Below are 72,089 nucleotides of genomic sequence, written 5' to 3'. Positions count from 1 at the left end.
ATCTTGTCAACTCAAAAGGTCGAGGCATAGTCCCTTGACTTTTTTCTGATATTAAATAGGACAGTGATGTCCCTTTGAGAATCAGAGACACGCATGCATTCTCTCCTCAGAGAAGTCTCTAAAACTTTGATTATACACAGCCCGTGCCCCGTGTAAGGCCCAAACCTGAGTTATGTTAGAAGATACCTTGCTTTAGCCAGCTAAGTGTACTTCCAGAAAGCCACATTCCAGACCACCTAGCAAACATAGGTAGACCAGGTGGGATTCAGAATTATATTTGTTTTTCCCTGTTGCAGGAGCTATGGGCAAAGTGGTCAGGAGGAGGTTGTGTTGGGAAGGAGAAAGAAGTGGACAAGCATCCCCTCTCTCCATTTTCCAGAGATGAACTAGAGAGGGAAGGTACGCTGACTGAAGAAAGAAGAAAGGGAGAAACGGAAGCCTGGCTTCCCTTGTGTGGAACGATCATGGGTTCCCTAACTTCCGTGCTATATGGGAAGTTAATATGGGAAGTTCCCCTATGTGGGAAGCTAATTCCTTTGACCATTCTATAGGTATAAAACAGACATGCAAGAGGAGAGCTCTAAAGGGGCCACTATGCATTGACCCGACCTGGCAGCACTAGTCCCCTAACCACAGTTTGCTTCTGGCACCACATGCTTCAAAGTAGATGCTTGACTCTTCTGTCCAAAGCCTAAACGTTCAGCATGAGTAGTGGCACTCTGGCATTTTATTTTGATTCTCATATGTCTAAAAGCAGGAGAGCTGCAGAACACTAGAAGTCCTCAATTGGTGTCCACTTTGGAATATTTGGCCCAGAAAAAAATATCCATTCTCATGCTGCAGGAAGTTGGTCTGCAAGACGAAGGCTGAACCATAGCCAGAAAGCAAGCGCTGCTGGCCAGCGCGTAGATGAAATGTGATCTTGGCTACTCAGGCATCGCTCGCTAAGTTATTTGCAGCTGCCACGACACATCTCTGAGATTCTAATATGCAGAGCTGCTATTTAGACATTCCAAGAGAGGGAGACAAATCTCAGATGTTTGCGTTGAGACGCAATATACTAAGAGATGCTACAGCACACATGTAAACATTGCAGATAGGGCAGGGCAAGACGCGGGAAGGCCTGCTCAATGCAAAAGAGACTTGAAAGATCCAGAGCAAAGACAGAAAATTGAATTTCCATAGGAAAGTGGTGTTTATTATTATTCCATTTAACCATGTGAGGTTTGCTGGGAAATACAGTGTCTTAGAGGAAGCAGAACCCAAAGTAATAGGCAGCCTTATTTATACATTAAGTGTCCTCTAAAGATGGAAGGCAGCCGTCGCTTACTACAGGAGAGTTAGTGGTTTTAAAGCAAGCCATTTCAATAGCTTGGTTCTTTATTCCCTTTTCTCCTAACTCCCCCCTCTTCTCTCCTTTTCTTCTTCCTATTCTTCCTCTCTGTCTGTTTTCCTTTTTTTCTTTCTTTTTATTTTTATTGTTTTTACAAAAGGGTCTTTATGTAGATACAGTTCTGGCCAGTCTGTAACTCAGTTATGTATGGCTAAAGAAATTAAAATTCCAAAAGGACACAGGAAATGGAGATAATTCCCTTAGAACGAGAGAAGAGAAGGAAAGAAGGGAGGGAGGGAAGGAGAGAGGGGAGGAGAGAAAGACAGAGAGGGAGAGAGAGGGGGGGAGAGGGAAAAGGGGAGGGGGAGGGAGAGGGAGAGAGGGAGGGAGAGTGAGAGAGGGAGGGAGAGAGAGGCAGGGGCAGATGGAGGGAGGGAAATTTAAAAAGACCAAAGGGAGAGTTTTTATATTTTATATTTAATTAGTTCTATGAATAGCATCTCAGAGAGTGACAGGTTGTAATTTACAGTGCTGACTTTTATTTCAGGCTCTAGGTACAGTGTGAAATTTGGAGTTTGTGGGTTAAGTGTTTAAGGACTGGCCAAGCAATTGTTTCTGATTCCCTGGCTGGAGCCTTGTTCCTGAGTTGACAGAGGGAGACAGAGACAGCTGGGGTGTTCTGTACGTCCTCACTACCACTGCAAAAACAAAACAAACAAACAAACAAAAACAACCCATGTCCACTGTTATATCTCTGGTCCTCGGAGGGCCTACTAATGGCCAAAATGCAAGTCATTACTAAGAGGAACTGTTAACAAGGATGGCTGCCATTTTGATTACTCTCCGAGACACAAAGCATAACACCCAACCCTGGCACTGTCCCGGTCAGTACTAATTGTCATCTTGATGCGACAGAGAATCCTGAATAAATGAGTAGAGTAATTGGTCTTATAAAGGTTGGTCTGGAGGTACAATTGTGAAGGATTGTCTTGGTTGTTAGTTGATGTAAGGGAGCCCTGAGCTGCATTCTAGGTAAACACAAACCTGAGCAAATCAGAAAGCAGCCTTTTTCCTTGGTTTCTTCTTAAGATCCTGATCCAACTTCCTTCAGGAGAGATTGTGACCCCCTAAGTGAGAACGAGCTAACTCCTCTCTTCCACTAAGTTGCTACCAGTCAGAGTCTTTTATTACAGCCACAGAACTAAGACAGATACCATATTTCCAGAGGTCAAGCTGCTGTCCCTCATATTTACCACGTGACCTCAGAAAAGTCACTGAGCGTCCCCTGGCACAGACCTCGTCTGCTGTATAATATACAACAATAACAGTGATGTGCACCCTCATGGCAGATGTGAGCACCGAACAGGATCACAGTGAGATCTCAGTGGCTCCTGGCACTGTCGATGTCTTAGGCAAATCATACCTCTGACTGTGCTTACCTCAGGCTGCAGGACCTATCAGAAAACAAGTGTGAATAACCATAGCTGTGTTCTGCTTCACTGATATCCATATGAACACAGCAAAGCATGGTCCTGAATGCCAGGCGCTCCCTGCAGATGACGATGCCCCTGCACACAGCACATCCTCCAGGCTGCTTTCCTCTTCATTAGAATGAAGCTTGCATTAGCCATCAAGGGTTTGTAGTTCATTACTGGCATAACTGTCTAACACAATTATCATTACCACCAATCAAAATGACTCAGGACTCTTTTGTAAAGAGACTAAAGACAATGATTCTATTCAACCCCTTAATAAGAGCTGGTGAACTTGGCTGTCTTAATGAAAGCATCCACGTCTCTGGTCTTCCGGAATGCCCCAGTCTTGAACAGTGGCCGCTTCTGATCCCTAGAATTCTAATTTTACTCTCAGCTCGGCTAGTTTTCTCTCTGGCTTGTCTTCTAGAGGTAAATTAGAAGCAATTGATGCATTTCTGCCTTTTTGTTGTGGTTGTTGTTAATCACTCTCAGAAGATGGAGCACATAAAACAATCACTTGCAGTCTTGGCCGATTTTATGTCATCCTAAGACAAGCGAAAGTCATCTGAGAGGAGAGAACCTCCTTTAAGAAAATGCCAACATAAGATCAGATTATAGTCAGGCAACCCTGTAGGGCATTTTCTGAGTTATTGATGGGGAGGGCCCAGCCCATTGTGGGTGAGACATGTATGGGTTGGTCATTCTGGGTGCTATAAGAAAGCAGGCTGAGCAAGCTATAGGGAGCAAGCTAGTAATCAATACTCCCTCACGACCTCTGCATCAGCTCCTGCCTCCAGGTTCTTGCTCTGAGTTCCTGCCCTAGCTTTCCTCAGTGATGGACTGATAGTATGTAAGGTGAACTAAACACTTTCTCCCCCTATTGCTTTTGGTCATGACATTTCATCCCAGTAACCTAATTAAGTAACCTAACTAATAGTCACCCTAACTAAGACACTTAGCACGTTAGCTAAGGTTAATGTAGGAACTGCAATTACTACATATTATCACACACACACACACACACACACACACACACACACACACACACACACACACATCAGTTTAGCAAGCCTCCCTTGCCACCCCACCCATCGTCACCTTATCTCAGTAAATTTTTTCTTTTATAACCGGTCAGTATAAAGGTATGCTATATCATTGGTTCATGAAGATAGTTATTTATAATGAAGGAAAAGATGAACATACGAGTAATCATTATTTTTAATGTCATTTCAGATTTTCTCCTAAAATATTTTGAACAGAGCTGGCAAGATGGCTCCCTGGTTAAGAGAAGTGGCTGCTCTTCTAGAAGGTTTGAGTTTACTTCTCGGTGACACACAACCACCCGAAACTCCATTTACAGAGCATCAGCTGCCCTTTCTGCATATACAGACAAACCAGCATATACACATACAGATAAGTAAAAATAAAATGTAATGTTTTGAACTGAGATAGTGGCAACAAAATCCAAATAAAAAAACAGCCAACGCCCTGTTGGTTCAATCATGAGTCTTCAGCTCATATTTTAAAACTTAGCAAATCCGCCATCAAGAAATGTGAGTCCGCGGCCTGGGTCTGCAGTGATGAGGCCACGGGTGATCTGTGCTCCTGAGGCTTTGGTGGGAAGACATTGACAGATCAATGATAATCACGGGGATGATCTTCTTACAACCAACTCTATAGGCTCCTCCCGGGAAAGGGACAAACCAAAGGATTTGCACCGCAGGTCTGAATGGGAAGGCTGTTATTAGTGTTCAAGACCAAACGACTTTGAGGACTGGCATTGTCACCAGGTTCATTTTTATGATACTACTCAATTTCAAGTTTTAAGAGCATATTCAGAAAGTTATTTATTTATATACTGTATCACCACCCTCATGTAGCTTAGCCCCAGCCCTCACATTACAATAAAAAGCCCAAGGTACAGTCACTGTGCTGCATTCAACACTGTGTGACTCAATAGACTAACACTTTCTGAATGAGGGGAACACCTCGGCTGGTTTGTAAGTATTTATGACACTTCATAGAAGTGCAAAACAACACACTAGGGAATCGTTATGGCCATTTTCTATGTGAATGCTAATAATAACCAAATACATGGGTAAGAAAGAATTGCTGGTCTAAAGTTAAATCTGCTTTGGTAAAATAACAATAAGAAACACACACATGGGTAACAAAGCTCAACTGAACAGTTATGTGAATAATTTTGTCTCTCATACTAACTCCTTGCCTGGAATTATAAAATAATGGAGTCTCGCACATGCCTAAAACACCTTTGCAGAAGGGTCTGAGGACCATGGGGTAGCTGCTACTTGGGTAGAAAAGAGCTGCGGGTTGTGCTACCAAAATCCTTAGGATGAAGGAGGTTCCATCGCTGGTATAAGTTATTCACTTGATGCTGAGGCTTCAGAGAGTTGTGGGAAGTCACAGCTCCATGGGGGCTTTCTGCCGCTATGACTGCCCACGTGGAAGACTTCACTCCTGAGCTCTCTGTTTAAGAACTGAACTTAAACTTGGGTGGGTACTAGGTGAGACAGGATCTTGGGGGACTTGGGAAAGGGGAAGAGTAAGATCAAGTATATGTAAATTTAAAAAATGTTTCAAACAATAAAAATTGAAAAGGAAAGACTGAGTGCGCAGCGGTGTGTGCCCAAGTAATATTGGTGATTTCTTTCATTTACTTGCTTTTGCCTTGTGTGTGTGTGTCTGTCTGTCTCTGTGTGTGTGTGTGTCTGTGTGTGTCTGTATGTGTGTCTCTGTGTGTGTCTGTGTTTGTGTTTGTGTATCTTTGTGTTTGTGTGTGTCTGTGTATCTTTGTGTCTGTCTGTGTGTATCTGTGTATGTATCTGTGTGTTTGAGAGAGAGGCAGAGAGAGAGAAAGAGAGAGAGAGAGAGAGAGAGAGAGAGAGAGAGAGAGACTTTGAAATAACTTGTAATTTAGTTACATTTTGAATTTTAAAAGCAGAAAAGATTGGCCAGCTATCTGAGGTAAGCTGTATAAGATTCCATTTCTAAAATAGTGATAAAATTCTTTAATGACGTTTCAGAGTAATTTGCACCAAAATTTGTTAGTTTCATTTTACTTTCTTAGAAGGAGTAATTATAAGACTAAATGAAAACACACATGAACGAAAACTCCTGACAAACCAGAATAGTATTTCCAGGGAGAAATGATGTCTAAATAAGATGGCTTCCATATCCCCATGTGTTATAATATTGCAAATATTTATGCTCAAGGTTTGCATCTGTGTGAGGAAAATAGAGTCATGAGGAGAATCAAACAGTTGTTATTACTCTTTGGTTTGTGTTTTAAAGACACACACGCACGTGCAGACACACACACATCACATATATTTCCTTTTTGTGTCTGGCCGTTTTTGATATAGAAGACAGTGTCAGGGGACTCTCTGGGACTAAAGTTATATACAGATGTTCAAATTATAACACTGAAACATGGGAACAGTTTTGTTCCCATCCTTAGAGACTGGCCCTGGCTCTCTACGTACAAACTGATGTACTCAATTCCTGATTTTTTTTTTTTTTTGGTTGAATTGTCCACATGCATTATAGCAGTTGAGGGATTTTATTCTCATATCTAAACCTGTTGTCAGAAACAACTCTTGCCTTGTGCCCTGTGTTTTGTTCAATGTGAGGTGCCTGAGTTCCCTGGGCAAGCACTCATTGTTCAACTGGATCACCAGTCTACAGAGAAAGCAGCTCTGTGACCAGGCTGAACTGGCTGACTAAGGAGCAGAGATATGAAGCTATTCCAGGGGCAGAGAGAGAGAGAGAGAGAGAGAGAGAGAGAGAGAGAGAGAGAGAGAGAGAGAGAACTATGTAAAAGTAAAAGCAAAGGAAAGTGGGGGGAGGAGCGGGGAGGGTTCGGCAGCCAACAGCTTCGATGGAGAAAGCTAAGTTCAGAACCAGTCATCCAGATTGGTCTGCGGCTGCTCACAAGAACAGTAAGGTTTTCCTTCCTTCTCTCTGAGTGGGAACAGTGTCAAGACAGGCATTTGTACATGATCGTTGCAAAGGGCAAGCAGAATAGCTCAGTGGGTAAAGAGCTTGCCAGGCAAACGTGAGGACCAGAGTTCAGATCCCCAACCCCTTAGTAGAAAAGTCAGGTGTGGTGTCATTCTCTGCCCTGAGGAGCAGATCTAGGCAGGTGCCTGGGGCTTATAGACCATTTAGACTCATTGGTGAATTCCAGCGCCCATCGAGGAGGGAATTTGTCTCACAAATCAGAGTGAAGGATGCCTCGCCACCTCCCAGTGCGGAAACATGTTGCCACGTTATACAAACCGTCCCTTTCTCTGCCTGTCCATGTGGTTCATCTGCCCTGTGCATCTCAGAACAAAGAAAAAAAAATCTTGCAGGCTGGTTGTAAAGGTTTTGTTCACAGAGGCTGGCCCCAGGGCTAAATGGGTGAGTCCTGCCAGCCACCAAACCTAGCCTGTATACCTGTATACACGTGCAGCATTTCTCTAAGCAAACTGTTTCCTTAATATGGTAAAATCTGCGGCAGCCAAGGGGAAAAACCTGTGATCTCAGAACCCAAAACTGATGACGGAGTCACAGCCCCATATTCCTGAAAAGCACTCAGGCTTTCTTTCTGATCAAACCAGAAGCAAGCAGGAGAGCTGGGGGATGGGGGCGTGCTGTTCACCGCTCACTCTCAACAAACTCTTTCTCCCGTGAGGCAGAGAGCACAGTGGTTTAATTCACAGCTTCTGGGGCTTTTAAAAAATACTAAACCATTCAAAAGTTTTCTATACTAACCAGCGTATCTAAAGATCCACAGGGATAAATAAACGCGGTGAGCTGGCAGGGGCCTTCGGTGGCATAATGACTGCTGGTTATAAACAGTAAACAAGATATAATCAGCAAGCACAGACGACTGCCCAGTCACGCGGGGCATAAATCATTAGCCGAATGACTTCAGCAGCACTGTCTCCGAAGCAAAATTAAGCCGACGGTTCCCCCTGTGGCAATAATGAAGTACTGTAATGCTGGCATAAATAAATAAGTAACCCAGAGAAGAAGGCTTTGTTGTGCCTTGGAAATGATCGAAGGTTAACGTCTCATAAATAACTGTGTAGCGCAGCTCTCATCTCGGGGAAGCCCTTTGCAGGGGTCAGGAGTTAGGGAGGACGTTGTTGTCTACTCCTGTAGACATGGAGATAGGCACGGTGCCTGCTCCCACAGTCCCTGCAGCTAGCGTGTGCTGTAGGTAGGGCATGGAGTCGCTGACATATTACCAATCTCAAAATGACAAATTTCTCTCTACTGTAAAGGCAGATATCATTCACTGATTCAGAAAGAGCCAAAGAAATGCTAAGCAGAACACAGGACAGAGAGAGGACAAACCTCTAGCTGGCCAGGGGCTCTCAAGCTAGATTGCCAACGACCTGAAAGGGAAAAATTTTCAATTCTGACTTTGGCCACAGGACCCAGCCATATGTCTTCCACATTCATTTTGCTGAGTGCCAAAGTTCATTTAAAAAAAAAAAAAAAAAGAAAGAAAGAAAGAAAAAAAGAACTGGCTAATCACTTGTTCCTCTTGGATAAGTGAACTTGGCTATGGGACGTGATCACACAAAAAGACTCCAGGGAACATCTTGATCCCTGGCTGTGCTGACTCAATATCTTGTATTTCTCACTCCAATTTCTTTATCTGTTTTACGAAGTCAATATAGCTTTATCACCATCTCTGAAAAGGAGAGATCTGGGCGAACTGCTGTGAGCTCGCTGACTTGTAAACACAGCCACATTTGTATCTTTTCACAGTGCTGGGCTTTATTAAATAACAATCAGCTAGGTTGGTTTTATTGGCAACATTTGTCAAGGAGTCCCAAAGTCTCCAGGTAGCTGGCTGAAGAAATAGGTTCTTTTATTCTAAGCTCAGATCACACATTACAACAGCAATTATACCACACACACACACTACACAGTAAATATATCAATACTATATAGACATAAAACTTATGTTAGGTTACACATGGCTACCACTGCAGAATTCTACACTGTACAAATAGCAAACAGAGAGAACAGTTAAAACAGACTGTGTCACCAGTGAAGGCAAATCAAGCTGAAGACCCTGGGATGCTGGAATGTTCCCTGCCTGTTGTCCCTTTAAAGCACACACAAGGTATCAGGTGACAGATCAGCAGAGTCACCACTGTACATGGCAGTATTATATGTTCCAGGTGAGGAAGTTTCCTCTTTCCTAAGGCTGGGTGCTTTCCTGATATGATTGAAATAAGCTCATGTGCTTAGATCATCTCAATGTACCTTAATTACATATGGTAGCATGTTTTCTCCTTCCAGGAACCAATCATTCATCAGCCTGTGCCTCATTGGCTGACAGAGCGAGCCATTTGTATGTACACTGAAGTGCGCAATCATCCTTCATCTTCAGTCTGGATTCAAAAGCTGCAGGTGAAACAGTCTCTCTCAAGGCAGGGCACGGACCACTGTTTTGCACAACATGGGGTGACTGGAGTGGGGCCGAGCCTGATTCAACACTGGCTTAGTGTCTTTTTCAAATGTCTCAATAGTAGAGTTTACTTTAAAGTAGCATTTTAACAATTTCCACTGGTTCTAGGTTCCTACCTGTGGGGAGACTTCTCTTCCACAGCACAGCGTGCCATCTGTAAAGTGAGCTACCAGCTTCAGGGTCTCTTTAAGTAAACTAAGATTATGTCTGATTTGATGGGACAGGGACGCAGCCTACAGTTTTACAGATGGCTTTCACAGGGCAGACACTTCAAAGGCTTAGATTCCTAATCTTGCCCTTCCTTCCCTGCCCCTTTCTATTTTGATGCTTCAAACAGATTGGCATTAACAGATCAAAGCCTACGCTCAGCAGGTCTGACTGTGGTTATGATAGCTTTGCCTCTTTGAATATCTGCATCCTCCTTTATTAATCTATAATGAGAAAATATAAACGGAAGGTTCATTACCTCTCTGTCCTTATAGGAATAAGGCTTCAGTTGGTGAGTTATGTAACCTCTGAGCTTACATTTCCTTGGATGAAAAGATCACCCACGTGCTTGACTGTGGAACAGAAGTGAACATTTGAATGAAATGGCAAATAACACATCCAACGTATGTTCAAAGACAGGTCAAAGCCAGATTGAGGGCAAAGCCAGTATAGTTATGAATAAAACATTGTTCACCTCTTCTCCCTGCTCACCTCTCCTAGCCTCTCCTCCCTTACACTTTCATGATCTGCCTAATTTCTTCAAGAACCCTATGAATCCATGAGGGTCTCCCTTTATGTTCAATTTTGGTTGCTCCCATCGCCTGTGATAGTTATGACCAGTTCAGGCCAATGCCAACAAGAGAAATAGGAATGATACCTGTTTCAGGCTAAGAGTGAACCAATCCAGAACCAGCTGGTCCAGATGGATTGCCAGGGCTATGCTCTACCAGGCCAAAGGATCTTCCAACCTGAACACTCATTCAAAGATAGTAGCTGCCAGGTTTGGCGAGGCATACCCATTATCTCAGTACTCAGGAGGCTGAGGAAAGAGGATTGGAAGTTCAAGGCCAATGTGTTATATGCAAAAATATTGTACCACACAAAATAAAACCCACAATCAAAACATAGTTATAACAATAAGTGATTGCTACCAGGGAGTACTTGAGATCCTGGTGCACTCCATAGCACTACCAACAAACAAAAATGAATCTAGCAAGTACAAGCATAAAACATTAGTACCACTCAAAGCAGATCAAATATCTAATAAACTCTTATTAATACCAAAACATATAAAGAAATATCATGATATATTCATAAAAAGACACTAGCCCAATTCAAAAGTAGCAAAAGGTTTTATAGACTTTCCTTCAGAGAAGAAACACAAATGGCTACCAAATACATGAAAACGCATGCAATATCATTAATCATCAAGAAAATGCAAACCAGATGTGGTGGTATAACTCAGGGACTAGAGGCAGGAGAATAAGGAGTCCAGGGCCAGCCTTGGCTAAATATTGAGTTGGAGGCCAGAAGATACTGATCCCTTCCCCAACAAAATGAAAAATAAATCCATAATCCACCCCATCAGGTCACACTTGCTAGCATAACTGCAATCAGAAAAGCAAGCAAGAAAAATGACAAGTCTTAAAGATGATATGAGAGTTTTGGTCTCTACACACTGATAGAATGCCAGTGCTACAACTTCTCCGAGGAATAATTTGTTCCTTCTTTAAGAAGTAAAAATAAAATTTCCATACAACCTCAAAATTCTGGCCAGCCATGGTAGTAGATGCCTTCAGTTCCAGGACTATGGAAGCTGAGACAATTGGGCCTTCAGGAAAGGCCAGCCTGGCTTGTTACATAGCCTGGCTTAGGATTCTAAACGCTGACCTGGAAATAAGTTCTGATCAGTGATAAGCTAGTGGCCCAACCAGGGCCTTTGCCCTTTCTCCTATTCTTCACTTAAGATGCATATTTTTGCCAAGCAAAACAGTCTATTGTGTATTGGAAGGGACATATAAGTTATAGCCTGTGGTCTTAGGGAAAAAGCTAAACAAGGAAGCAGGTTTCTAAAAGAAGACTCTGGCCTCATTCCCGATGGTATTTCCATTCTGTCCTCAGCTTGATCTATAGACTTGTTTTTAAATATCACATTATAGGTCTGCGTGGAGCCCTCCAGATCATCCTGTTCACTTATAGCTGCCTTCCTATATTTTTGACACCTTTACATTACTGAGTAAAACCCATTTCATGTTTTTGTTTTGTTTCTGTTTCTGTTTCTGTTTCAGATCATTGGACTAAAAGAACAAGGTACGATTCATTTTTGAAAAAGGGTGACTTGGTCATTTCTGATGCACAAGCTCTGCTGCTATTTCCAAACTCTAACAAGTTGAGGCTCCTGGGTTGCTCTCTGGGCCTCTGTGGCAGAAAAGAGTAGTCTTTCTTCTGTCACCCTCAGTTCAGCACACAGAGCTCATTCATGACCTTCTCTCATGGAAGCCTTGACTTCAAGATGGCCTCAACTGGATATAAATGTTTGCTGGGAAGGGAAGTGTGGAAAGACTGACATCTGCCTGACCCTCACAAACCCGCTAGTGATGGTGCTGATGACACTGCACATCTGGATGCTTTGAATCATCCTGATGATTGACTTGAGTTTGCCACTCTTCACCTAGACTCTTGGCACAGAATGATGGAGCTGTGAGACTCACCAGGTTTTAGCATTCTCATTTCTACACTATGGTTCACCTTCTTGGCTGTCCTTACCTGTCACTCCACACATTCTCCTCTGTATGTCAGACCAGCTGCACTGAGCCCAAACATTAGTTTTTTGAGTATTAAGTCATCTGGCCCAAGACTCACCCCTCCCCTAAGTCACTTCACATTTAATCCTTATAGTTTTTATGATGCAGACATAGCTAATACTGGTAAAGCTAGCAGAGACCACCCCCAATGAAGAAACCACCAAGACTTAATGAACATCTCACTTATGTTTAGCATGCAAACAGCTCCTGAGCACCCAAATTATGAAATTCCTATCGGATCCTACAAATATCCCATGAGGTAGTCAATCCCTTTAGCAAATGCTATATTTCTGGAAAGGTTCAAAGATGTCTTGAGGGCTACAAAGATTAGTAAGGCCCTTTCGTCATCCTCAAGCTAGTTCAATAACAGGTAGAAGTGAGTCTAAATTCGGACCAACTTGAAACTGTGGTGTTAAATGCCCATGTCTAATCTGAACAGAAGAGAGAAACCCAATTCACTACATTCTTTCAAAGTGACATACGTTGACATGAGAGTGAACTGAAAACCATGTTTCTGCTGTGGTTTCACCGAGAGCACTGGCAGGATAAAACTCAGACCCACTTTTGCCATCAGCTGAGTTCCAGGAAGGGACTTTTGGTTTCATGACCCAAGTGAATATTGCTATTACCATGACTCATCGTTTCCCCACACACTTCCACAGTGACACACCAGTTTCTTGCAAGGTGCTGCAGCTATGCTGAGACACAAACTCCAAAGCAATCACTTTGGAGTCCGTATGACAACACAGCACCCTGGAGAACAACCAGCCACCAATACTCATGGTTCCATGTTGGAAAAAGCCCTTCAGCAAACTACTTGGGGAAACACACACACACACACACACACACACACAAAGTAACTTCAAAGCAAATATACACTAAAATAACTGTAAATTGAAAAGTTCCAAAAATGAATTCCCTCCCTGTGGAAAAATTTGTTTTGAATTATTTGCTTTTTAAGTTATGTGAAGTCTCCAGGAAAAACACTTGTCTCATAGGAAAGGCAAAAGCCCTGTACTAAAATTGTATTCCCACAACTCTACCTTATGGTCCGGAGGGTTTAGTCAGAAAGAGCTCTTTATTACTCTACACATCCTCTGCCAAAGAAACGGGATTATTTCTCTCACTCTGTCTTTTATTATGCCTCTCTTCCTGTCTTAAATATCTTCCCTCTTCCTACCACTAATCCAAACACACGGCCTGGCTTCAAAGACCCACTCAAGAGCCACTCCAGGGCCAAAGGGGCACCTGCCTTAGAGGAGGGTGTGTTTGAACTGGAGCTTGAAGATTATCTAGCTCAAATATTTTCCAACTGTGCAGAGTAGGCCCCTTGGAGCCTTTGGAAAGAGCATTAAAATGGGAAGGGGTGGGAAGAGCATCCATGGCCTGGGAGAGGAGGGAGGCTCACCTTACTTACCATTCCCAGAGAGACAATGCTTGGTAAAAAGGGGTTTCCAGAGCTTTGGGGTATAAGACCTGTAAGTTTTGTAAGATAAATTACCAGTTCAAGCCTGACGCATAGAGTGCTTCACCCAGCTTGACAAAGAATTAGGAAAGTAGGGTATGCTTGCTAACATCTTCAACTCTGGGGCCTCCCAACCTAGGTACATTAGACGTCAGAGAACAACTGGAAACTGGTTTTTCTCCTTCTTCCATCTCTTTGCCACTATGTAAGACAGTGAATTTCCAGATTCCCCCGTCATTGTTTTCCTTCTGCTGGTGTAGCTGCATTGGGGTTAAGAATCCTCACTACTGCATCAGACTTTGATGTGAATTCTGGGGATCGGAAATTGTGTTGCCCGGCTTGTGGCATAGGCACGGATTCATACGTGCCATTAGATAGAACAGCACTCAGAAAGCCCACTCAAGGCACTGGCTGAAAACAACACAAGCCGTAGATTATTAGAAACTGTTAAAATTCACCAGTGGTTGTGAGCACAGCTGTGTTTTGTGTAGAAAAATAAATCGATCTTTCTGGCTCCACTTGTCTTTTTAACTCTTGTCATGTTTACAAGTTGACATTTAATGACTAGTTAATTTCCCTGTCTGCAATGAATCTCTGTTTTTAGGCATCAACTCTCCTTTGGGGAGAGAGTATTCAAGAATGCATCAAGGTATTTCAACAAGATAATCTGAGTGTCTACTCCTCCTTCAGAACTTTAATCTCTCATTGGTTCTGATCCTTTGGAAACATCTCATCTGGCTGCCCTCTGCTTTTAACAAACATAGGGAACAGTGTGCTGCATTTTCTGTCTTTGGTTTTTGTTTGTTTGTTTGTTTTTGTTTTGTTTGTCTGCATGTCCATCCTTTGGTTCTGTTTCAGCTTGTTCTGTGGAGTATCCACTACTGCCTTCTCTCTCTGATTCCTTGATATGGTCTGTGGTGGTTTGAATAAAAATGGCCCCCATAGGCTCAGAGAGAGTAGCATTATTAAGATGTGTGACCTTATTGTAGGAAGTATGTCACTGAAAGTAGACTTTGAGGTTTTAAATGTTCAAGCCAGTCCCAGAGTCACTCTCTCTTCCTGCTGCCTGCTGATCTGGATGTAGAACTCTCAGGTACCTCTCCAGCACCATGTCTGACTGCATGCCACCATGTTTCCTGCCAGGATGATAATGGACTGAACCTCTGAAACTGAGTTGCTGTAGTCATGGTGTCTCTGCACAGCAATAGAAACCATAAGACAGGTTCTTTATTTCATTTATTCATGGGTATGTGTGACTCTCAAATCAACTTTTCTAGGAGTGTTTTCTTAATAGTACTTCTAGATTAGAAGAAGAGGATGATTTTGTGGATTTCAGGTGCTTTACATATGTGCTGTTCCACACCATATTCACAGGACAAGTGCGTATCCACACCATAGAACATGGCTGCCCTGAGCCTGTGCTGGCTCATCTCGATTACACCCAGGACCTCTGGATCACTTCAAATCTTTCTGGTTGAGTCTACTTTCAGGTTTGAGAGACTTCTGGAATTTGAGAATATACTGTGCTGTGGGCAGTACATGCCCATGTCCTAAGGGTGGACTGTTAGTGAGAAGGAAGATAGAGACAGAACTTGAAATTGTGACATGCCTGATCATGCAGGCTGGTTTTTCCTTGTGTGAGGCTTGGTGAGAAGAAAGAGAAGAGAGGGACTTTGCCAAAGCTATCTGCACATTTTAGCACAGACTCTAGTTGCACGCTTGCCTTCAAGACTGTTGGAAAAATATGTTTGTCATGAGGAGATTAGCCTGCATGGTCTTAAGCAGTCCTCAGCTTGATTTACAACCTCTGCATCTGTAGCATGGCATGTGTGGTCCTGCATGTGAATTCTGGGCTCAGAATCTACTTGGAATCTTGGAATTGGCAGTCTTGGGCCTTTTCAACTTCCTGATAGTATCTTCATGGGGAGCTCACATGCCAGAGGAAACATAGAAAGTTTTCTTAAATTCCTCCTTCTCCTCTTAAACTGCCTGCCCAAGTTTGGGTCATCTTATAGTTAATGATACCACTGTCTACTCTGTCACCCATTACAATCATGCTCTACCACTGAGCCATGCTCCAGCCCTAGAGACAACCTGTAGTTAACTCCCTGCGCCCATGTTCTACTGCAGCTGATGCTCTTTAATGTCCACTCAAGTCCTCCCACTTTCCAGCGTTCATCTTCTGCCCACATTTTCACTGGGATTAAGTTCACATTCTCACCCTGGTCTCCACCTCCTCCCAATTACCTGAAAACTAATCCCTCTTCATCATTTCAAGGGTATCCCAAAGTGACCCTTGCCTTCCCCCCCCCCACCTTCTTTCCTATAATCAATTTTATCTCTGTTTTTTTTTTATAGCCATCCTCTCAGTCATACTCATATGCTTCATTACCCAACCGGTCCAGACCCCTTGCTAATCCCAGGCTATTTGAGAATTTATAAATTGTCATAAACCTTGCCATGCATACACAGTTACTCAAGCTACCCTCTCTGGGCTGCTCCTTCTTTCCTTGTTCTATTAAAACCCTTTTAACTATTCCAGGACATTCAGTCTGTGAACACTGCAACAGTTATACCATGCCATCGCTTCTTTGTACTCAACCAATGTGTTTATCACACAGTTCTGATGCTATATCCACTGTTATGTATAAACGTATCCCTTAAATGCAAATTCTTCATATATAGTGACTGTATTATATTCATTTTATATATGAATTCATATATATATATATATATATATATATATAGAGAGAGAGAGAGAGAGAGAGAGAAAGAGAGGCAGAGACAGAGACAGAGAGACAGAGAGAGAGGCTGCTTTGCATATTGCCTCATGTATAGTAGGCGCTTTATAAATGTTAACTTTGAGGGTCAAGTGTAAACAGAGATTGCTTTAATAAACCTTGAAACAAGTGATGTACTGTATTACTTATAAAGCAAAACTAGGCCTTCTTTGTTCTTTCCTAGTCCATTCTGCCACTCGAAAACATTTACCTGATCACCAGATTCTAAGATTTCCTTCTTCAAAATGGATTTAACATCCTCTCTGGAAGCCACAGAGGCAATGACTGCAAAACCTGTCAAGAATTGTGATAAAAGACAGAACAGCACTGCACGCCTTATTACAAAGACAGGTGTGGTGTCCCAGTCAGACCCAGCACCTGCACAGCGTCAGTCCTCAGAGAAGGCTCACACATGTCCACCACAGCTTCCCCGAGTCACTTATCACCCGTGTCTGCCACTCCTTAGATGGAGACCATCTGGAATTGCAGAGTTTTCCGCTCTCATCTTCTCTTGCGTTTTGATCACCTGCCCTGACACAAGCCTTTTGTCGTTCCGTGTTTATAGTATGTCTCCTGAGCAGTTTATGGATCTGTTTCTGGCATTTCCCCTAAAAATCATTTTGAGAATCACAGCATGAAGCTGGGATGGGGGAATCCAACTTGGGCTGTTTAATTTTCTGTCATGGAACTTCCATATCCTTTTGGCTTTGGGAGCTGGTGTCACTAAAACACAAGATGTTATGGAATACACATGAGCAGGCAAGTCAGTGGAGCCCACTAAACATCTGGATAATCCCAAGCAGGAGTGAATAGCTGCCCATTCCACAAAGGGTTTCCATGTACTTTGTCTAATTTAATTCTTATTACAATCCTGTGAAGTACATTTCCTGTCTCCTAGATTAAATAAAGATTCACAAATCGTTATATCCTTTCACCATCTCCCACAGCTAGTAGTATTCAGGATGGAGCTTACCTGACCTTAATTCTGATGATCTATCCTGTAGTGTAACATATAAAAAGTAGCAAATCAGCAGAAAAGCAACTATTGTCTGTGTTTCAAACGAACTGTATGTATTCTTCTTGTTTGCAGAGTTGTTTCAACCTATGTAATAAAATAGACTTGGGGAAAAGCACACCGTGGCCAGGAAAATAGACAAACTGTATGTAGTGTTTTCAAATGATTTTACCATTAACTAGCGTTTGCGGTCAACTACATGGCTGGTGGACAGTAAGGAGGAAAAACGCAGATTAAAAAAAGGAAGGGCTCTCCCAGCCCCTATGATGTGCTCCATGGTTGCCAGAACCAAATGCTTAATTGCTCCACCCTATGTGGCAGTTGCCAAGGGTTATAGATCAGCCGACCCCAAGGCCCACATTGTGTTTGCTTCTCACACCATGTTTGATTTGCCTCAGAGTAGTTATTTAGAAACTTTGCTGATATATATTTTTTCCATTGAGGATGAACAGAGATTCTTTAAACAGTGTGGACTTGAGTCTCTTACAGATATGATCTCCCTCATTCTGAGGGCTATTTTGCTCACCATTGTCCTAGACAAAGAATTCACAGGAGAAAATAACAGTGCAAAGGAGACCTACTGAGTGACTCCATTCTATCTCGTAATGACAGGGGAAGTGAAGAAGTGCTGCTAAATATTCTGGAAGCTTCCGGTGATGTATTGAGAACGTTTCTCTCCTTATAGACATATTCTCATACCTTAATACATAGGTCAGATATGAGTTATAACTGTTAGATAAAAGATGCTGTTGAAATCTCAGCTGTATTCCCAAAGCACAGGGACCTAAACATTAATGATCAGCAGATCATAAGATAAAGGGTTTTTTTATACCTTTAGTTAGCGAAAAGTAAATTTATTTTTGTTATTAGCGAGGAAAGAAAAACTTTAAACGCATAGATTTGATAAAGAAAGAAAATGGAGCATGAAAGAAGAGTGGCATTTAGTTAATTCCTTTTTCCCAGTGCAATCAGGAAGTTTATGGATGGAATTTGGAGACATAAGTCCAATTTTATTAGTTTAGCGGTGTTAGGTGCTAGCGTTACTGTGTAATGTAGCAGCCTGCCACTATATTCAGCCTGAAAGAAGAAAGGAGACAGAGGAGCAACCGGGTCTTCCAGTTGTGTCCTTCATCTCTTTCTGTGTATCACTGCCACGCCTTCCTAAGTTCCTGTTCGCACCACATATGTGCAGTACCCACAAAGGCCAAAAGAGAGTGTCGGATCCACCAGTTACAGACAGTTGGAAGCCTCCACAGGAGTTCTAGAAGCTGGTTGGATGGCTGTTGACATTCGCCAAAGAAGAGCTGATCTATCATTATCCTCGTGGAGGCTAAGCCAGAGTGTAATAACACACAATCTGTGGATACTTTTAAAAATTGATGTATTTTCAATGTGCAAAACAATGTGGGTTGTTATGGATTTCGTGGGTGCATGCAATCTGCTTTGGTAGTCTTCAGCTGTTACTCTGTCTTGCCCTTCTGCAAACACCTTTCCTCTTCCCAAGAAGTCTCTTGTCTACTTTAATGTTTTTAAAAGTTAATTTCTGGGGAACTGGAGAGATGGCTCAGGGGTTAATAGCTCTGGCTGCTCTTGCAGAAGACTCTGGGCCAGTTTCTCGAACCCATATGGAGGCTTAGAATTCTCTGCAACTCCAGTCCTGGGGGATCTGCCACTCTCTTTTGGCTTTTGTGGGTACTGCACACGTATGGCAGGTGCACGTATACACACACAAAGTCTTCAAGATAAATTCTAGATTAAACCTGAGAGAAACTGTAGTGATGTCATTCTTCCTTATAGCTGACTAAAACTCTATTCTGTATACATAATCTCATTTTTGTATTCCTTTCACGTGCTGATGGGCAGCTACCCTGATTCCGTGCCTTGGCTAGAATGAACATGAAGGTCACGATGTCTCTGTGGTGTGCTGACTGACACCCTGTCAGGTGTATACACACAAGGAGTGTGGTTGGGTACTATGGTAGTTCTGTTTGCAGTTCCCTGAGGAACCTTGGTACTGATTTCCATAGGTGACACCATAATTTACATTCTCACCATGAGTGTTTATATATTTCCCAGCATTTGATGTTACTTATCACTAGCCATCCAGACTGGTATGAGATAGAATCTCAATATAGTTTTTTTTCTGAGGCTGAGTGGGTTTTTTTGTTGTTGTTGTTTTGTTTCTGTTTTTATTTTTAAATATACATTCACTGGATAAAGCCCAATTTCTAAAAATTAGAAGGAAGATTACTTCTGATTTCTCTTTTACACACTTGCTCTTTGTCCTTCTGTTGGATCTTTCCATGTTTTAAGATAGGCAAGCAACATCCTCCAATTTATCACTGAATTAATAGCAGCAGGAATCATTGGAATGAGATATTATTCCCTTTCGATCCCAGTGGACCTTCCTCGGTCACTCCTACAACAAGTCTTGTGCTTCTACGACACGTATTCATGGTGTGTTTCTTTGTTGTAGACTTCCAGCCACTTGGAAAACACCAAACACCAGTGTCCCTGCCAGGATAATTCAACCCATGTGTGACAGCTAAAATTAACACACACTGTCTCTCTCAATATTCTGTGTTCTCTTTCTCTGCCTCTCAAGTAACAAATCCCCGCTGACAAAGAAGAGTTTAATTTAATTTACACACCTGGCTGCCATTTGTGAACACTGCATTATTTCTTCCCACAAAGGCTGGACCACTGATGCTCAGTCAAGATCACAGTCAGCAAGGAGAGAGGAGTAAGATCCAGTTGGTACTAGTCTACCGCCAGTCTCCCTACAATGCTGACCAGGTCTCTCTCACCTTCACAAGAATGTACCACACAAGGCAACAGTATCTTCTGCTAGTGGTAAAAAATGGAACAAGAAACATGTCGTGTAGGTTAGGGGTGATTTGAAACCAAATGAGTTAAGAGCTACCAGCATGCCTATTGCATTATTGATAGAATAAACTCCCTGTGTCAACAAAGAGTCCAGTTTTTTCAAAGCAAATGAATAGATTCTAAAAGCAGTGGGCTTCTCATGATTATAATTAAGAAAAATGGAGTCAGCAAAGGATTCAATCTTTTCTCGATTTTTGCCTTTACAACCACTTTCTGTAAAAAACCATGTAAGGCATTGACTTACCTCTGAGTCTGCAAGTTCAGTGGAGTCAAATTTAACTTGAAAACATCTTTCATTTCTATAGCTACTTTATTATATTTATACAAGGCTACAAAAGTTAATTGGGTGATTTAAGTAAGCCCACTGTCACATATATTATGAGACCTGTGTATGTGTATTACGAAGTCCTGCTGACTGTAAGTTCAGCCTTTTATCCACTTACTCTGCCAAGGTTTCGAGAAGTTACTTAATGAGCATGAGCACACAGACTTTCAGTAAGCCTTCAGCAGGGAAAGCCGTCCATGACCTCAAAGAACCCCTCTGTTGGGCCAGAGAGATGATGAAGGGCGTCAAGTCACCAGCCTCCCTGTGAGATGGTAGATCATGCTGCCAAAGCACGTGTGGTAAAGCTGCAGAGCTGGAGGTGGCTGGGTAAGTTAGGGGCCGAGAGTTTCCAAATCCATCTCATAGTATATAGCGGCTAAGGAGCCTGGGAGAAGGACTGTCTCCCAATCGAAACTCAAGAAGGCACGGAAATTTGTACCTCTCAGTACCCAAGTTACTTCCTAGCTGTACTTGGCAATCTGCATTTAACTTGCTAGCTCACAGAATATCTGAATGAAGAAGAAATCTTAAAACTTACCCGTGGGATGCAGGGAGTGGCGGTGCACAGCCTTAATCTCAGCATTTGTAAGGCAAAGGCAAGTAGACCTCCATGAGCCCAAGGCCAGCCTGGTCTACACCATGAGTTCTAGGCCATCCATAGCTACATAAAAAGACCCTGTGTCACAACTGTTGTGAAAAATATTTGAAAACAACCTGGTACAATCCTGTGCTTCAGCCAGCAACTCTCTGACCCAGCTGCCCGGCTGGCCATGCACTGGAAGGCAATGGCTGACCTGATTTTATCTCTGGAGACTGCGACTCAGTGCTGCAAAATCTGTCCACCCAGATTGCTAAGTTCCCACTGGCTGCCAGCACCATGCTTCAAATCCCCCACGGCCTTTGTGGTGCACATCTGGCAAGCCCACACTTTGCCACTGTACCTTCCTCTCTTGAACCCAGTTGAAGCGCCACATGAAGGAAAATGCCAGACAGACTTAGTTCAGAAACAATGGTAACTCAATCGCTGGGCACAACACCTAAAATTCTAATCTGTAAGCCTTATTAAATCTAAATCCTCCAGCGGCGAATCCTGATGGATCCACCATTGAAACCGGGAGACACTTGCAATTACATCTTGTCCTCATGCTATCTCCATCCAAAAAGGACCTAACTCTCCTGCTCCTTCTCTTCCTCTGTCCAACCTATAAGTCCCCAATACTTGCCCAGTGATTGGTTCCTTTATTCATTAGGGGACTGGTTCATAAGAACAGCACCAGGCCCACCCTCACCTCACAACCAAACTCCATGGACTATGTGGAAGGGTGAATATGTGGCTTGGGAAGCATGTGGGGCTGCCTTGAATTCTGATTCCACCACCTACAAGTTGGGCTGCATTAGGCAAATGGCTTAGATGCTTAAGGCCCCAACTTTCTTCTTTTAATCTGTTAAATGGGAATGATTAAGAATGCCCACAAAGAAGAGGCTTGTAAGTGAAATAAAATGAAAAGTAACCTCTGGCCACTCCCTCAGAGTTCTGCCTTTTACACTGAGAAAGTTCATGGTCTTTAGCAACAGGAACTGATTTGGGCTAACCTAAACAGAAAAGGGATACCCTGGCAAGATATCAGTGATAAGTGAGCAGAGAATGACGCTCTGGCTGATCCCAAAGGAGGGAGGTGACAAACATGTGGTATGGTGAGGACACAGAATCCCAGATGCTATTGGTGAATTATTTTTTTTTCTATTTTAGTTATTGTTAGTATTATGTATGTAGTGGAGTGTATGGAGGTCACAGGACAGCTCCCCAGGAATCAGTTCTGTCTCAGCTTGCTGAGGAAGGGTCTTTCTTGTTTCTGATATCCTGTATACTCCAGGCGAGCTGGCCAGCAAGGTTCAAAGCGAATTTTCTGGCTTGGCCTCCCATCTCATATTAGAAGAACTGGGTTTGTGATGTGAGTTCCTACTTTGGGCTTTTTGTATGTGAGCTCCAGGGATTGAAGTCTTGTCTGCAGGCTTGCATAGCCAGTGCTTGACCCATGGATCCATACTGTCATTTCCACTGCTAAATACCTGCTGACAGTCCTGGCTGCTCAACCCCTACACATTGGTTGGTGAAAAATCTTACTCTCTAGGCAAGAAAATATTTTGAGGTAACTTGGCAGCATAAACCTGCATGCTACACAAGCATAAACATTGATTCCTGGAGGTCCTTAGTTCAGCAGAAATCTATTGCCCGTTTGATAATACCTGTAAATCAGAATACAGTGAGAGAGGCCGGGGAGAAAGGCAGATGGGTTAGGAAAGATTGCAAAGGACAAGCATTTAGTTTCTGGTTACTATATTTATCAGGGTGCCCACAAGTTTGAGGGGATCTGTTGCCCTCTTTTAGCTTCCACAGGCACTGGACTCACATACACAAACCGATAGAGTTGGGATTCCCCAGTCTGCAGGTAAATTCTGGGTTGGTGTGGCAGCCTGCCTATAGTTCCAGCTTCGGAAAGCAGGAGCGAGCTGGCTAGGAAGATCGGCTGTATCATCCAGCTCTCCATTTGATTGGGAAACTCCAGGTCACAGAACAAGATAGAATAACAAACAATCAAATATTATTGATATCAATCTGAAGCCTCCATACAGCACATGTCCACATATCCCCCCAAACAAGCAAACATTCACACACACACACACACACACACACACACACACACTCACACTTCATAAAAATCAGTAACAAATTCAATAAATTGAAATATTTTACTTGTAAAAGAATTAATTACTTAAAAATTCCTGTGAAACTGATTCAAGATGCAAATTGAAACTAGTGAAACCCCATATATATGAAAGAGATGAAGTTGGGTGTTAAAATGTTCCCCAAAATTAATACCATACTGGGCGTCTCAAGCCCTTTTTCCTAGAATATCCTACTCTACTGTAGCTCCTCTCAATGCAGGAAAACATAAGTTACCTCCTAACCTGCCATTTGAGACCAGCACCTCTTCTCTCCCCAAACCATACACATGGCAGAGAACACACCTATGGTTCATTCTTATAAATGAGTCAAGTCTTTAAAAAGTTAGTGAACCAAACTGAATGAAACAGTACTAAAAACATAATCCCCCATAATAAAGTTCCACTTTAACATAAGTTCATGAGTCCATTTATATTTTTAAAATTAGTGAATACTGCACATCAAACAAGCAGAGTAATTTAATATTCTATATGGATAGAGTGATGTGTAGAGCATAACTGTATTTATAAGAGGATTGCTGTGGAAATGCAGTCAAAGGTTTTCCTAGTCTTATGAGGTGTGTCTGGAGTCAGGACATCATGCAGCATAGGAAAGCACTAGAGAGATTCTCTTTAGAAGGAGGCAAACAAGCTGTGTATTGTTTGCCTTTTTATTCAAGGTTTTCCTAAAGAACACTATCATTAGGTAACTCAAAAAATGCAAATAGACACAAAAGAATTAGAAAAATCCAAAATTATAATGTCTTTAAATGACATTATCTGTTTTCAAGTATCAAAGAATTTAAAGATAAATGATTAGAAAATATGGAATTCAGAAAGACAGCAATAAGCAAGACCAGTATGCCAAAATGCACTGTATTTCTACAGAGCATTAATAGTGTGGGTGTGTAATTTGTACTTTTACATACCATTAACAGTGTGGATGTATAATTTTAAGAAGTGATACTTATTTTCCTGTCAGCCTAGAATATCAAATAAGACCAGAAGGTAGACACAATGAGATAGACTCAAGAATGGAACATGGACAACCAATTTAAAATCTACTAAAAATTACAGGGGATGGGGAGATGGCCCAGTGGGTGAATTGCCCACTACACAAACATGAAGGTCCTCAGCACATACATGACACCGGAAGGATATCATGTACATCTGTAACTCTAGTCCTAGGACGCAGGGTCAGTTAGAGCTTGAGGGCTCAATGGCCAGCCATGCTCGCCAAATGACATGGAGTACCATGTGCACAAACGACAGGAGCTGCTCTTGACTCAGTTAGCAACCTTGCCTGAAAAAAAATAAATAAATAAGGGGGAGGGCAATAGAGGAAGACACCCAAGGTCAACTACGGGCCTCTGTAAATACATTCGCAGGCAAGCTGACCTCCACATACAAGTACATATACAGCAAAAAACACCCCCCACAGAGAGAGAGAGAGACAGAGAGAGACAGAGAGAGAGACAGAGACAGAGACAGAGACAGAGACAGAGACAGAGACAGAGACAGAGAGAGGCTAACTGGTCCTGAGCATCCATCTCTGCTTCCTGGTCCCCTCGCCATACAGAGCTGATCCATCTTCCCCATGTTCCCACCTGCATGAATCCCATCAAGTCCTTTTCTGGCTTACACTGTTTCATTCTGGGATTCGGTCACAGCGGTGCAATAGCTATGTAACACAGCATGACAAAGTCAGTGTTCAGAGTTTTCTGCTGATCTCAGTTCAGAGAGTATCCTGTTTAGCTTCTGAATTTGTTCAGTTCTTCCTGTACAATCCCCATGTCTTTGTATTGTCAGTTTTCCCTGTTAGTGGTCTGGCTACAGCTGTCTGTCATGGAGCTTTCTTAAGCCAATTTTTAAAAGTTGTTTCTTGCTGACACTTCTTTAGGCAGTCTGCTATTGGATGTGTTTTCCTGTTAATTGTGTCCTGTGAGCTTCATATCCTCTCAAAATCTGAAAGAAATGTGACAGCCATGCTTTCTCCAGCCTTCTCAGCTCTGACTCAACCAGGAGAGCCCTTCTGTGGGTAGACATCACATTCTTGCACAGCATACTCCAAGAACAGGGTGTTCCTCTATCCATTCCCCACCCCAAAGAAGCCATGAGTTTAGAGAAGTTCTCACTAGATGCATGTTGAGCTGTGATGCTCAAATGCACACACAAATAAACTGGAAACTGGGCTGAAAATTTCTGACATAAGGACACAACATTCCCCTTGTTTCCTTGCTCCCACTTGAGGCTACTCAATTCTTGTCCTGTACATGAACTATCCAAAGAAGTCAGTAATTCTACTCTCTGTGATGCATTCTAAAACATTAAGCTTAATTTATCTCAGGATAGATTCCAAGCACTGGTAGTTGGCTAAAATACCCTAGAAGCTTCTAATGGACAGCCATAGGTGATACTGTTGTATACATGGAATCTTCACTTCTCCTGAGAATCTATATGGTGTAGAGTGTTGTTCTTTTCTTGCTGCTCTACCTCTGTGTTGCACTGTGAATCAAACTACTCTTCATCGATCCCTTGCAACCCAAACTCACCAATCCTCAACAGCCCCGCTCCCATGAGGACAAAGCCACAGGCCATTTCTCAACTTTGGTATCCAAAGCTTAATTTATAAAATACAAATAATATACACACTTACCAAAAATTAGAATTTATACTTCTCAAGGGGTATTCGTGTGTAAAAACATAAGTCATACACTAGGAGAAACTATTTGCAAATAAAATATATGAACAAGAATTTCTTACCCCAAGTAGGTAACAATCTTCTGCTACCTTTCACAAAGAAAATAGACACAAAGAAAATAGACACAGGACAAGTAGAATTTGAAAGCTTTTCCAGATAAGCATCCATTAAGAAAGTTTACGTGGGGCTGTAGAGATGGTGCAGCAGTTGCTGTAGAGGACTTGAGTTTGGTCTCAGCACCCACCCACACAATGACTCACAAATGCCTGTAACTCTAGCTACAGGGTTTCCAACACCCCCTTCTGCCCTCTGAGGGCACCATGGCATTTAGTATACACATGTGGAAGGAAGTGCACAGGCAGACAGACAGACAGACATATAAGTTATTAAATTAAATATTAAATTCAGGAAAATAAAATGGGAAGCAAGCTTCTTCCAGACATGATCCACGTTGTAATGGCTCACCTCCTTCTTGGGTTTGAGGACAGGGATGATACAGGAGGAGCTAGAGAAGCACGGCCATGGCTTTAACCCACATTAAATAACTTCCTCAGATAAGAAGAGAGTTCCTAGCTTCCATTATCACCTTGTTATAGTAGTTACATAAAAGACTTAGAGAAAATAATTATATCCTACAAATTATTATATATTCCTGGGGTGTATGTTTGCATCAATTTTATCATTGCATTCCTTTCCATAGGAACTCACGAGGGGGGGGAACAACTAAAAGTGCAGTCATGGCTCCTCCCTCCACATATGTTTCTGATTTTAAGTTGGGTTCTGCCTGGATGAATGATGGAGCATGACTCTGCAGCCCTGACTTTTTTTTTTTTTTAAGGAGCCTGATTATTTTATGACACAAACAAGCTTTACAAAACTAAGCTAATCTACACCCTATTGAGCAGCAATATCCTTCCACTCATAAACGCAAAGTTTAAATGATCTGTGCAAAGAGCACACAACTGACAGCTGGGTCTCAGGTTCCTTTGTTTACTCTTAAAGCAGAGCTCGCCCTTCGGTGCGATGCGCCAGGCCTGCGTGTGCATCTTAAGAAGCTTCCCCCTGCGCATCATTCCCTTGCAGCAGCCTCCTTTGTTCATTTTCGCAATCTCCATCCAAGTTGCAAATCAGTGGAGCTGTCATCGTTTCTCAGAACGTGTTGTTTTCAGCATGACCTGCTGATTTTCCCAAGTGCTCACTGTTATTGCGGAGTCATGGTAGCAAGGCCCGTCAACTCCTTTTGCTTGCTTTTTGGCCACTGACTCCCCAGATTTTCCTTTGACCTCCACCCGAGTATACAGCCTTACATCATTCTTTTTCCAGATCTCTCTCTCTCTCTCTCTCTCTCTCTCTCTCTCTCTCTCTCTCTCTCTCTCTTTCTTTCTTTCTCTCTCTCTCGGCTCAAATCCAAGGAATTTTGCATTTCTTGACTTCTCCCAAGAATAAGAACAGCTACTGGAAAAGAGCCGAATCTGCAGAGTGAAGTCTTGGTAGCAGAACTCCCTCACACTCAGAGCAACCTAATGATCAGCTTCCTGGAAAAAAAAATGGCCCCTCTAGTTTTCAGTCATCCCATACAGTGCTATTGAGAAAATCAAATGAGATCAAAGCAGTGGCATTATTTGTGTGATGAAAAGACGTAGGAGAGAAAGCTCCATTATAGTTTTATCCTTTATTTGACTTAGCTCCATTACTCCACTAAACAGTAAAGTGAATAGAATATGTGTTGGACAGATGCATGGATGCATGGATGGATGTATGGGTGGATGCATGGATGGATGCATGGGTGGATGCATGGATGGATGCATGAATGAATGATTAGAAAGGTGTGATACCTACTTTATCTACCCCCTGATTTCTCTTAGTTACCATGTCTAGGAACTATGAACCTTGACTTTGACCTGGGCGTACATTGGAATGAGCAATGAGTATCTTTAAGACCATGGTACAGAAACCACACTTCTCAGAGCCATACAATAGAACCTCTGGAGGTAGAAGCCAAGATGCAGCATTTGCAATACGGTGTTTGGCCAAAGGTGAAAAGTGCATTGCTTGCAACATTAGCTGTGTTGTCGCTGTCTGACACGTTGACAATGCTGTCTGGGAGGGAAGACGGTTGTTCTGGCTAGTCATTGGAGGGACACAGTCATTCATGACAGCAGAGGCACAAAGGCCCTGTGGTAGTGACAGTAAGGTTCTCACATTGTCTCTGCAATCACGAAGCAGGGAGAAAGATCAGCTCAACAGTAAGGAGGGATGTCACACAGAAGATCCACACTTCAGAGGCCTACTTCTTCCAGCAAGCCCCCATTTTCTAAAGGTTCTACAGCTGCCCCCAAACAGGCCACCCACTACAGAGCAAGTGTTCCAACCATGATCCGGGGCGGGGCACATTTCCTGTTCAAACCACCATAGGTCCCAAGCTCTAGCAGGGCCTTGACCTCAGCACTCAGCAGGTGTACCTCCTCTCTAGGACTGCAGACTCTTCTCCGTAAAGAATCATCATCTACGGTAGGATTTAGTTATTTCATTTTGTTTTATGTTGGGTCAGAGGCCTCAGACAATATCTTTCACATAAAATAAGCACTTAATGTTAAATTAAATGGAAGAGATCTGTAAACTGTCGTTGAGACCCTCAGATAAGTTTATTACTATTATTATGATCCAAAAAGCCTTTCCACACCTGGTTGGGATAAGATAATATAGTTAAAATTTAATTATTGCCTCTTCTGAATATTTAAAATACTGCCTGTGAATTTTAAAATGTAGCAATGCCAATATGTCTATAATAAAATATTTTCAGGATCAATCTTCTGATTGTCAAGATAAAACGATTGAGTAAAAATTAAATTTTTGCTTGTTCTGAATATTTAAACTATTGGCTGTGAATTTTAAAAGATACTAAAGTTAGAATATATCTATTATGATAAAATGTTTTCAGTATTTATCGTCTAAGTCACACTGGGATAATATTTTATTTAAAATTAATAAAAGAAACATACATTCAGGTAACTAAATTATCCTGTAGCTTCCACAAGACTGAATGAATATGATCCCAATCCAAACCAGCTGGAACCCACTTTCCTCTCAAAAACTTTTTCCTGTCATACCCAACTCTGGATATTACACAATTTCTGTTTTCTCCAGCTCCTACTAACTGCTACCATGATAAGTCCAGTAAAAGCTGTTATCAGGTACACTCCTCTTCCCAGTGATAAGAGAGTCCACTGAACCTGCTGGAGAACAGAGCAGTTGCTTTAAGGGATGCAGGTGATTGACAGCTCATTGAGGATGAGTTTAGAATTAGGCTTTTCTCCTGGAATGACGCTCAGAATCTCACTCCCTACTGGTCCACCTAGGGAAGGGGATGTCTATGCCAAAACAAGGAGGCTTCAGAAATGTACTGACTGAGCTCTGTCTCCGGCAATGCAGAGAAGGCAGGGATAAGAACCATTAGTTTCTCTCTATGTAAATCTATTCCACTGTGTGTCACTGACTTACAAAAGCCATGGATCTCATGGTGGTGTGAATAAAGAATATCTCCTACAGGCTCAGATATTTGGGTGTGGTGTTCTCAATTGGTGACACTGTTTGTGAAGCTGTAGAGACTTCAGGAGGTAGAGCCTTGCTGCAGGAAGTATCTCGCTGCGGTAAGGGTTTGAGAGTTTAATATCTCATCCCCCCTTGTAGTTTCCTTTCTTTTTCATGGGTGTGGATACAGATGTGATCTCCTGCTTCCCACTCTACATATCTGCTGCCTGGCATTCTCTGCCTTTATAGACTCTTCTGAAACGATAAATCAAAATAACCTATTAAATTCTTCTTGGTCATGGCGTTTTCAGTGCAGTTAGACCCTAAAGCAGTAATTTTAGGAGTCAGTTAACCCTACCAGAGTCTGAAATGGATTCTGTCAGCTCCCTTTGAGATTGATGAGAAGAGTGTGGCCTAAAGAAAGTCTTGGTACCCTAAGACTAGTAACTTATGACATCCCAGATATTGAATAATGGCTCATCACTATGCACTGAGAGCACTGGGGGGTCCGGCAGCATGAGGGAAGCAGTTTATCTAGGACTTTGCAGTCAGGTCCCAGCCCAGAGTGGCAAGCTTACTGACTAAGACAGAGAGCAGTATTCACAGCCCTGAGTGAATCATCACCTAGGTCTTCTCTCTTCCCTTACACTTGTCTTTTTGGCATAAAAACTGAGCATGGGTTGACCTTGTCATATCTGGAGGTTGTTGGACAATCTTGGATATTAGGCATATTCTACTGTACATTACTAGTTTCGGTGGCAGAACTATACGGAGACTATCAGATTGAGGTGGTGACTAGCCTAGCAGAGTTTGGGTAGGGGAAAGCATAGGAGGCTGTTAGCTGGGATCCATTGATTTTTGTTAACCTTGATCTGGATCTAAGCTGGTTCCAGGGAACTTTGATCATGGAATATTGAAGATTTTTTTTCTTACACTGGATTTCCCTTCAGTAGCCACCAAAATTCAGCCTTCTTGGTGACCTCTGGAACTTTTATTTGTTAAATCTCCATCATTATGCCAGGGACTCCATTTCTTGTTTCTCTTCTCTTTTTACTACTAAAATTCTATCATTGGTCTGAAGGTGAGTATACTGGAATACAACTGTAGCATCCTATCAAGTTCTAACAAATGCCATAATGCATTCTGAACCTTCACTGCTGGACAGAGATCTGAGCCATCTTTGACATCTCAGAGATCTTGTTAACACAACTAGCCAACCCAAGACAACTATTTCTGGGCTCTGTGCAGTGAGTCAGACTTGATAGCTTGCTGGTGTCAATCTAGATATCATTACACACTCCCTGTGTGCCCTAAATATGCTGGAAAATGTCTCTATTCTTACCTCTATGGGTGCCAGGATGGCTTCAGGTTTACATGGTCATAACACACATTTTGTATGCATCATATAAGCTATTGTTCTAGACTATAGCTTTCTATTATATCCTCTTTGTTGAGTGTGAGACAGAGTATATTATAGCACAAGCTGACCTCAAACTCACGATGAATCCAAAAATGACCTTGGCCTTTTGACTCTCTTCCCTCTGCCTACTGAGTGCTGGAATTATAAGTGTGTGCAAGCAGCGATGGTTAGCTCATGTGGTTGAACAAAGGTCCCAGGGCTTTGCTCACACATTTCTCAAGGACTCTGGAAACTGAGCACTATCCCAAGCTGCTATTTCTTCTTTGATCTACTATGAAGTTCTTTGTCCCTCTGTCTCATCCACGTGATGTGATGTTCATGAAATGTATCTTTATCCCCCAATCCATCTCCCAGCATTCTTTCACTGATCCCATGAAATCTTCATTAAAGCCTTAAAGCTTTCTGCCACTCAGCCTTGCATGGGGAACTTCTCAGGCTGCATTGGAATATTTTGTTCTTACCTCCAAAACACTGAGACTTCTTCAATAACTAGCTTAACCCTTAACAGGTCTTTCCTCACTCCCAACTAAGACCATCTGCACCCTATAAAATGTTTCCCTTGGGGCAGCTTCACCATAGCATGGAGTGGAACCAGAATCCACCCCCATTCTTTTATCCAAATCCCCTGCTCTAGTTTAAGACTCATGGGTTTAATATCCAAGTGTTTTATTCCTAGATATTTCTGTCTTACCATTTAAGGTTGAGCCCTCGTATGACTCTTAATTTCCACTCAGTAGTTGCCTCTACTTGAATGCCTTGCTTGCTCTTATACATTCTGGCCAGAAACACTCATCCCAGCCTCTAGAGACTGTAACTGTGGTCTTGTACATCACTATAAAGCATTTTGACAGTGCAAATAAATGAATCTCATGTTAATGTAATTTTTCTAATGAAAGAGAATGATGTGTCCCTCTCTCTGAAAACCAGTTTCAGGTTTATGCTCTGCAGTATCACACAGTAAGGCATTTGTTGTCCAAATCATGATGTTATCTAGGAATAAAACTCAAGGTGAGAAAATGTTTAAAAAAAAAAACAAACAAGAAAAAAACCCACACAAAGAATATTTCAGGTATTTAAAAGATGTGAGCAGTAGGAAGCAATTGCAGAAATGCCCTGGTCAGTCATCCCTTCCCCACATGCTGCCCTCACCTTCACACTGACCCCTCTGGGTTCCACACATGCTGCAGTTTTCTTAGACCCTTGGGTGTGATATAAACTCTACCAAGAACAGTCTCTATTCCATGGTTTTTTTCTTGATCATGTTATTTCCTCTTTCACATTTCTGGCAAGGACCATTTCCTCCTGGAATTCTTTCTTAGCCCATGACTGAAAACAGTGTTCCTCTTGTTAAAGATACTTTTTGTTAATTTGATTTAAATTCCCATTAGACTTTAAGTTCAATTCAGATAGAAATTGGGAGTCTAGATATACATGTATCTCACAGATCATGGTTCAGCCTTTATTTCATGCTCAGTAAGTCTTTGTTGAATGACTATATGAGTATTGATAATGTGTATAATTAACAAACAATGTGGTCATCCATAGGGAATATTAGTGAGTAGAAAGAAGGAATCTAGCCAGGTAACAAACACTGGAGGTTGGTACCAGGTAGTGTGGCATCCCATACAGCATGTGTCTGGAAATGACAGGAAAGAAATGACAGATATATAGACACAGGAAAGCTGGGGTCGGATGGGCTGTGCACCCTCTGATGGAGATACACCACCAATGGCTATAGCCTGAGAAATCACTTCATTGATTAAATACAACGCAGGTAGCTAGTCTCAGTAGGAGGCTACAGTTGCTAGTTTTTGTACACACTGGTCAGCTGTTCATAAATTCTTATACTTGGGCATAGGAAGGCCTTACCTTTCTGGATCTGGGGAAAGCCTTTCTGTGCCCAAGGGAAAGGCTTTGCTGACTTCTTATGAGTCTGATTGCTTTGTGCTAGAAAGGACAGAAAGTAGGAAAATAAATCTCCAGAGGATACACAGTGATTAGCAGACAGACAGACAGACAAGGTTAAACCCAGAAAGTGAGCTCCTGCACCTGTGGGTGAGAGAATCAACAAGTCCATTGGCAGATAACTGTAACAAGGAAAAAGGGACAGACTACATAAGCTATAGATCATCTATGTGCATAGAAGATACCAGGAAGGGATGAGTTGTGAGAAATGTGTTGTAATGTGTCATCATGTGCACCCTGGTGTTGCAGCATATGACCAAAAGCAAAGAATGGGAGAATGTTTCTTTATTTGGGTTTAAGGTATAAGAAGGAGACTCCACACTGTCTAAGGAAGCATGTCAGCAGGCAATCAAAATAGAAAGCTGAGAGATCACATTTTGATGGCCTACAGGAAGCAACAAGAGCTAACTGGGAGTGGGTTATTCACCCTCAAGTCCTGGCCCCAGTGATATATTCCCTCTAGTGAGATTCAACATCCTAAATATCCCAAAACTTCCCCCAAGATCCACAATTAAAAAGAGAAATATGCTTTATCCTGCCTTTAAAATATATACATGAGGTTGGAATGACCTTAGAGGTCATGAAGCAAAAAAGTGCCTACAAGGCAGTGTTGGGGTAAGGGATCTGGGGTTAGGGATAGCAGGAAGAGACTTTAAGGGGGCAAGGAGGTAGTAGAACATGTGTGCTAAGACTGAGGGACTATTGAGAGTTAAAGGCTAAATGGTAATTGGGATGAGGGTATGTGGGGGAGAGGAGAGAGTTGGACTGGGATCACCAAGACTGAGGCTGTACGGAAACCACTGATAAAAACCCACTGCTCTGCCCGTTAATTTTTAAAATGTAATTTATTTTTTAAAAAATAATTTGAACATGGCTATCCTGCACTGGTGGACAATGCTTTCATCATAAGACAAGGGTGATTAAAAGAAAAATCTCGTTGCCAGAGACAAGGTACTTCACTATGAGATACTGGTTAGCGCCAGGGGAGGGTTGCAGGGTACAGATACCCAAAACATGAACCATTGCTGTTCTTGGCTGCCCACTATAAATAGATGGTAAGACTTTATTGATAAAGACAATATATGTTGGTAACGCGGCATGAAGAAAGCAAGTTAGGACTGGCTTGAGAACTTCCTACCTGCTGCCTCGCTCTCCACAGTACCTCAAGAGCTATGCAGGCTACTGGGAGATAAAAGTCAACTGTGCTACTCCTTCAGCCATCCCTGCCTGATACGATATTGACCTTCCAGAAAGATGTACGTACTAGTTCAAAAGTGGCATGAAGATGTGTTAGGCAAGGGGGAACCAAACACTTTACTGTTGGATCTGAGGCCTGCTTCATAAGAAGGAATCTATGTCTGGTCCTGTAAAATAATTTCAGGAGTTTGTAACCCTAGGTGGGAAACTAGACATGACGTCAAACTCCCTTCTAAATATTTGTTTATACCTACAGCTTGATCTTCCCCTCAGCCTTGGCCAGGAAGACTTCTTTTGTGCTGCACAGCAGTTAATGCTCATAACTAGTCGAAAGTGCTGAAATAAGTCGCTGCTAGATGCTTAGCCCTAAACTGAAAATCTGTATCGCAATCCCCATCCACCAGGCTCAGGAAACACCAAGGGAGAGGAAAGCTTGTGAGAAGAGAGGATGAGAGGGATGCTGTGAAATACTGTTGTTCTTTTTTTTTTTTTTTTTTTTTTTTTTTTTGATAATTTTTTTTCCATTTTTTATTAGGTATTTAACTCATTTACATTTCCAATGCTATACCAAAAGTCCCCCATATCCACCCACCCCCACTCCCCTGCCCACCCACTCCCCCTTTTTGGCCCTGGTGTTCCCCTGTACTGGGGCATATAAAGTTTGCAAGTCCAATGGGCCTCTCTTTCCAGTGATGGCCGACTAGGCCATCTTTTGATACATATGCAGCTAGAGTCAAGAGCTCCGGGGTACTGGTTAGTTCATAATGTTGTTCCACCTATAGCGTTGCAGATCCCTTTAGCTCCTTGGCTACTTTCTCTAGCTCCTCCATTGGGAGCCCTATGATCCATCCATTAGCTGACTGTGAGCATCCACTTCTGTGTTTGCTAGGCCCCGGCATAGTCTCACAAGAGACAGCTACATCTGGGTCCTTTCAATAAAATCTTGCTAGTGTATGCAATGGTGTCAGCGTTTGGATGCTGATTATGGGGTGGATCCCTGGATATGGCAGTCTCTACATGGTCCATCCTTTCATCTCAGCTCCAAACTTTGGCTCTGTAACTCCTTCCATGGGTGTTTTGTTCCCAAATCTAAGGAGGGGCATAGTGTCCACACTTCAGTCTTCATTCTTCTTGAGTTTCATGTGTTTAACAAATTATATCTTATATCTTGGGTATCCTAGGTTTGGGGCTAATATCCACTTATCAGTGAATACATATTGTGTGAGTTTCTTTGTGAATGTGTTACCTCACTCAGGATGATGCCCTCCAGGTCCATCCATTTGGCTAGGAACTTCATAAATTCATTCTTTTTAATAGCTGAGTAGTACTCCATTGTGTAGATGTACCACATTTTCTGTATCCATTCCTCTGTTGAGGGGCATCTGGGTTCTTTCCAGCTTCTGGCTATTATAAATAAGGCTGCTATGAACATAGTGGAGCATGTGTCCTTCTTACCTGTTGGGGCATCTTCTGGATATATGCCCAGGAGAGGTATTGCTGGATCCTCCGGTAGTACTATGTCCAGTTTTCTGAGGAACCGCCAGACTGATTTCCAGAGTGGTTGTACAAGCCTGCACTCCCACCAACAATGGAGGAGTGTTCCTCTTTCTCCACATCCACGCCAGCATCTGCTGTCACCTGAATTTTTGATCTTAGCCATTCTGACTGGTGTGAGGTGGAATCTCAGGGTTGTTTTGATTTGCATTTCCCTGATGATTAAGGATGTTGAACATTTTTTCAAGTGCTTCTCTGCCATTCGGTATTCCTCAGGTGAGAATTCTTTGTTCAGTTCTGAGCCCCATTTTTTAATGGGGTTATTTGATTTTCTGAAGTCCACCTTCTTAATACTGTTGTTCTTATTGGCTTGCTCTTGTGCAGATACCCATAGCGGAGGAGAGCTGGTACACTCAACCCTCCAGCAGGCAGCATTCATTAGACTCCGTAGGTTTACATGGATAAGGGACATATTGTGAGTGTCTGGAGGAAGTGGAAAAGAAATGTTGGGAGTGGATAGGAGCAAGGAATGTTGGATTCCTGTGTGAAACTGACGATAAATAAAAGATGTTTTCAAAAGAACACAACAGTCATAAGATACCTAAGTGTAAGTAGATTATGAGACTGACCTTGGGGAAGCACAGGGGACACGGACTCGGTGTCCTGATGGCTTCTGGGAGCTTCTGTAAGAAGATGAAACATATTTTCTTAACTATTTATTTATTTATTTACACTCCAGATTTTATTCCCCTCCTGGTATTTAGCACCTCCCCCCACCAAAAAAAAGTACAGAATATCCAAGATAGAGTCCACGGAACTCAAAAAGATCAACAAGCTGAAGGGCTCAAGTGAAGACATCTCAGTCCCACTTGGGTGGGAGAAGAAAGCAATCACAAGGGGGAGGGAGGGATGTGGGAGGGAAAGTGATTGGTGGTGAAGGGTTGGGAAGAGGGGAACATGAAGAGGTATTATTGGGTGGAAGAAAAGGACTGAAGCCCTGAGGGACAGCAGAAAGAATGGAAACCAGCAACCCCAGGAGGTAGGAGGTAGGGTGGGGGACCCTCCAGAATGTACCAGAAGCCTGGGAGGTTAGAGACTCCTAGGAATCAAAGGGAGGGACCTTTGATGAAATGGCCTTCAGTGGGGAGAGGGAGCTTGTAGAGCCCACCTCCAGCAGGAAGTCAGGGCATCAGGTGAGGGATGGGGTTGTCACCCCACAGTCAAAACTGACCCATAATTGTTACTGTCTGAAAGAACTACAGGGATGGCAATGGAGAAAAACCTGAGGAAAAGAAGGTCCAGCGACAGGCCCAAAGTGGGATCTAGCTCAGGGGGAGACATAATTTTTAAACTGCAAAATACCCAGCAATCAAAACTGTTTCAAATTCAAACCAAGAAGACAGGGGGGATTTATGCTAGAGTTGGAAAGTGGGCTATTAAACTTTTATGTTCAGGAAGTCTTCAAAAATATAAAGAGACCCAGCACAGAGGACTGGGGGTGTCATCTTGGTGTCACCTTTGAGTGAGCTGAAGCAGGGCAAGGACTTTTCACTTCAGCAATGGGCAAAAGGACTAAATACCAAACCATAAGGGAGACTTGTGTGTTCTCAGAACAGAGGAACACAGGTAGAGGCTACTCTGCCCACTAACTTCTAACTACAATGGGGGCATTTAATATCAGTATTGTGAGAGAAGATGGGAATCCTAGCTCACAGCCCTGGGAAGGTGATGCCAGGTGGGAAGCCAGCCCTGGGCATCTGCTGCTGGAGAATGGGTGGTAAAGGCTGCATTGAAAAGACTGCCAACTGTTAAGTAAACACACACCCCACGCCTTCATAACATCATTACTGGATTTATGTCAGGCTACAGCACTGTATCTAAACCCTTCTGATGTAACTGGAGGGACCATTTAAAAGGATCAATAAAACAAACCTTTAAAACAATAGAGCAAACACATTCCACGTGTTTTAGAGGAAATAAAAACAAAAATTAGTTAAGATTTAAGCTTGTTTAGGTCTCTTATGCCAGGTTTGATTAGGAAAAATTCAAAACAGCAGTAAACGTTATTCTTTGTAAGTAGGGAGAATTTAAAAATCAAAAGGATGCAAGCAGAGAGCGTGTGTGAAAGAGCTGGTGGTCTTCTAGTTGCTTTGTTTAGTGTAGATCCATTCAATGTGCATGCATGGGAGTGAGTCATGCACCTGTAGAGTGTGTGTGTGTGTGTGTGTGTGTGTGTGTGTGTGTGTGTGTGTGTGTGTGTGCAACTTGTGGTCTTACAATTAAGTCTCTACTTTCTATAATACCAATCTTATTACAACCAACTTTCCTCTTTGCACTTCATTAAATATATCATAAGGAATCTAAATGTATAATTTAAGGCAATAATAGAGCAGCAAGTTACACGATAAAACATCATACCATTAAAATAGATGTTGAATCTTGTAGACACACATGATGAGCAGAGAAAGCAGAAACCTAAGTCTGTGGCATAAATTAACTCATTTCTTCCCTGGAAATAAGTTTCCCATCTGAGGAATGGGGACACAGAGGCCTGGAGGCCTGTGAGGTTTTTCCAGGTCACAGAGCTTAGCACTTTGGCTTGAGTTGGGACCTCTTTCATTCTTTATGTTATACAGCCATTGCATGAGCAGAAACATGCATGCAAACTAGTGAAATCTGTTAAAAGTATTTTTTAAAAGCACACTCTATGAGAACATGAGGTGGTACCTGACTTGCCCAGGATGGGGGAGAAGCTAAGGGAAGCTAGGAAAGGCTTACCTGGAAGTGGATTGACAATCTATTGAAGTGGGAAATTGGAGCAAGGCATTTTTTATAGAAACATAAATCCATGCTGGTGTGAGATGGCATGCAAGTAGGGAGAGAAAGATTATGAACAGTTATCTATATTACTAAAAGCAGAAAGAGAGAGGGAGGGAGAGAAGGGAGAGAGGGAGAGAGGAAGAGAGAGAGAGAGAGAGAGAGAGAGAGAGAGAGAGAGAGAGAGAAGAATATATGATACATGGAGTATAGTCCCAAGCTTTGCTACCTGGCCTTTTCGTTCCCATAATAACATTCTGAGACTTAATTATTTATGAAGAAATATCTCGGCTATAAGCTTCATCTCATTCTCTGACTAGCTTGTAACTTATAGAGCCCATTTACTTTCATCTGTGTCTGCCACATGGTTGGCTACCTCTCCTCAGTTTCATGTGTCTGATTTCCTTAGAGTTCAGGGTGAATCTTTCAGCCTGACTCCCAGAATTTCTCTCTCTCTCTCTCTCTCTCTCTCTCTCTCTCTCTCTCTCTCTCTCTCTCTCTCTCTCTCTCTCTCTCTGCCAGATGTCCCACCTTCCATTTCCTGAATCAGCTAATAGGCCATCAGCATTTGATTGACAGGTGATGCTTCCACACAGTGCTTGAGATAGTCTCTCTATGTATAAGGATGCTTGGCTGTACAGACGTGTGTAGAGAACAGAAATCAGCACTGGGTGTCTTCTTCTGCCTGATTTTTTTTTTTTGAACCAGGTTCTTTCACTGTACCTGGATCTCACCAGTTTGTCTGGAGTGGCTGGCCAACAGTCGGCAGAGGCCCATCTAAGTCGCTCCAGCATTGGCATTATGAGGGCCTTGCCTCTGTGCCTAGCTTTTACTCAGACCCTTGGGTTCCTGCAAGCACTGTAGTGGTTGAACCATCTCCCACTGTGAATGAATTTATTTTCATAGTTTCTTAGAGATGAAGCAAGAATTCATTTGTTACATTAACCTCTGTAAAGTGCAATAAAAAGCGCCCCACTCAAGTGCAGTAGCCTGGCCCATTAACTTTAAGAGAGACTAAAAAACTGATCTTGCTTTGGAGGTAAATTTTGTCTCCAGGGATAAAGTGATCCCCTGGTCATTTATACCTTATCTGAAGAATTCTGGTCTTGGAAATATTCTGTCTTCTTACAGAATGGAGATTCTTTGCTCCTATAAACTCTCGTGTCTTTTCACAATGCCTGATTTTAAATCGTGTGAGAATCTTTTAATATACTGTAATATGGCCTGTTTTCTCACAAACATTTTTAAGATCAGGTTTCTCTGTGTCTCTTGGGCTCTCTCTTTGTTATCACTTGTCTGTCTGTTTCTTTGTTTTCCAGAGACACAGAAGGCATGGAGTTGGGTGAGTGGGGAAGCGGGGAGGGTCTGGGAGGAGTTGGAGGAAAAGAAAGAAGAGTCAGGGGAAGGAAAAACATGGTCAAAATAGATTATATGAAAACATTTATTTTTAATAAAGTTTCATCATCCATTAAAAAAGCAAAGCCAGGGTTTGCTTTAGCCCGGCTGTCCTCTGACTCACTAGCCCATGAGGCTGAACTAGTAACATTCTTGCCTTTGTTCCCCAAGCGCTGTGACTGCAGACACTGCCAGGGCCACCATGCCCTATTTATGAGGCTCTATGGGATAGAATCAAGGGCTCTGTATAGGCTGGGCAAGCCCTCTCCCAACTGCGTTATATCCTCAGCCCAGAACCAGTTCAAGCTGGCCTCCAAGTCGTGCATGATCTTTTTTGTCTCTGTTTCTACACCTTGTCCTACAGGCATGCGCCACCATATCCACTTATAATATTTCGTGAGAATCAAAATACAGATAACACCATAGTGAAGACAGATTGTTAAGATAAATTATCAATATAAGCTCAGCCATTAACATTTTAAAATCTATGTTATTATGTTTTAAAATGCTAAGAGCTTTATATCACTTTTTCCTAGATATGAGATTATATTCTTAGTAAAACTGCTGACATGCTTTGAAGTCTCATCTAAGAAGACATAACTATGAGTGTTCTGGTGCACGGTTAGTGCCCAGAATTAAATGAATTAAACAGTTGATACTGAGATTTAGCAAATTCAATTTTTACTTCCCATCACTCCCTGAAAGCCAGCCAGCACCACCACTCCTACTTAACTCACTGATGTTTGCCTGGGATGAAACTGGACCTTGGATTTGAAAGCAAGATGTGTCCCTCTGAGTCCACAGACTACTTCAAATAGGCTTGATCACCACTGCCAACCCTGCTGTTGAGTCTCCCAAGAGCAGTGCAGCCTCTAAGCAGGACACTTGGGTATGCTCTCTTCATTCACCATCTCTCTGCTGATGACCAGTCTGGGCATAGAAAACAGAACCTGGGTTATTTCTGTCTCTGGAAAGTTCCTAGCTACCAATTCACAGGAACTTCTACCCAACCACCTTTCAACACCGCCTCCTACACAGTCTGCAGTTGTCCAATAGTAATAATGAAAAACATAACAAACAAACAAAAATCCTACCTCTTGTCTGATTCTCTCCACAGACTGGGAGTTGAAAGGCTCCACCCAGTCACTCTGCAGAGCTGCCCCTTGGTTGGTCCCCGCCATCCTAGCACAGCCTCAAGCTGCTGGTACCCACAGTGGTTTCCATGACACTATCATCTCCCCAGAGAGATGACCTAGTCAGAACATATGCTTCTATGACCACCAGTTTGCCTAGATGTCAACTAAGGTCAGACATTGTCAAGCTGATTTGCTATAACAAAATACTATGAGCTAGATGGTGCATTGTGGAAGGTCTGTTGTCTGACAAGGGTCTACATGTTGGTTTGTAGTGTCTTCTTGTATCTAAGGTTGATGGAAAAATAAGGAAAAGTCTCTCCCTTATCTCCTTTATTACATTACATCCTATTTATTACATCCTATTCCCAACCTCTCACCCTATCACATTACTGTTATATCCAAATCCTTCCTGTGAACCTAGGTATTATAGAGACAAATGTTATTTGAATCCCCCATTGTCTCCTAAAACTCAACTGTTTTTTTATGAACAAAATACATCTATTCCATTTCACCAGCTCATGCTGAATCCAGCTTCTCGTCCATCGGTCACCTCAGACATGAATAACACAACGGCATGGTTCATATCAGACACAATTTATCTTCAGCTATGAGCCTATGAAGTGAAACAAACTGTGTGACTCCGAAATAGGGTGGTGACAGCAAGCATAGGATTAATGTTCCCGTTCCAAAAGGAAGAAAAGTTCAGACAAACAGGGATAGTTGGTTCTAAGTGCGTAATAAGGTAAAGACCTAAGAGGCTCTAGAACTGGAGAATAATAATCTTCGGCTCGGGCTTTGTCCCAGCTTTCTAGGCCTCCTAGCACAGCACTCTCTATGCAGGCTGATCCTTGATCCCAGCACAGCCTTCCACAGAACACTACGCATGCCTTGGTTTTCTTCCAGAGAAATGCCCCAGATCTATCGTGTCTCTTAATTACCACATATACACACTTAAAGGGAATCAAATACAGAAGCTGTATCTAACATAGGCCTTTGGGTGGTGGATATTGTTAATCTAAGATGTTGCTTTTGAAAAATATAGTATTGAGATGAGAAGGAAGTTGGTCCTTCCAGGAATCCTGGACCATTGTATTTTTGTGTGGAATCAAGTACAAGAAACATACAAGTGTTTAAAGCACCTTATCTGTAAGTTTGAACAACACCATGCGTATACAAAATGCACTCTCCACTGACCTCTAACCCCCCTTGCACGTCTGCTGATCCGCTTTCTTTTTCCCAACTAATTCTCCTCCTATACTCACATCATAGTGAGAGAGGAGCTGAGATCTGTGCGTCTGTGGGGAGAAGTCCAAAGCGAGGAGATCCTGGAGCACCCTTGGGAAGAAATGGTTTAAAGGCAGAGGGAGAGAAAGAATAGGGAGGAGTAAGGGTTGCTTTCTGCTTTTGTCTGTAGCAGTTTCAGAATAAAAACCTTAAATCCACGTGGATACACAAGAGATCCCAAATAGAAAAGCAGTCCTCAGTAAGTGAAACATTGCTGAAGACCGAACCATACATTTATACAAATTATACAACAGAGATATAGTTACAAAATCAACCTGGCACAGAACAAACACAGACATTGATAGACTAGGATAGTCATGTCCATAGTCATGATAGGATGTAGACCATGTGACTACAGCCACTTGGGGATTTTTCTTCTTTCTTTTCTCTCTCTCTCTCTCTCTCTCTCTCTCTCTCTCTCTCTCTCTCTCTCTCTCCCTTTCTTCCTCCCTCCCTTCCTCTCTCTCTTTCTCCCTCCCTCCCTCCCTCCCTTCCTCCCTCCCTTCCTTCCTTCTTTCCTCCCTTCCTTTTTCTTAAGATGCCAAATACACATTTGATAAAGAACAGTATCTTCAAGGAATGGTGTTCGGAAAGCTGGATAGCTACATGTGGAAGAATGAACTGATGGAAGATCTGTCACCCACCACAAAGCTTAGCTCTATAGCATAGCTTCAGGTGACCTAGTATTCTTCTTCTTGTATAGTTTAGCATTGCCCAACCAGGGTTGTTTGTACTTCCATAATACAAATTTGGAGATTTTGTTTAATATTCCTGTGGAGAATGTCATGAGAATTTTGATTAGTATAGCACTGAATCTATACATTACCATTAGCAGTTCGGTCATTTTCGTGTTATTGATTCTTTCAATCCTTGGCCATACCTTAATCTTCTAGTGTCTTCTTCAATATTTTCAGAGTTTTAAATTTTCACTGGAGAGTCTTTCAACTTCCTTTCTCAGATTTATTCCAAGGTACACATTTTTGTCTACTGTGAATGGATTATGTTATGCATGATTTATCTCTCAGTGTGTTTGTCATTTGTACACAGAAAGGTTACTTACTTTAATATGTTAATTTTGTGACCTGTCCACTGGAGGAGTTATCTGTCTACCTTAGTTTTTGAGACTGGCTCTCTCACTGAGTTTGGGATTACTGTTTTGTCTAGACTGAATGGCCAGCAAGCTCTTGAGATTCCCTTGTTTCTCATATTCCATACTCTGGGATCACAGGGCAGCATCGCTATCACCCAGCTATTATGAGGATCTTGGGCACTAAGCTCAAGTCTTCATAATCCGTAGGCTATTACTTTACATATGAACTCATCACCAGGGTCCCCCTTTTATTTGATGGTGTTGGGGTTTTAATTCAGGAACGTATGCTTACTAAGCATGTGCTGCAACTGAGGTATAGCCTAGTAACCTTGATATATCGTCTCCTTATAGGCTTTAGTGAAATTAGAAATAGTCACCAGAAAACCCTTAATTGCCAATGACAAGCAAAGTATAGTTTACCCAACCTTCTTTTCCCCATGGAAGACCACTAGTAGAAATGCTGCATTAAGAATTTACAGGGAAGATAGTTTCCAAATAACTTGAGAGTGAACATGATTATCTTCTTAAATACACCGTTACATGAATACTAATTGTGTCAATTACATCATTTCTACAGACTGCCTCTAATAGAGTCTTCCCTACCTTAGAAAACCAACTCAAAAAACAAACAAACAAACAAAAACAAACAAGCAACCCTACAGTACTACATGAAATTAAAGTGTGGTAAAATTATAACATATATCCAACTTTATAATAACTTAATGCAGGGACATGTCTCCTGTAGTCATGATACACATACTTTATTTATTTTTAAATCTGCCTCAACCCTAGGCATGTAAGGAAAGTGCTTTAAACAAAACTAAATAATGATAAATGAATCCAAAGAATATGTTCCCTTAAAATGATTTAAATTCAATGTACTGAATAACTTCAGCCTCAACAGTTCAGATTTTAGCTTCTTTGTAATTGGTCCAAATTCCCTAAGGTTTTAAGTATATTTGAATTATTCTGTGATGAATTTGATTACTTGAGATTAAAGAGCTAGATTGGTAACCTCGTTGTAATACATTACAATGATCTGGGCTCTACACAGCATATCAAAATGAGACAGTAAGGAAATTGAGAAAGCACACTGTTACAGAAGAATAAACTGGAACGGGCTCACCAGAAAATGTTCAAATATTTTGCTGGATTTGGGTTTTGTAAAATTCTTAAATATGTTTGGCCTAACACGTTTCCTTTTAATTCCCTTAATATGCCCTGTGGATTTCCACAGAAATTTGAACCATATGTTTCGGATTCGTTTATACTTAACTCATCAACATGTTTAGGGAGAATAATGTGAAGCTCAAAAGCCTCACGAACACTCTCTGTGGGCTCTTTCATTTTATGGTAAACAACGGGAACCCAAACCCAGAGATCCTGGTTCTTCCTTTAATGCTCAGACTCCATCAAGAACAAGGGCGTTCTTAACTGGACTAGGCACACTCTGCCTTTGCTGGTGCCTTGCTCCAAATCTCGCAGCTGGGAGGAATTATTTTGATAGTTCACTCTGCTCTTGTCACTTTCGCTTTAGAGAATGTAAGCAAGTCTTTGATGCTGTAACACTTGTGGAGTCCAAGCTCAGTGACACCCCATCAGCTTTGTTTGCTTTTGTAGGGATAAGTGCTGCACCTGCTCGGCTTGCTCTGCGCAATGCAGAGAATTAAGCAAAGCATGTTAGAAATGGAGTTCACACCCTACCCACTACAGTCTGTTTGTGTGTGCAGAGAGAAAGAGACAGAGACAAAAATTACTACCTGGCTTCCTCTGGTGTCTGTTCGAGTGAGTAGAAAATTATTTAATGGCTGTTTTTACAAGTTGATTATTATAGTCTGACTACACATCGTTGATATGGCATGGGACTGGTCTATTTCCTTTCTCTGTCAGCTTTGGGGAACATAGCCTAAAATCCATGTCTAGGTGCTTAATGGCCCGACATGATGAACACCAGCTGTTTGTTCTAGGCAGACTATCATTTGCAAAGCTTTAATCCTCTCATAAGATGGCTGGCACCTTGGTGGTTAGACCATTAGAACTCACCCCTCTTCCTGTTTCTTCCTCATGGACATCCCTCAAACAACTGTAGATCTCAGCTTCTCTGTGCTCTGTAAACAGTAAGGATGATCTACTTACACTGGCATCTGCTTTGTCCTCTGCCCAGTCCACTACCTCCTCCATGTTTGAACTTCAATCCATCCCTGGTGCTTCTGAAAAATTCTTTGGACACAAGATCTGGGGACTGAAAGCATTCCTTCCCTTCTGCTTTCTACTGCAGGTCAGAGGCAAAAAAGAAAAAAAAAAAAAGAAAAGAAAAAAAAAAAGAAAAAAGAAAAAGGGAAAAAAATCCCCTGGCTTAGATGTATCTGTAATTTCTGTATAAGAAATGTAAAAACAGAGGATTACCACACTGAATGAGAATAATCCAAAGGAAACTCTTTCATCAACTCTCCTGGCAATTAAAGAAATATGAACCAGGTACGCAGGCTATGTAGACAAAGAACAAAAGAATCACTGAGTTTCACAAAGGAAGCTCTTGATCATTTCTTTCCTTATCAAAGTAGAGTGGAAAATGTAAGGGGTTGAGGGGGTTGTGTGTGTGATTACAGTGAAGGGGACTCCAGGAACAGCCTGAGCACCCCACATAGTAAACATTCCTGGCCCAAGGTGTTGTAGAAAATAAGGCACCAGGGATGGAAGTACACTGCCCTCCACTTACAGTCATTAAGGACTGTTAATTCCCTGTCTCCATAAATCATTCCACCCCATTAAAATCAGATTCTGTGAGGCCCCATTCCTAAATATGGAGTAGAAAGTTCTAGAACATTGGTAAGTTACTGTTATTAGCTGTGTCTTTTACAAAAAAAATTTTTTTAAAGATATATTGTATAATATGATTAAAAACACTTCACTGTGCAGGTAGATATTATTCACATGACACACAACAGTGGGAAGATGGCATCAGAAGCCTTTTGGTTATTATCCGTTTTGTGTTAATGAAGAGATGTCAAATCGGAGCATATTTGAGGCCCACCCACATACCTGTCAAAAAGTACGCTGGACTTGAAACCCTGATGCTGGGACTCAGAGTTCATCTCCCCACTCAGCTGCCTTCTATTGCAGAACTTATTTTGATCTCTGATCCTTTGTCTCTTTTCTTTTCTCGAAGTGCTAGGAGTTAAGCCATGACTTTGTGTATCGGGGCAGGCATTCTAGTCTTAAGCCATATTTCCAGATCTACTTTTTTATATCAAGGTCAAAGAAGACATTACTGGAAGCCTATCACAAGAATGCTAGTTAGACAGGATATACATTACTGTTTCCAAATGTAAGCAAGAGTGCACAGTGAGGAAGGACTGGACCAAACTCCAAACTGCACCTCCATGTCTGATGTCAAAGCGCTCCTCAGACCTGCAACTCCTATCAGCTTTGTTGACTGCAGCACACTTCTTTTCTTTGGCTGGTCCCTCTCTCTGTCAGCAGCTTTACTTGGCAGGTCTCCCATGACTCCGACATCTCTAACATCTTGAGGTCCCCAGTGAAACCCAGGCTTCACTTTCACTACTTCATAAAATGGCTTCTCTGGGCCTCCATGCAGGGACACCCCTGCCATACATCTGGCCTCAGCCATTTCCTTGTTGCAGAGGAAGATTCTTTGATAAAGCCGGAACCACACGGCTGAAGCTTCCAAGTTCTCTGTGTGCTGGCGCTGGAACGTGGTTTCCTTGTTCAAGTATATCTTCCACAGCTTTCTGTTTTCAATGGTTTCCTTCACTGCCTAAGCGTGGCTGCCATGAAACTTGCCTTGTAAACCAGGCTGACCTTGAACTAAGAGATCTGCACATCTGTGTCTTCTAAGTGCTGGGATTAAAGGCATGTACTATCACACATGGACCTAAGTTTTCTTTAATTCTTTTTCATTATAGATTTTTATAAGCATGGCCACTATGCCTCAAGATCTGGATTAAAGGCATGTGTTGAGCCAGATCAAAACCTGTCTTTCTTCCTGTCTTAAGATCCAGATTATATGTGCCCTCCATCTCTGGATTGTAGTTCATTCCAGGTATAGTCAAGTTGACAAGAAAGAATAGCCATCACCGCGTGCAAGCAGGCAAACCTGACTTTAATGCCTTGAACCTGGGTGAAAGGGTTAAGTGTGGTGCCATACACTTATAATCCCAGTGCTAGAAGTTAGAGACCAGTGGATTCTTATGGTCACTGGCCAGCCAGCTTGGAGAGCCTACATGGAGAGGTCCAGATTAATGAGAGATCTTGTCTCTATAAACAATATGTATGGCACCTGAGAAATGAAACCTAAGGTAAAACTCTAGCCGTAACTACACACAGGTTGTCCTGAACACATACAAGCCCCCAACACACACCACATTCATCTATAGACACACACAGAAATGTACATACATATATACATACACACATACAAACATGGATACACATACTCAAATGCACATATATGCATATACATACTCAGTATATGCACATGTGCACATACATACAAATATATGCACATATACAAATATATGCCCACATGCTTTCACATGATATACACATGTACATGCATATACGCACATGCACACTTTTATGAATATACACAGACATTTTGTGCACACATGAGCACACACAAACACACCACATTCATCTATAGACACACAGAGAAATATAGATACATACATACACACACCCATACTCACTTGCACACACACTCACACACACACAAACACACACATATATATGTGTGTGTATATATATATGCATATATATATATTTATATATATATACCCACATGCACTTTTCATAATATATACATATACACACACATGAACACATTCATAAATATACATAGACATTTCATGAACACACACAAAGAAATCTCACTTCAATAGCAATAACTCTGCAGATCATGAGAAGACAAAGACCAATAGAGAACAATAGAAATCTTACTATCTTACTCTTTCTCTTTTCCTTTCCTTTTCTTTCCTTTTCTTTCCTTTTCTTTTCTTTTCTTTTCTTTTCTTTTCTTTTCTTTTCTTTTCTTTTCTTTTCTTTTCCTTCCCTTTCCTTTCTCTTCTCTTCTCTTCTCTTCTCTTCTTTTCTTTTAGAAGTTTCCTTTATGTATTTTATTTTTCTGTATGTGTCAGTGTGTATGTGCATGCAGATGTAGCTCAGAGACTGTAAGAGAGGAGTAGATTTCCTGGAGTTTCTGATGTCTGTGAGCTGCCTGACTTGGGTCCAAGGAACCTTCCTTCAGCCTTCTGCAAGAGTAGGAGGTGGTTAACTACTCAGTGAAGCCACCAGGAGCAGAAACCATTTTATTGTAAAGGCCAGGGATGCAGGTTCCACACCCCTAGGAGTTTCCCTGGTTGGTGACATTTGGGTCAAAATAGTGACTGGGCTGAGTGAGGGAAGAAAATCTTTAATGTGATGAACTGGGCGCAGACATGTCCTGAGCTGTAGAAAGGGAAGGAAATATGGTCAGGCTGTGAGAGTCAGACCTGGGGAGTGTTCTTCTAAGTTTTGCCTAGTTCCATCTTCAGCCATCTTCCCTAGGGAATGGTTTGGATGGCATAGCTTATATAATCTGGTTCCCTTTTCTTTCTTGTTTCTCTCTCTTTCTTTGAGTGCATGTTTACATTGTGTGTGTGTGTGTGTGTGTGTGTGTGTGTGTGTGTGTGTGTGTATGTGTGTGTGTATGTGTGTGTGTGAGTGTGTGTGTGTGTATGTATGTGTGTGTGTGTGAGTGTATACATGCATGTGTGTGAATTTGTGTCTGTGTGTGTGTGTTTGTGTGTGTGTGTGCATGTGGAGGCCTCTTAGTGACCAGGAACTTACCAAATAGGTTACCACGACCATCCAGTGGGCCTCAGAGATCTGCCTGTCCCTCCACAGCACTGGGATTACAAGCAGATCACCATGCTGACTTTGTACGTGGGTTCTAGCTCAGCTCTACCTGTTTGTGCTATCTCCCCAGTCTCTCAAGCTATCGTTCTTCCAATACCTTACTTTTTCTTAAAGTATTATTTTGGGATATATCCATGGCTAGTTCAGCATACAGGCTCTTAAATTCACACAACCAATCAAGTTCTGAGCCTTAATACCACCACTTAGTTTAAAGAGTAGAATGTTATTTATTCTTTATAATCAAGAGATGTGTGTGCCTTCTCTAGCTTACTATAGTTTGGGTCTTTTGTTTTGAGAAACAAAAGGCTCTAATATTGAATCAGAGTTTATCACAGTCTCCAAACATATACTGAAAATAGAAATGAGGGAATGAGGGACTTGTGAAGCAGAGTAAAAGCTAACCCAAATCTCAGTACTCCTCTCAGAGCGTGTTCCGCGCACTGTCTCTGTCACTCGCGCATGTTCAGTGTTGTTCAATATGAACAGTCAGGACACATCCAAACCTCTAAAGTCTCTCATATGTCGTTGATAAGCATATCAAGAGATCTTTGAGACCTAAAATTTTCCTTTGCTTCCGCATTTTGTTTAGAATACTGTTTATATCCACAACTCCACACATACATGGGAATTTGAAGTAGAAGCTTTACCATAGTAATGCACAATTAGGGACTCTCTGAAAATTGCAACCAATATTAGCCATAATGTATTGAGAACTTCTGACATGCAACATTTTCTAGACTTAAAATGATGTGGTTTATTTAATATTCTTACTAATCTGTATTCATTAACTGCTATTATTTGATCCATTTTAAAAGTAAGGAAAGTGAAGTTTAAGAAGTGTAATTTGCTCAGTCAGGTCTACACAGTAAGTGGAAAGTCCAAGGTTGAAATCAAAGCAGTGCAGTTCTAAGTCTAGGTGCTTGGCAGTGAAGCTAATCTGCCTGCAGGGAAAAAAAAAGATGAGGAACAAAGTTCTGGTTCGCAGAGAAACGCTGTGGTTAAAGATCTTGCTGCACAAGCAGAAAGTGAGAAGACTGCTGGGGTTAGAGCTACCAGAGCTATGGTGGACCACATACCAGGAAATCCTGGAAGACTGGGAAAGTGGAGAGTGGGGAACCCTGGAGCAAGCTCTCCATCTAGATAAGCCATATCATCCATCTCTGGATTCAGCTGAGAAACCTCAAGGAATAAGGTGGAGAGAAATCAAGAAAGACTTCTGGCATCAGCCTTGGATCTCCACATACACACTCACATCTGCACACACACACACCCATGGATACGCCAAACACACACAAACACATAAACACACACTCACCTATATATACACCAAATACACATATACCATGCACACACCAAACATATACACAAACACAAATACACACACATACCATGCACACACCAAACTACACACAAACACACATACACACACACCATGCACAAAGACACAAGAAAATTAAACGAAGGATCTCTGCACAGTTCAATGGGGAAAAAGACCTTTATGCCACCATTCAAAAAAGATTTTTGAGAAATTAATGACACTCTGAGAGCCTCTCCCTGGACAACCATTGCCCAGTAGTGCTCTTCTCTGCTCTCCATTCATAACGGCATCTCCTAGAGCTGGCATCCCTAGTGAATCTAAGCACAAAATGTCACTCAGGGGATTTGAGGTTACAGTGTATAAGTGAACAGAAATTGAAGTATCCTGGGATTTGAATTTGAAGATTCATGAGGAAAAAAATGAGAGTTTCATGTAAGCCTCAGAGAAAGATTACAGTTTGTGAGAAATGCCAGTTGTGCTCTTCTTCACTGTGGGTGACTGGAGTGTCAGAACTGGAAATTTCTTATACATCTAAATGCTGGATTAGGTTATGCGAGCATTACCAAAACAGAACGAGAGTGACTCTATACGGTGTCATCTTGCTGGGCCTGGAGTCAAGTTTATGAGACTTCTGGAGCAATAGGACAGTCCCTTTCTTAAGCTTGGACTAGAAGGACAGCCAGGCCCAAGGCTGACAACTGCTTTTCTTCATCCTCTTGGAATAGGAAGGACTATGACCCATTCGCTTGTTTTTCTCCCATACATCAGGGTCTTATCTGTCTCCCAGAGTTCCATCTGCCACAGACTTAGTCCTCGTGGTGATGTTACTGAGATATGATGGAATGTTTGATATGTATAAGGAGGCCTTCAGGTGAATGGCTAAGAGACCTTGGGAGAGGACAATAGGAACTCAGTATCCTCCATTTCCTATTTTATCTTTTGTTATGCTTTGCTTGTTTTGCTTTCTGGCAATGAGATGAGGGACCATGCTCCATCATCTCTCCCAGAGAAAAAGTCCAGCAACCATGTGTGAGCTTTCCAAAAATGTGAGCCAAATAAACCTCTTTTCCTTCAATATAAAGACCTGAGATGTTTGTCATCGAGACAGAAACTCACACAATAGCCACAGTGGTCACACCTAGTTATCATTACATGGGACATGCCATTTGTGTTTTACAATTGTCTTGGTCTCAGTAAGACTTGAGGATGACCTATCTATGCAACCAAGAGAATGGAGCAGTTGAGAAAGGAGTTTTACTCATGTTACTGGTGTGGACCAGACACTTCACATCTTCTGCAAGCACTTCCTGAAGGCCCATTTCATGCTACACCCCAGGCTAATCCCTGACGGGTGGCGTTGGTCTGTAAGACATGTGGAGAGAGTGTGGAACTGGGCAAAAAGAAAGAAATCAAGGCAGATCCTAGTCCGAGATCTGGTGAACAAACTCAAGTTATAAAATCCCTCACTATTCCCAGAGACCATCTAGAGCCTCACTAAATCCATGAGGCAAGCTTTAACCAAGTCTCCTCCCCCCAACTCGATAGGATGAACTGTTTTCCAAAACAAATCCTTAAAATATGATTGACAAAAGTGAAAGAAATATGAACCAAAATCTAGTTCTCAAGATGAATACTTCAGCACAACTCGGCATGTATTTAAAATGAAATGTGAAGTGTTCCTATCGAGGCGCTTCAAAGCTCTACAAGTGAAATTGTTTGACCTGCCTGGCAGCAAAATAAATACAATGGGTGGTCTGTTTCAGGCCCCCGTCCAAGTCCAATCACATTACATTTTCATAGTCTCAACATTTAAAAGCTGCATCGCTGTTGTGTCAACAATAGCATATGGGGACATCTCCCAAACACATGGCAACCAGCACGTTATGCAAACACGTTGGCTCCGTGAGCCAGAGTCGCTGATTTCCAGAAAATAGAATCTTACCAAGTGGCAGGAGGATCTGTGTGTTACAGCTCAGAGCTCCTTCACTGGGAACAGAGCAGGAGTGCAGAGGGTGAGGACCCGCTCCGTGAACAGTCTGTCGACTCTCCAGAATCACGAGCAACACATTCCAGATCAAAGGAGAGAGTAGGCGCTAAACGGCCAGGCCTCTGGCTTGGAAACCAGTCTGCTCCTCATTGTACTTGATGCTTCGCTTACTTCTTCACACCACTGAAGACTGAGATACAATTAGTATGTACCCACCAATACTTCCCCCTTTTCATTATTTATAAAGCAAGTGATGTAGGACAGAAAGCTTAAACTTGAGTCCACAAGCTGGCCACCATGGATTTAAATTAATTGCTTAATTTTCCTAAACCAATTTTAGGACTATAGCCTAGAACTATGCGAAGTTTACTCGCGATGTTTTAAAAGATATCTAAGAGGTTTACAAATGATAAACAGTGTATAAATATATTAGTATTATTAATAAGAATCACTTTTTTTCCTGCTGGGATTAAGAATCAGTGGGGAGGGGCAATTGTTGCTGAGCCAGATGACCCAGGTGGTGGAAGGAAAGAATGAAGCCCTGTGAGTTGTTCACTACCCTCCAATGCACTGGGATAAAATTGCATGTGCGCATACACACACACACACACACACACACACACACACACACACAAACAAATAAATGAATTTAAAGAATCACATTCAACTAAGTTTTCTTGGGAAGGATAGGAATAATAATCAAGTATGTGGCTTAGTCATGATTTCTGAGCCAGTGATCTGTGAAACTTTCTGTTTTCTGGTTCAGTGACTTCCTAGGCAGAGCCTGGAACCAAACAGATGTTCATAAAAACACTTCAGTTTACTTGGGAAGTCACAGATAACTTGAGCTACATATTTTCCACGAATGTCCAGTTCCTAGTGTACCTGCTGGCTCTGCTGATTCAGTGAGCAAATGTATTCCTGTGACACTAGTGTTATGTGTTGCTCTCATATTGGCTAGTTAATGACAGCTGTTGAGTACAACGTTGAACACACGTTGTATCCTTTCTTTGGTCCAGTCTGGAGTATGAAAAGTTACGCTTTAGCCTTCAGGGTGGGGCTTGCTTATGCTTGCTCATTTATTGAAAAGTCAGAAGACCATGGAGACACACAAGGCCAAGGAGCTTGCTGCAAGTTTATCCGGTAAATCCTCTCTGGGACACAAAGATCCTAAGGGAGGGCTCCCCTGCCAGACCACTTCCTGTGTTACATCCTGAGGCCTCCACAGTTTTTTGGCCTCTCTCTCCAGCAAGCCCTTCCCTTTACAGCTGGTCTGGCTGACAATTTTCAAACTAAAATAATACATGTCTGAGACATTTAATTACCACTTGTTTTGAGTTGAATACTGCCCGTGTCCTTCAAATGATTGCCTGTAGCCCAAATGCCCAGATACCCCCCAAATCAGTCCCTATTTGATTAGATTCAGTGTCTTTGCTGATGGAAGCAGATTGGGAATCTCAAGTGGAAATGATCTAGGATTTAGAGGAGGCACTACATCAGATGAATGGAGTCCTTTTAAAAGGAAAGCGAAGGATTGGGCATAGGGACACGGGGGTAACCCGAGATACAGAGGAGAACATGATGTGAGTACAGATGCAGCCACTGCCACGGTGTAGAATCCCTGTAGCATCATGGCCTTTGTAAAGAGCAAGTATAGATTTGTACATTTGGTCTTAGGGGCCAAGAGGGCCCAGCTGACACTTGGCTTTCAGAGATCTAGTCCCTAGGTCCGTGAACAAAACTGGCACATTCTAGTTCTATGAAAATAAAGGAAATATTTTAGGAAAAAAAAACATCATAAAGTCTGTCATATTTCCTCCATGAAGTAACCATTTCAGTAATTGTCTTCCTTACTCTTAGTAACTGCTCATCTATCTTGCTGGTCCAGTTATAAATCTACTGCACAGTAAATTTTATTTAAAATACCCATAAATCTACATTTCTTCCCCCAACCGAAGTAAGCAGGAATCATTAACTAATTAAAAAATTTCATCAGGTCCATTTGTACCCTTTCGTGTATGTTCTGGATAAAAACAGAAAAAGACCCTGATTTTTCACTTACTAAGAAGAAGAAAAAATGCCTTCAAAAGCTTTAAGCTTTTTTTTTTTTTTTTTAAGCAATCAAAGGTGGTGTCCTCAGCAGGGTGTCTCCTACTCATCCACAGCTGTAGCTGATAGAAAGGCAAGGTGTGATTAAATGGTCTTTACCAATTATCATCTCTTGAAAGTGTTCAACTGGAGCACAGCCATTGCTTACAGAATCCGCTCACCAGAGGCCACTACTCCAAAGGACCAACCCCTGTCTTCTCCATGCCCTTATAAAAGTCAGCTACTGATCCTTGCTCCACAGCCTAAGGCTTTTCTACATGTCAGGTTAGTAAAGGAAAACATGACAAAACTCTGTGTGCTTTTCACATCCTGTGACTTCCTATGAGACATTCTTTCCCACAACACAAACAAGCAGCATCAGGGGAAGTCCTTCCCTCCTTGGCTCTCTCCTCCTTTCTTAAGTCTTCAAAGATTTTTATCTGCTGCTGTCTTGTTGCAACCTCTGTAACTCCTCTCTCTCTCTCTCTCTCTCTCTCTGCCTCTTTCTCTCTCTCTCTTTTGTGTGTATTTGCACGCATGTGTGTAGTATATATGTTTATACTCTATATGTATGTATGTATGTATATATGTATGTATGTATGTATGTATGTATGTGTATATGTGTATATGTGTGGTGATGTGTTTGTGTGTATCTTTTATTTGTGTGTGTGTGTGAGAGAGAGAGAGACAGAGGCAGACAGACAGACAGACAGACAGACAGAGATAGACAGAGACACAGAGAGGTCCAGTTCAGATGTTTCCTCCCTCAATTATTTCTTTTTTTATTATCTTACTTTTTTATTAGATATTTTCTTTATTTACATTTCACATGCTATCCTGAAAGTTCCCTATACCCTTCCCCCACCCTGCTCAGCCACCAAACCCAGACACTATTGCATATGCCAGCAAGATTTTGCTGAAGGGACCCTGATATAGCTGTCTCATATGAGGCTATGCCAGTGCCTGGCAAATACAGAAGTGGATGCTCACAGTCATCTATAGGATGGAACATAGGGCTCCCAATGGAGAAGCTAGAGAAAGCACCCAAGGAGCTGAAGGGGTCTGCAACCCTATAGGTGGAACAACAATATGAACTAACCAGTACCAGCAGAGCTCATGTCTCTAGCTGCATATGTAGCAGAAGATGGCCTAGTCAGCCGTCACTGGGAAGAGAGGTCCCTTGGTATTGCAAACTTTATATGCCTCAGTACAGGGGAATGCCAGGGCCAATTATTTCTTTACTTTATGTTTTTGAGACAAGATCTGTCACTGAACCAGGAATTTATTGATGGCTGAAACAGCTGGCCAGTGAGCTGTAGACATTGTGTTGGGATGACAAGTATCCAATGTTTTTCACAGCTGCAGAGGGTCCAAATTCAAACCCTCATGCTTGCCCAGAAAGCACTTTAAGGACTGAGCCATCGCCCTGTGCCCTCATGTCGCCATCTTTTACTTGAAGCTATCTCCGTTTGCCTCACTGCCTGGGTCTTTTGATGAACCTCACTGCCCTGACTGCTCGGGTCTCTGTCAGGTAACGGTCAAAAACACCATGCACCTTGTGACATTCCCAGCTCAGTGTTCCCTTGTGGTTCCCGGACTGGGTCATAGAGGAAAGCTGTCATTCTGTAAGACCATTTCAAACTGACTGTTCTTAGTGAGATATATCTGTCTCCCTTAACTGTGGCACACAGCTTCCCAGTTGGTCAATTCACTTGCTTTAAATCCAGATGTCCTTCCTCGTGTTTCATGAAGACTCAGTGTCTTCGCTCTTTAGTGTAAAGCAAAGGCCATCTTCCTAGCCTACCCTTACTAATCCGACCTAGCACAATACCCTCCCTAAGGAAGCCTTCGACTGCTGCTCTGACCCTCCCTCCTATGATCCTCCGTGTCCTTATTCATACCTCACTTCCTGCTCTTCTGCTTCTCTCAGTATCTTCTCCACACCAAACTGTTGCAGAAACTGTTAGAGAAAACTGTTTTAGAACTGTTTAGAAAGCCCTGCATATTTGCAAATTTTTTTTATTTAAATCTTTCCTTATGTAGAGTACACAGCACAATAATACTACTCTTTTTAAAATTTATTTATTTATTTATTTGTTTATTTATTACACTGCAGACCCCGCTCCACTCCCTGTTCACCCTCCGACTGTTCCACATCCCATACCTCTTCCCTGACCCCCTGTCTCCACCAGGATGTCTTCACCACCACCCACCCACCACCACCAGACTTCTAAACTCCCTGGAGCCTCCAATCTCTTGAGGGTTAGGTGCAACTTCTCTGATTGAACCCAGACCTGGCAGTCCTCTGCTGTATATGTGTTGGGGGCCTCATATCAGCTGGTGTATGCTGCCTGGTTGGTGGTCCAGTGTCTGAGAGATTTCGGGGGTCCTGGTGAATTGAGAGTGCTGGTTCTCCTACAGGGTTACCCTCTTCCTCAGTTTCTTCCAGCTTTTCCCTAATTCAACTACAGGGTTCAGTAGCTTCTGTCCATTGGTTGGGTGCAAAAAAATGCATCTAACTCTTTCAGCTGCTTGTTGGGTCTTTCAGAGGACAGTCATGATGAATCCTTTTACATGAGCACTCCTTAGCCTCAGCAATAGTGTCAGGCCTTGGGCCTCCCCTTGAACTGGATCCCACTTTGGGCCTGCCACTGGACCTTCTTTTCCTCAGGCTCCTCTCCATTTCCATCCCTGCAGTTCTTTCAGAAAGGAATAATTATGGGTGAGAGTTTTGATAGTGGGTTTGCAGCCCACTATCAAAATTGCAGTTTCTATATAGACTTAAGATTAAACAGTAGTGGTTTCTTCTCTTGGCTATTTTTCTTCAAACCTATGTTTTTCTTAAGTCATCAACCTCTTTTCCATTCCTTTTCTTCTTAGACAAGACAATGGATGGATGGATGGATGGATGGATGGATGGATGGAGATGATGAGATGAAATAAGATGAGAGAGAGAGAGAGAAAGAGAGAGAGAGAGAGAGAGAGAGAGAGAAGTAGATCAGTAGATAGATGATAGGTAGATTGGTAGATAGGTACTGATGATGATACATAGATGGATGGATAGATATAGATAGATAGATAGATAGATAGATAGATAGATAGATATCAATAGTTGGATGACAGGTAGGTAAGTAGGTAGATCAATAGATAGATGATAGGTAGATTGATAAATGATGATAGATGGATGGATAGATAGATAGATAGATAGATAGATAGATAGATAGATAGATATCAATAGTTGGATGACAGGTAGGTAAGTAGGTAGATCAATAGATAGATGATAGATAGGTAGATTGATAAATGATGATAGATGGATGGATAGATAGATAGATAGATAGATAGATAGATAGATAGATAGAGCCATTTGCCATCTGTATCTAATAGGGTCTTACTGTATAGCCTAACTTGGCCTCAAACTCCCAGATAGCCCAAGCTCAGCTTGAGCCATGGCTCTTCTGCTTCTGCTTCTGCTTCCTGAATGCTGGTCTCCCGCACATTGCTTGTAATGTGTGCATCTTAGAAGACCCCCCCCCTATTGCTTTCTCGGCTCCTCCACTTCCTGCTCCCGCATTTGTGAGTCCTTCCTTGCCACTGTTGTGTTTCTCTCTGTGCCATGGCCAAGAACTCTTGTCACCTGGACAAGATCTGGAGACACCTAGGAGGCAAGCCTCAAGCCCGGCTGCCAGGTTTTATTTTATTATGTTAGTTTCTAGGCATCTTGTGTGGGATTAATCTTGATCTAGGTATGACTGAGACCTTTAGTACTGTTGACCCATCAGTCCCTGGACTTGGGTCCTAAATGGAATAAAAGGAGGAAGCTATCTGGCCACAAGCGTTCATCTCTGTCCCACCTGACTGTAGATGCAACGCTGCCTCCTCAAGCTCCTGCCCCCAAGCTCCTTCCTTGGTGGAATGTGCCCTCAAGGTGTGAGCCAAAATAAATCCTTTCTTCATTTCATTTGCTTCCTGTGGAGTATTTTGTCACAGCAATGAGATGAATAATGAACATGGCAGTCTTGTCACTTTCTTGAGTTTACCTGTGTGTATTGAAACCTCAACTGTACTTGCTATGCACACTTGTTCACTTACAGATTTTAGCTAGGGCTGCAATCTGACTGCTGCACTGAACTGATTTTTTCAAAGCTCTCTAGCACCTTGCTTCCAGCTCCCAAATCTAATCGCCGCCATTCCTCCCCACCCCACCCCCACCCCGTTTAACCAACTTACAGCACCTACCAGCTGTCCCCTACTTCTCAAGACATCTGTCTGCTTTCATGGCAGCCCAACTTTTCTGCCTTCCTACACCTGTTACTCTTCCCTTGAGCAGTGTTTCTTCCTAGGATTGCCCTTCACATGAGATTAATGACTACTATACTTATTTCCACCATTAATCTAAGCTCCAACTTTCTTTTCTTACCTTCAGTTGCTCTTTGGCATCCACCAAAAACTGAATGTATTATATCCATCCTCTCCTCCTCTCCTCCTCTCTCTCCTCCCCTCCCCTCCCCTTTTCTTTTCCTTTCTTTTCTGCATTGTGCATTGTTGATTCCTTTTAGAGCTCTTTTCTAAATTTCCCTAAGTGCACTGGGTCCTTACATTCCTCTGCGTTTTCCATCTGCGCCCTCTCATTTCCCCGATGGTCTACTGAAAAAGAATTCTAATGAGTCTCTCCTCACAGCTTCTTTCAGTGCTCCCATATACTGTCCTTAAATATATTTTTTTTCTCCAAGCTCATTAGATGCATGAGCATGTCATTACCAAATTAAAAACAAAACCAGCTTTATTTGATAGAAAATTTCAATGTTTAGCTTGCTTCTCTGTCTTCCCAAGTGTGGTATAGACTAGTGAAGGAGAGCAATGACGTTGGTCCACATGACTTTCAGTTGAGAAGTAGCCTTTATTTGTTTCTGTTGGCTAAATGCTACATGTTACCTGGGAGCCTCCTTCTGAGGTCTCCAGATTCAGTATTTTGCTCAAACACAAGCTTCTACTTCTCAGGGCTATAGACCAGCTAGTTACTCTTGCTTCTGCTTACACTTTCTCACACCTACCAACCAAGCCAAGGGATAGAACCCACACTTCTGTATGCTTTATTAAACATCCTACATTTATATATGAAGAATAGTCTTTTCATTGGGTATTAAAATTAATGATGCTTTGGGAAATGTCTATAGAACCACCTTGTGTCTTATCTGTCTGTCTAGACTAACAGTTCTCAACTTGTGACCACTACCCTTCTTCAGGGGTTGCATATCAAATATTTACATTCTGATTCATAACAGCAGTAAAATTACAGTTATGAGGTAGCAACAAAAATCATTTTATGCATGGAGGTCACCACAGCATGAAAAACTGTATTAAAGGGTCTTCAGCATTAGGAAGGTTGAGAGCCACTGCTCTAGACAAAGATTATGATTATCATAATCGAAACAATTACCTAACTAAATAGGACCCTGAATTTTCAAGAGAACCTTTGAAGATTTCTAACCGTTAGTGTGTATTGCAAACAAGCACTCAAGGCAATCAACTCTAATTCCAGGTAATTCTGACCAGACAGTGCTTCCTGTCAATCAGGGCCAGTGTGAGCTCTCTGCGTATCTTGACATAGAACTCCATCTTCCTATTGTATAAGCCTTTCACACAACACATAGCCACAGTGTTAACCAAACATATCTGTCCTACCTCTCTCAAGATGAACACATGTTTTAAGATCCTCTTCCTTGTTTCCCACATTTTAGGGTGTGCTTAAAATCAGTGAAGAAGCCAAGGATTCAATTTTTATCTTAAAATTGTAAACTTGTCATCAGTTATTGAAAGGTCTCACACCACGATAACTGTTTAACCACTTTCTCTCTGATGCCTGTGACACCAACCTTGTTTTGTCCTTTTGAACTTGCTCTTCCTGTTTGAAAACTGGCATGGAGTTCTGAGGCGATTATAGGAATAAGTGTGTCAAAAAGTTCAGCGGAGTTTGACTCTGTTGCATTTTTATCTACTGGCATACAACTTTGAACATATTTTTTCAGGCTATATATTGATATATTCAGGAATTGGAGTCAGTGAACTCACTCATGAGGTAATTAGTTAATTCACTTCCTGCTTCAGTTCCACCTCGACTCTCTTTGCTGTTAACATTTCTTTAAAGGAGCCAAACATTCCCTTGAGTTACTGCTCTGTATTGTACAGGCTATAATGGCAAAGTCACAACATCACAATGTAATTTATAAAAACTTCCCGAATAAAAGCTACAAATTTAAGCCAATATAAACCTGTCTGGGGGCTCGCTCTCAGTTGCACCCCAGGGCGTGGTGCTGCACAGCTGGGGAGCTGAGCTAATCAGTGCTGAAAAGTAAAAGTTCTGCCTCATAGCATCTCAGAGACTGGTCTTTTAACCCATCCCATGCTTACAGACATCGAGATGCAGATACTGTGAGAGAGAACCGTCACGGTAACAGACTTACAAGGCGCAGAGAGCTATGGCGTGGGATTTTTTTTTTTTTTTTCATTTTGTGGACTAGCCGTCTAAGAAGTCAGAAGTGGTAAGGCCTTAATAAAACGGGATCACTTTTTCATTGCTGTTTTCAACTTCAGAGGGGTCGTTTCTAGGAAAGTTGTTGGAAACGCTCCACAATGTTCTATTTATCCATAAAGAACTAGGACTGTCCCTTCCACACGGTGACTGATCTCTAATTATCTAAATATTGGCACCCAAGTACGGGGCTTGAGCCTTCCAAGGAACATTGAGTTCAGCTTCTCAACACTCAAATAACTGTGCTGAGAACACTCCTTAACTGACCTGAAGTTGTACGTTTGGTACTCGCTGTTTGACTTGGCTGCTATGGTTCCTAGCTGATGGCCACTCAACACATTCAGTCCCTCTCGAGTCAGCCGTTCAGTACCCAGTCATCTTACATCTAGGACAAGTGGACAATCTCTACACCACACATGCTTAATAAATCCAAGAGAACAATCCCATTATCATAGGAAGATCTCACCAGTTAATTATGGAAGGTACTGCTTTATTCTTGGGCTTGGGATAAAATGAGACTTAGCCAGAATAAGGAAAAGAGGCAAAGAGAGGCACCAGAGTGTATTGCTAGGCACATTGGTCTGCCATAGAGAAACACCAAGCTTCAGTGGAAAAGGGGAAGGTGGACAGCCCTCATCTCTGAGACCCCATTGTCTGAGAACTTCTAGTATAGCATGGATTCTGAGGACTGTGGTATTTATTGCATCAGACCCTTCTCTGATATTACATGGCAACAAGCAAAGTGTTTCTCCTAGAACCTCTAGAACTTGCCCTGTCCCATCCTTTAGTGTTTATTACTCCCACTGAGCTGTTTTTCTTACCACTTATCACCCTGTTGAGGATAAACTCCATAACTTCTGGTCTCTCACCAACAGAACTTAACACCAGTCATTGGAATAGTGGAGATTATATTTTCATTGATTGAGTAAAGTTTTCAATGGATTCAAGAAATGCATCACCAAATATTCATTATGCCATAGCAATACTTATTACTGAGATGTGTAGTGGAAAATTTGACAGATGTGACCAGCATTTGGGTGGAAGACCATTTGGGTAGTCCAAATCCTGTGAGGATTCCTGTTCCATAGTGGGGATACTTCTAAAAGACACTCTAATTGCCAGAGGTTTGAGTATAACAAATTATATTAAGAAACCTCTGCACAGCGACCCTTGTTAAGTTCCCAGAGGTGTCTGAGTGTGCAACTGAAGATGACAGTGATGTGAACTGTGTGACACTGTCTCTCTTGTTATCTCTCTCTCTAATTTAATAACATGCATTGCTGGACCACTTTCTCCACAAATACAGATGCAAGTCCTGCATATGGTAGATGCTGCTCAGAAACAAATCTATTCTCACTACTATATTTTTAATGTTGCATAAAATACCCTAGAAATGCTAAACTTAACAATTTTGGTGTCTGTAATAATTTCCAACTATTAAGCAGATAATACAACTTTTACCTTTTTATCATTCTGCAGTTTCTTTTCTTTTCTTGTTTATAGCATTTTTATCCATCATCTCTTCTTTCATAGATTTATACAAATTATTCTGATCATATCCATCCCCTATTATCCTCCTCCATATCCTCCCGGGACCACTAACCCCAGCATCCTCCCAACTTCCCATTCTCCTTGAGTCAGACTGGTGCTGTTCATATGCCCATGGGGGTGTGGGGCCATCCATAGGACCACCTTCTCATGGCCTGATCCCCAATGGATAGTGACTCTCCCTTAGCTTTCTCTACACTATAAAGAAAAAAAAATTTTAAAGAATAGAAGTCCTTTAAGAGTGCATGTTTTTCAATTATACTTAACATACAACATAGAACATAATTGGGAAGCAGCCCATTCTACTAAGAGCTTAACCAACTTGATTTAAGTTTAACCAATCTTCAGGTAAGGATAACTAAGGTTAGTTATGCAGTGGAAATACAGAACAATTGAGAGACAACAGGAAAGCTACTTGTCCTGGTTTCCACATCATCTCTAGAACACTAATGCCAGATCCCAACTTTCTGCTGGAAGGAATGGTTAATGAGCTGTGTTTTGACCCTTGGACTATCCAACTTTAGAAGATGGTAAATACGGGCAAATTTTGCATTTCTGGTTATGCTGTGCAAGTGCCAATGTTGAAGCACTGTCATGGTGATTTTCCCCCATTTGAAATCAGGTGACATTCATAGCTACACAATTCCACTGACCGTTGGCAGCAAGAGGTGGGGGAAGAGCATTAGCTCCTTCCTCAAACAATGGCATGGGGGGACTGCTGGGGGGGATTATTGGAAGGCTTGGCCATGGGGGGAGGGGCCAGAGGTGAGGGGTCAGGTGTGTAAGACAGGAGCCTCAGCCGTTTCACAATGGGCAATGAAGGGATATCTGTGAGGAAGGGATTTAGTTAACCAGAAGCTAAAAAAGCTAAACTAAACTAAACTAAACCCAGTAATTAAAACCAATAGTGTCCTTAGAAGCAAAGGCCAGAAAAACAGACTACAGTTCTGTCTTCAGATTCGAAAATAACTGCCATTACCCTCACAATCTCTGACCATAAAGGACAGCCTATCACCCCCCAAGAGAGACCACTCATTAAAAGGAGAAAAACCTCAGTTTTATTCTTACTTAAAACACACACACACTCACACACACTATAGTAAATGTAGAAAATGCTAGTTCTCATCAGATGGTTCACATCCATGCATAAAATAAACTCTGGTCATATTCCCTCCCCCTCCCTCTTACCGTCCCTACCCTCACCTGATCCCCTTTCTTCTCTAGTAGCCTCTTTCGAAGGCTGTGTCATTTGTTTCAGGCTTTCCCTATAAAAGGAAACATATGATGCTTGTCTCCCCAGATTTACTTTATTTCCCTTGACAGGGTGAACTCCAGCTCTCTCCATTTCCCTGGAAACCACGTCCTTTAATTCCTCACTGCGTCTCAATGTCCCATTGTGTACATCGGCCAAATGTGAACACAGGCAGATGTCTATACTTAGGCACCTATTTTGATGCTATAGTTTGGTTTTTGTGGCAAACATGGGCATGCAGGCGTGTATATACAAACTTTGATTCCTTTGGCTATATATGCTCAGCAGTTGTACAGTTTGATCACATAGTAGTTCTTTATTTAATTTTATTTTGTATATGCCTGTGTGTGTACCTGTGCAGGTGTGTGTGTGTGTGTATGTGTGTGTGTGTGTGTGTGTGTGTGTGTGTGTGTGTGTGCAGTATATGCCATGACTTGGGTGTGGAGGTTAGAGAACAACAGGCAGAAATCAGTTCTCTCCTGCCATCCTACAGTTCCTGGAACTAAACTCAGCTCACCGAGTTGGTGGCAAGAACCTTTACCCATGAGCCATTTGACTAGCCCTAATAGTTCTATTTTAAATCACTGAGGCACCTCCATACTGGTTTCCACAGCTTTTACGTCATGGAGGCCCTGTCTCTGGGCTATTGGGACAGACAACAGCTAGGCATTTTCTGCCCCACTCTATTCTTTTCTTTCACTCACAGCTATCTTTTAAACACTGCAGGATGTGTACAGAGGACCATAAGGACAGTATGAGAACTTGCCATCATTAGTGAACTCTGTATTAGGGAAATCCCCAGAGAGACACCTCTGATAGATGCTATCAGAGATGCCAGAGAGGTCTGCAGAGCACAGCTCAGACGGTGACTGTTGGTTGGGTCACAGACTAGCTGGGCTTTCTCTAACACAGTATTGTTCTCCTCTATATTCAGAAATGCACAGGTCTCTCAAATGACATTCCGAAAAACAGAAGTGCTTTATCCCACAGTGAGACTGAAGCAATGAAAGACAAGTCTGTGTTTGTATCCAGGGCCAACCTGAAAACCTTGCCCTGGGTGGATAGAATCAATCACCACGAGATTTCACTGCTGAACATATCAACATCCTCTGCAGGTTTGCTTGATGATGATGAGCATAGTTATTGACCTTCAATCTTTTCAGTGGCCCAGTGACTTAAAGGCAATGATGAGACCCAAGTCTGAGAGTGTTAGAGGAGGCTTGGAATTTACCCTCTCTTCTGTAAGCATGTCTGCTCTGAACACCACAAATTGCTGGTAGTTATTACCTCTCGTGACCTCCAGATGTTAGCCATGCAACTGGCAGAACCAGTCTCCAACAAGAGCAGCAAGACAATTCTTCCCATACATGATCATTTCAATAACCACGGACATTGTTCTGCTGCTCAACTCCACTTATGTGATGTGAAACTCCCGTGGGAGCCGTGTGGGCAAGGTAGCAAGGGAAGCCAGCTGTAAACCTACCAAACGTACGGTAGGTAACACTTTATTTTGTGTAGAGAAGAAACAAATAAATGAATGAAAACTAATTATAATTTATCCTTTAATTATTTATGTATTTTGTATTTCAAATCCTGTGTCTATGATCTAGACAAGTGGATTTCAACATGTGGATTTTGACTCCTTTGGGGTCTAGCAGTCCTTTTTCAGGGGTCACCCAAAACTATAGGAAAATACAGATATTTACATTATGACTCACAGAGTAGCAAAATTACATAAACTAGCAATGAAAACAATTTTATGGTTGGGGGGGGGGTCATCACAACCTGAGAAACTGTATTAAAGGGTTGCAGCATTAGGAAGGTTGAGAACCATTGATCTAGACAGAGGCAGAGGCAGGCGGAGCTCTGTGGGTTCAAGCCCAGCCTGGTCTATATAGCAAGTTTATATCTTATTGTCCTTGTTAATTGAGGGACAGTACTTTGGGCCTTCTTTATATAATATAGTCAAAATAAATTGAAATTATTTTCAGCTACAATTAAACACAGATGCAGTTCATATTTGCTATTAAGAAAACTAAATTATGCGTGCTCATGAAAATGAAGCTACTTTTTAAATGAACTTCTTGACATATTACTAAGAGTAGGAAATATTAGGGTAGTCCAGGGGTAGCATTTCTTACTAGGAAGACATGAGACAATGTTTTTATTAGCATTAATCCACTGTCTTCTTAGGAAAGCTTTAGACATTTATGTGCATTTGGACCAGTCCTAATAAGAATATACAAGTTGTTAGAAGACAGGATATTGGCCTATACGTGCAATCTCAAGTAACAGGCAGGCTTAGAGAAGAGAATAGACATTATAGGTCAGCCTACACTGTGTAGTGATACACACACAGAGAGACACATACACAGACAGACACATACAAACAGACACACACGTACACATACACAGACAGACAGAGACAGAGAGAGACAGATTCAGATACACACAAAAACACAAACACAGACACTCACAGAGACACACACAGACACATACATAGACACACAGAGATACACAGAGACATGCACACACAGACACACACACACACAGGGAGACACAGAGATACATACAGCCACATAGAGAGAGAGACATATACAGATACACACACACACACACACACACACACACACACACACACAGAGAACCACACAGATAGAAAATAAAATAAAAGAGGAAATGAGAAAGGAGGGGAGGGGAGAATGGATGGAGAAGGAAATAAAAGAGGAGACAAAACTGGGAGGAGAAAGAGGAAGGTAGAGGAGAGGATGGGAGGGGTGAGAGAGTGAAGAGGATGGAGGGGAAGGGGGGAGGGAAAGAGTTATGGAGGAGTTAAGAGAAGGAGAGAGAAGGGGGGAAAGGGGAGATAGTATAGGACAGGGGAGGGGAGAAAAAGGGAGAAAAGAGGATGTGAGGGGGAGGGGAGGAGGAGAGGGGAGCCTCTCATTTTTCAATGTCATCACTGATACAAAGTAAAACAAGCAGTTGCGCTTGCTACTTAAGGTTTGCAAAGCTGGTGTTCAGATTTTCTACCAGGGTGCAGTGTATAAAATTCTCAAATAATTAATAAAGACACTATATTGGGTAAAAGTTAATTTGGTATATATATATATATATATATATATATATATATATATATATATATATATATCCTATTGAGTGGTGCATTTCTTATTTTTTTGTGTGCTTTATCTTGAAGCAGCTGTAAGGACCAGAGGTGGGTGGAGCTCTGTGAATTCACAATCAGCCTGGTCTACAGAGCAACTTTCAAGCCAGCCAGAGAAGCAAGGTAAGATCCTGTCTCAAGAAGCAGAGGGGTCTCCCATTCAAGGGTCTCCTCCCACCCTGCTTAGCTTTGGAGGTCAGACGAGATCGAGCCAGTTCATGGTAGTATGGCCGTAGACCCTGATATAGCTGTCTCTTGTGAGGCTATGCCAGTGCCTGGCAAATACAGAAGTAGATGCTCACAGTCAGCTATAGGATGGAACACAGGGCCCCCAATGAAGGAGCTAGAGAAAGTACCCAAGGAGCTAAAGGGGTCTGCAACCCTATAGGTGGAACAATATGAACTAACCAGTACCCCCCTGAGCTTGTGTCTCTAGCTGTATATGTAGCAGAGGATGGCCTAGTAGGTCATCAATGGGAGGAGAGGCCCTTGGTCTTGTGAACTTTAAATGCTCCAGTACAGGGGAATGCCAAGACCAGGAAGTGGGGGTGAGTAGGTTGGGGTGCAGGGCAGGGGGAAGGTATAGGGGACTTTTGGGATAGCATTTGAAATGTAAATGAAGAAAATATCTAATAAAAAAAAAGAAGAAGCAGAGGGGATGGCACGCTGGCAGAGTAAGATGGAGCAGAGTGCGGGAGACAGGGAACCAAGTCTGGCCCTCTGTTGGTGTATAGAGTGGCAAGAAGAGCAGGAGACAGGGCTGCAGACACCAGGAGGAAGCGCAGCAGTGCACTGCTCCTGAAGAACTTTCTGAAAACTGGCATCCGTTCCTGGTAGCAGAGGCACTGCAAAGGCGTATGTTTAAAATGTGATCCTGTACAGATCTTTTCATATAAAGTGGGCACTAGCAATAGCAAGACAAAAAGTCCCCTGTGTGTGTGTGTGTGTGTGTGTGTGTGTGTGTGTAGGAAAGTTACAGAAGTGCATGAATAAAATTCGCATTATATCATAGCTTGTAAGTCTTGAAAAGTTAGACATAGGAGACACTGTTATGTTTTTTTAAAAGAAGGCTTTCCCACAAGAGGGACTTCATAGCCTCTCTGCTCTGTGCTTGAACTTGTGAGGCACTGTGTGTTCTATGAATTTTACTACTTCCAGTACCCGAGAGATGGAGTCACACAGCATAAACTGTCCTGTAGTGAATGACTTAATAAATCTGTCCTCATGAGAGAATGTGACAAGACTTACTTCCTTTTTAAAAGCTAAATAACATCTCATTCTTATTCTCATTTATCCATCTGTGGACTTTTGGCTTCCTTCCAGCCTTTGGTTACTACGTATATAAATATGAATGCATACATATTTCTCAAAGACCCTCCTTTGATTCTTTTAGACGTGTAGCCTTACATTCATTTTCAATCCACACAAAGACTACTTGCTCTTTCTAAGAATATATTTTATCACATTACTTAATTAGTTAATTGATTAATTTATCTGTGTGGGTATGGATACATGCATACCAGGGGTTACATGTAGGAACTAAAGAGACACTTGTGGCAGACCATTTCTTTGGTCACTATGTGGGTTCCAGGAATCAAACATAAATCAGTGGCCTTAACAGCAAGCACCTTTATGAACTTAGCCATCTCACTGGCCCAAGAATGTCTATCTGCTTTAAAAGACTGACATCAAACCATTTCACGAGAAAGCAAATTATTTAAAACAGAGTCTGAAAGAGAAATGGTATTGATTGGACTTCTCAATGAGAATCAGCAATAGCTTCCAAAGCTTCTTTATTGCCTGAAGATACAGTTATTAGATCATAACTGTACATATAGGAAATCCACTGCCATATCCTTGCATATACTCTTGTCAAGGGGTAAACAGTATACACACACAAACACACACACACACACACACACACACACACACCTGAAAGTAGTCCATGCTAGAATAAAATGAACAGCAGAGATCACCATCAGACTGGCCATCATTCTATAGTCTTCTTTTAAACCTTTCGATGTCGCCATGGGAATAGTGGACACAGCTGAACACCTGAGCTTTTCACAGCCCTCAAATCATTGACTTGGTGAGGCTGTGGAGCCTCATTCCCTTATTATGCAGCCGGAGAACACATCCAGCGAGACCCAGTGGCCTGTCCAATGGCACACAGCTGTCATTCCTGTGAGGGACTAGAAATCCTTATTCCCACCACAGCATTGCAATATTCATGTGCTTACACAACTAATAAACGAATCCAGCAGATGGGGAAGTCCGACCTGCACTGACAGTGAAGTGTCTTTCTGGTTTTTGTTTTTGTTTTATTTTTCCTTTTCTTATATTTAATTTCCGGGATGCTACAGCTTTGGGGATTTATGGAATGAGACTTCTTCCCTCAAGGGAACAGACCCTGATTAGTAGTTATTGCTAAGTCTGTCTCTGGATTTGAATGTCCACCAAGAGCTATCATTAGAGATGAAATAATAATCCAAGACCATGTAGGGCTTTACAGTAGATGGAGAGGTTGCTGGGAATGTAGGTAAACTAAGAGGAGTAACTCAGGAATCTAGAAGCACTCATTAGGAAGTGACCAAATAGGAGAACCTCTTTCCTAAGGCAGAGAAGAACCATGAGGTAAGGTGAAGAGTAAGACTTGGGTGCTCAGGTTATACAGTGATTGAGCTGGGGGGGCACTGACTAGGGAACTTCTACTGTCCTCTGTTGCAGGATATTTGATCACACTGTGAACCTCAAGATTGTGTTAGTTACTGAAAACAAAACAAAACAAAACTATTTTTAGTTGTGGCTCAGTCCTTAGCACATACCTTTAACCCCACTGGCTGGAATCCAGATACAACCTTAAGTATACACCTTTAATCCCAAACAATGAAGGTAAAGTTAATTGGTAGAAGGAAGCACCCATGTTTGAAGGTAGTGTCTAATTGAGTGGTAGATAAAGTGATGAATCAGAGAAAGATTTGACAGAACAGGATATGTCCCATTCTCACGAGAAGAGAGAGGAAAGGGAAGCTACTTAAGAAAGCAGTGCAGGTAGAGAGAAAAGGAAGAGAGAGAGAGAAAGAAGTCAGAACTCAGAAAGAACTAGAAGGGGTAAGCCTATTCAGCAGTAAGTCTCAGAGGCAGAAAACCTTCCAGGCCTAGATTAGATTGTATGGAGGCTAGAAATTTTCAGGAGAAGATCTAAATTTGCAGATGGACACAGTAAGACTCTGAGACAACAATTAATACAGGAGAATAAAAGTTCCATTTGCAATCCTCCCCAAGAGTCTGGGCATTGCTTCAGCATTAATCACTCTAACTGTTATTCATCCATCAGGACAACCCCGCAACACTCCAAAGCTTTATTTGAGCAACTCCTCTCTCTCCTTTACCAAAGCTTCCCAGCCCAGCATGTGATGCCCCCGGTGACTGAAAGAGAAAGGGAGCTTGCACATCCCGAGAGTGCCACAGTGGTGAGGAAGGAAAGCCCACACCCCTGCATGTAGAAGGCCTAAACTCGAAAGCTTAAACCCCCTGGAATGAAGGCAACGATTAAAGGTTCAGTCTCAGTTCAAAATGATTTATTATTTGATAAGGGTTGGGAGCTTTAAGTTTTTCCTAGTTTCCTTCATAAATGGATAAAGGGAATTTGCTCTGCCAATTTATAAAATGTATTAAGTCACCTATGGCTGGGGCTTCCTGACAAATGTGCATTTGTTATGCATAGTTGTGTTTTGCAAAATGCAGCAGTGGATAAATAGCAACCAAGTTAGCAAGGTGGGTGAGCTGGTTAAGGCACTCACTGAATAAGCCTGGTAGTGACTCACTTGGAACACACTTGCAAGTAGAAGGAGGGAACTTATTCCACAAAGCTGTCCTCTGACCTCCACATGTGTACCGTGACACACACACCAGCAGGTTATTCACATACATGCACCCAGTAATAAGAATAAGTAAAAATTATTAATTAATTAATTAACCAACAGAGAAGACACATTCAGGGTCATAAATGAGAAAAGGGGTAATGGGCTGGATTTCATGTAACTGCCACCATCTCAAACATCAGATGCTGCACTCCAAGGGCGGGACCTTCACATGTTCTGTAAAGATAACACATTCACCTTAAAGAATTCCTAAACACAGCATAGGAAATTAAACCCTGACCTGGTATCTCCCATAACACCCAGAGGGAGCTCCCGGAGTCACAGAGATCTGCTGTCTGTGCCTCCCCAATGCTGGGATTAAAGGCAAGTGCCACCACACCTAGCTTAACCTTGTATTTTTTTTTATCCCAGAAGACATGAAAAAAATTTGGGAAAAAATGGAAGACTGTTTTTCTTATTTCTTTTCTTTGCTTTAGTTGTGTGCTCTATGCTGACTGTTTTGGTCTATCACTGATGTTATCAAACAGGGTGATTGGACAGACTGGCTAAAAACATATGAGCAGCAACAAAGAAACAAGAAGTTGTAGGAAGAGGGAAAGAATGTAACAGTGAAAATCCTCCTTGGATATTCCCACTGCCAATGTAACAGAGCAAAAGATCGGTCTTAAAAGGGGCTGCCAGACAGCCTGCAACCTAATTACATTTCAAAGTATGATAGGACCGGAAAGAAGCACAGCCCCAACAGTGTGCCTACCAGATGGCATCTCTAACTCCAGGGACAGAGATGTTTGTTCTGTAACTGTAGATGAAAGCAACCATAGCTTTCAAGTCATGGAAAGATGAAGGAGCAGTGCTTAGATTCAGAACAGTCTGGCCCTGTCTAACAGTGATTGTGACTCTAGGAAGGGTCAAGTTCCAGGTAAGAAGCCAAGCCTAGCCTGCAGGTAGGACTCCAGTCCCTATTACCTTCCTGTTGTGGCTTTTATAGTGAGTTGGCCCTTGTAAGGAAAGCCTTCTTTTACTGCCTGTCTGGATGGAGTCAGTTAGTTTCTCCTTTTCTATCTGTCTCTTTTAACCAACACA

General features: G+C 42.1%; 1 long non-coding RNA gene across 5 annotated transcripts; it reads right to left on the bottom strand.

The window, feature by feature from the left end:
• Positions 1–35,941: 35,941 nt before the first annotated feature.
• Gm35201 lies at positions 35,942–52,710 on the bottom strand. Of its 5 annotated transcripts, none has more exons than XR_373800.2 (6): positions 52,495–52,710; positions 45,362–45,426; positions 42,207–42,279; positions 40,546–40,738; positions 36,226–36,279; positions 35,942–36,079 (listed from the first exon to the last, which is right to left on the bottom strand). It is a non-coding gene; the product is annotated as a predicted gene, 35201 (long non-coding RNA). The 5 variants fall into 5 exon arrangements; XR_373799.3 differs by lacking the exon at positions 52,495–52,710 and adding an exon at positions 46,698–47,062; XR_373801.2 differs by lacking the exons at positions 42,207–42,279; positions 45,362–45,426.
• Positions 52,711–72,089: the final 19,379 nt, after the last annotated feature.

Source organism: Mus musculus, chromosome 1 (assembly GCF_000001635.26).
Source record: "Mus musculus strain C57BL/6J chromosome 1, GRCm38.p6 C57BL/6J".
Lineage (NCBI taxonomy): Eukaryota > Metazoa > Chordata > Mammalia > Rodentia > Muridae > Mus > Mus musculus.
This window is presented reverse-complemented; position numbering and strand designations above follow the sequence as displayed.